The 55,000-nt window shown below is 36.6% G+C and overlaps 1 long non-coding RNA gene across 1 annotated transcript; it reads right to left on the reverse strand.

The window, feature by feature from the left end:
• Positions 1 to 21,929: 21,929 nt before the first annotated feature.
• LOC136834837 (uncharacterized) lies at positions 21,930 to 31,699 on the reverse strand. The gene is made up of 4 exons (XR_010851897.1): positions 31,491 to 31,699; positions 27,101 to 27,306; positions 25,172 to 25,250; positions 21,930 to 22,557 (listed from the first exon to the last, which is right to left on the reverse strand). It is a non-coding gene; the product is annotated as an uncharacterized lncRNA (long non-coding RNA).
• Between the last annotated feature and the right edge of the window lie 23,301 nt (positions 31,700 to 55,000).

The raw sequence follows: 55,000 nt of genomic DNA on the forward strand, positions 1-55,000 counted from the left end.
CAGTTGTCTATGGGCAGTTGGAAAACAACACGTCAGAGATGTTTTGACAGTTCCCTGAAAGTACATTCAGAAAACATTCAAAACACTTTTGATAAGGCATTTAATGAGCACTTTCACACGATAGAAGAAGGGTAAGAAAAATTTTTAATTGTTTATCAATCTGACCCTTTTCCAAAATGGCCAGCCGATTCGAAAAGTGGCCAAGACAAAAAACAAGTAAAAAATGCGCCGAAGTTTAATCAAGGCCACATGAAACTTTAACCACGGCCCGGTGATGGCCTATCCTATATCGTTGCCAGAAGCACGATTATGGCTAACTTTAACTTTAAATAAAACCAAAACTAGTGAGGTTAGAGGGCTGCAATTTGGTATTTTTGGTGATTGGAAGGTGGATGATCAACACACCAATTTGCAGCCCACTAGCCTCAGTAGTTTTTAAGATCTGAGTGCGGACAGAAAAAGTGCGGACGGACAGACAAAGCCGGCACAATAGTTTTCTTTTACAGAAAACTAGAAAAACTCAGCAGCAAAAATTAGTAGAAAGTCTTGATTCTTGAATCTCTCCATCGCCCTGCCACTTTTTTTAAAGATTGGTCGAACTTAGCAATAACAAGACGCCCTCTAAGGACGAAGACAGTTTTAGTTTTCTATAAAGGAAAACTATTGCGCCGGCTTTGTCTGTACGTCAGCACTTTTTTCTGTCCGCGCTTTTTCTGTCCGCACTCAGATCTTAAAAACTACTGAGGCTAGGGGGCTGCAAATTGATATGTTGATCACTCACCCTCCAATCATCAAACATACCAAATTGCAGCCCTCCAGCCTCAGTAGTTTTTATTTCATTTAAGGTTAAAGTTAGCCACAATCGTGCTTCTGGCAACGATTTAGGATAGGCCACCACCGGGCCGTGGTTTAAGTTTCATGGGTATATACCGAGACCACCGAAAGATAGGTCGATTTTCTGTGGCCTTGATCATACGCTTTGGCGACTGTACAGAAAACTCAATTGCGCCGAAGAAACTTCGGGTCCTTTGTTACTTGTTTATATTGCCCTCGCGATATAATTCTCTAGGTAAAATTCACCGAAGACACTGACAATTAGAATAATCTATTTTTCCTTCTTCTTCTTCTTCTTCTTCTTCTTCTTCTTCTTCTTCTTCTTCTTCTTCTTCTTATTATTATTATTATTATTATTATTATTATTATTATTATTATTATTATTATTATTATTATTATTATCATTATTATTATTATTATTATTATTATTATTATTATTATTATTATTGTTCAGAAGATGAACCCCTACTCATATGGAACAAGCCCATAGGAGCCATTTATCAATTACTTCTATAAATATGCTTAGATCTATTAATCACTTCTATAAATATGCTTTCTGGAGGCAGAAAGATGTGCACGCACGTACGTGCGCGTGTGTACATGTGTGTATGTGTGTGTGTGTGTATGTGTGTGGGCGTAGACGACCCATTCGTATCAGCAAATACACTCTCCGTGGAAACCCGCCCACGCCACAAATAATGTTGTCCTCGCGTCAATATGGCAGAAGTGAATTAATTTTAGAACCGGCAATTATCATTTATATGCATGAACGTACTGACCTGTTGCCCTAATTGCGAAAGCTATGCCCATTCCGCTAATGATGACGCGGGCGACACTGAGTATGATAATATGATGATAATATGATGATTATTAACGCTGTTGGTCATTGATTTTGCGAGATTTTAGGCTGTCTGGAGCACTTTCGGCCGCTCAGCGCTCGAGACTGAAAAGATTGAGTTGGAGCGGCTGGACAGCAAGATGAAAGGGGCCCAGGAAATGTGGTTCGCTGTCGAAATTCTCCAGAGTTCCAGAGGGCCTTTATTCCTCACACTGTTGGACTGTGGAACGATCTCCCTGATGAGGATTTCGGGCGATTGGAACTTCAAAAGTTCAAGCAAGCGGAGATGCAATGCATTACTACCCTAATGTTATTTTCCTTGCATTTTAATCAATTTTTTGCTATTTATTCATTTATTAATTTATCTTTTCCTTTTCAATAAGTGAGTTTTCCCTTTACCTTCTCTTACCTCTTCCTAATGAACACCATAATCTTTGGAAGCTTGAATTTCAAGTCAGTGGGCTTGTTCCATATGAATAGGGTTCATCTTCGGAATAATAATAATAATAATAATAATAATAATAATAATAATAATAATAATAATAATAATAATAATAATAATAATAATTATTATTATTATTATTATTATTATTATTATTGTTATTATTATTTTGGAATATTTTTTGTTATTCAATCAAAATTCTTCTTCTTCTTCCTATTCTTCTTCTTTTTCTTCTTCTTCTTCTTCTTCTTCTTCTTCTTCTTCTTCTTCTCTTATTATTATTATTATTATTATTATTATTATTATTATTATTATTATTATTATTATTATTATTATTATTATTTTAGTCTTAGTTTTATTTACACTAGAATAAAACTAATAATACAACAACAACAACAACAACAATAATAATAATAATAATAATAATAATAATAATAATAATAATAATAATAATAATAATAATAATAATAATAATACAAGAATCTAAAGGGAGTTGGAGTGGTTGGACAGCAAGAATGGAGAGAGGAAGCAGGTATGGAGGTCGAGTAAAAGGCTAAAAAGTGGGTGCAGCTATGGGCCGAAGGAAAGCTGCAAACGCCCTTTTGAGTAATGCCTACAGTGCACCTCACGTGGCGAGGGGAGTGGCGTTGATAATGCTGCTGCTACCTCAATCCCAAAAGCTGTTATTATTATTATTATTATTATTATTATTATTATTATTATTATTATTATTATTATTATTATTATTATTATTATCATTATTATTATTATTATTATTATTATTAGGTATTGTGGGTTTTATTTCTGAACTGAATATTCGCATTGTATTGAACCAATAGTATTATTATTATTATTATTATTATTATTATTATTATTATTATTATTATTATTATTATTATTATTATTAGTTTTATTTCCTATAGTGTAAATAAAACTAAGACTAAAATAATAATAATAATAATAATAATAATAATAATAATAATAATAATAATAAAAAGAAGAAGAAGAAGAAGAAGAAGAAGAAGAAGAAGAAGAAGAAGAAGAAGAAGAATTTTGATAGAATAATAAAAAATATTCCAAAATATTATTATTATTATTATTATTATTATTATTATTATTATTATTATTAATATTATTATTATTATTGTAGTCTTAGGTTTATTTCCTCTAGTGTAAATAAAACTAAGGCTAAAATAATAATAATAATAATAATAATAATAATAATAATAATAATAATAATAATAATAATAATAATAAGAAGAAGAAGAAGAAGAAGAAGAAGAAGAAGAAGAAGAAGAAGAAGAAGAAGAAGAAGAAGAAGAAGAACGATCATTTTGGTAGAATAACAAAAAATATTCCTAATTATTATTATTATTATTATTATTATTATTATTATTATTATTATTATTATTATTATTATTATTATTATTATTATTATTATTATTATTCACATGCCCTCGCAGCGAGGAGACGAAAAACGAGTTTCATCTGCCGGAGAAAATGAATTACAAAAATCTCTCTTTCTTCCCGATGCTTATTTGCAAGAGGCATTGAGGAGGTGAATTAATTAGCGGGTCTCTCTAATGAGTTGCTTCATCATGTAATGCAACGTGTGGTGTGTGGGGAGGGGGGAAAGAAGAAGGAGGTGGGTGGGGAAATGGGAGGGTAAAGAGAAAGGGAGGGGAGATGTATGTGGGTGTGGGGGAATGGGATGGGGAAGGAGAAGGGGAGAAATGTAATGTGTGGGGGTGGGGAAGGAGTGGGGGTTGGGGATATGAGGGGAAGGAGAGGAGAGGAGGGGGAGATGTAACGTGTGGGGGTGAGTGGGAAGAAGGAAGGGGTGGGGAAATGGGAGGAATGAGAGGAGAGGAGGGGAGATGTAAGTGTGTGGGGTGAGGGGGAGAAGAAGGAAGGGGTGGGGGAAATGGGAGGGGGTAAAGAGAAGGGGAAGGGGAGATGTATGTGGGTGTGGGGAATGGGATGGGGAAGGAGAAGGAAGAAATTCAATGTGTGGGAGTGGGGTGGGGAAGGGTGGGGGTGGGGATGGGAGAGGGAATGAGAGGAGAGGGGAGGGGCTGTAACGTGTGGGGGGTGGGAGGAATAGGAGGGGGAAAGAGAAGACGAGGGGAAGATGTAATGTGTGGGGTAAGAGGAAGGGGGGGAATAGGAGTGGGAAGGAGAGGAGGGAGGGGAGATGTATGACATGTGGGGGTGGCAGGAAGGGGAGGGGAAGGAGGGAAAAGGAAGCAGAGGGGGAGAAGTCATTTATCATAGAGTTCATTTTCATATCCTTAAGGACAAGTCCCTCCTGTATGCTGTCTCAGTAATTATTGAAGTATATCATTACTATTACTTTCTACAACACTAAAAATTCTCTCAGATGAGGAAAAGTTACTTATAATTGCAGCAAAACGGAAGAAGGGAGAGAATTCCAAATCATGAGGATGAGGATGCCATCCCAGTGATGCAGTCCACTACATTCGACTGAGTACCGGGTACATAAATATCTTGTGTCAGAGTCGACGGGATTTATCACAATTTGTACAAGTTGATCTATTTTTGAATAGGGATTAATTAAACTCCGTTTAATTAACTTAACCACTAGAGAAAGATATATATATATATATATATATATATATATATATATATATATAAAATATATGTATATAAATATGTATATATATATATATATATATATATATATATATATATATATATATATATATATATGTTAACATAAGTTTTATAGCAGGTATTTCTTTTGTGGACCTTACCTTAAATACATACACACACACACACACACACACATATATATATATGTATAGCGCGCGAGAGAGAGAGAGAGAGAGAGAGAGAGAGAGAGAGAGAGAGAGAGAGAGAGAGAGATAGTTGTATATGTATATAAATAAATCAAAGCTTTGCAACCATATTGCAAGAATATTTTCAGAACGCTAAAGATTTTATTCACGTAATAAAAGACAGAAAATCTCCGAGAGTAAGTCAAACTGGAATGAGAGAACGGGGAAAAATATGATGGAAGAAGCAAGGGGAGCGAGAAATAAAAAAAAATATATAAATATACAAAAAGGGAGAGAAAACGTAAAGGTACAAGGAAAAACGGTTGCAATAAGTAAAGGGAAATGATGATGATGATGATTAAAAAAAAAGGGGGACGGGAGAGGAAATGAACGCTGATGGAGATAGATAACCGGAGGGGAAGAGAGAGAGAGAGAGGGAGAGAGAGAGAGAGAGAGAGAGAGAGAGAGAGAGAGAGAGAGAGAGAGAGACGTATGTATGTATAAGGTAGAGGAAAAACATATAGGTTATTTGGCAAGTAGTTACAGAGAGTTAAAGTCAGGAAAAGAAAGAGAGAAAATAAAGAGAGAATAAGAGTATATATATATATATATATATATATATATATATATATATATATATATATATATATATATATATATATATATATATAACACTTAAAAGAGAAACTAATCGAGTTCTACCTTATGTCCAACAAGCAGTTATTCCAGCATCGTTTTCAAATAATAATAATAATAATAACAATAATAATAATAATAATAATAATAATAATAATAATAATAATAATAATAACAGCCCTACTCTCGATACCATTTCTGTATTTCTTCATTGGGTCACTGGCCCTTGCTAAAAGCAATTGCGTGCAATTCGAATCCCCGCGATCTCTGCCCCTCGGCTGTCTAATTCCTAAGTTCGTCTCCTTCTCTCTACTTCGGCAGTTTCACAAGTCACGGTAGTTCCTGTGTCCCCCACCCCCCCCCCAAAAAAAAACCCGATGTCTATCATTGCTACTGCGTGGTTTCTCTAGTAATTACACGGCTGGTACTTACCTCCCGTCATTTTTTTATCGTCCGTAATTCACGACCTTACTTTTTCTGGTGATTACACGGCTGGAAACTACCTCTGTCATTTTTCTTTCGTTCGTAATTTACGATCTTACTTTACGGTCAGCATAGGGCACTAGTTCGGGCCTCATGCGTTTTGTCTCTAAATGCTTTTGAATGAGTTTGCCTCAGGACTTCGTTCGTGGTTGGGGAATCTAAAATTTAGGCCAAAGACCAAGCGCTGGGAGCTACGGTGAGGTCATTCAACGCTGAAAGAGAAATTGAGAGTACAAAGGTTTGAGAACTGTGACCGGAGGAAAACCTTCGGTAATTGCGCTGTGAAACGATTGTTAGGAAAGGTCCGAAGAAGGCAAGATGAAAAGAAAGAGAATACGGACGTAGGCACAGTAAAATGAATGAAAGGGGTTGCAGCTAGGAGCAGAAGGGACGATGCAAAGAACCTTAGTAATACCTACAGTACACCGCGTGAGGTACACTGACGGCATTGCTCCCCTACGGCGTTTTTGGTTGAGTGTAAGGTAACAGAAAGGATTATGCTTTTGTCATATATATGGTGGGTTGATATCGACTCTAAGAGTAAACGAGTAAAAATTGCGCCGAAGTTTCTTCGGCGCAATCGAGTTTTCTGTACTGCGTATAATCAAGGCCACCGAAAATAGATCTATCTTTCGGTGGTCTCGGCATAATGCTGTATGAGCCACGGCACATGAAACTTTAACCACGGCCCGGAGGGGCCGGCCTATGTCGTTGCCAGATGCACGATTGTGGCTAACTTTAACCTTAAATAAAACAAAGACTACTTAGGCTAGAGGGCTGTAATTTGGTATGTTTGATGATTGAACGGTGGATGATCTGCATACCAATTTGCAGCCCTCTAGCCTCAGCAGTTTTTAAGATCTGAGGGCTGACAGAAAAAGTGCGGACAGTAAAAAGTGCGGACAGAATAAAGCGCGGACGGACAGACAAAGCAGACACAATAGATTTCTTTTACAGAAAACTAAAAAGCCTAAATTTGATAGGTATATGTACGACAGAGTCGGTATTGCTTTATATCTTTCTTGACAGCCATTCGGTGGTTCGAGTCCACCTGGTGACTGATCGCTTGTCACTTACAAATTCCCCTTTGGTGTTTTAATTCAGAAACTGAGTAATTTTGTTATTAAACGACATTTGTAGCTTAATATTTATGAATATAAGAAAAATGTCATGATGCGACAAAAAATTCTTATGTCTGTATATGATATTCTACGATCGTTACACGCAAGACGCTATACTTTTCAGATATCACGACACAACAAAATCCTTTTAACTTAGAACTAGCTTTATCTTGGCAATAACTTACAGTTAAGTAGGTCACTGTCAATCTACCTCAAAGTCAAAAGGGCATAGGTTCGAATCCTGGTCAGGGTAAGGGCAATTTTCATAAATAATTACCTTTCATCGAAAGGTATTTCAAGATCAAGTGAATTCTATGAGTTTTGGTTATTTGTAGCTATATATATATATATATATATATATATACATGCGTGTGTATCATTGTACTGTGTCACTTTACTTTTCCAAACATGACGAGAGAGAGAGAGAGAGAGAGAGAGAGAGAGAGAGTGAAAGGGGCTGGAAGGTATGTGTCTGTCAAAGGCTGTGTAGCATTTAACAGATTTCCTCCATTGTCAAATTTCAGTACAATCCTATTGGTACAGATTTATCAAAAACCACGTGACTTTTAATACCCACTAGGCCTATGGTACAAGGCCTCTCAGACTCCTATCCTACGCCTACAGTGCTGTTTTCCATCCTGGAATGACCCGTCAGCGACAATAAACTTAAAGCCAGAACATTATTCCTTGAAATTTGACTAATTCTAGACAACAGCTAATTAGATCCAGGCTGTTCACAATGGCGCTGTCCCCTGGAGCGTGCGGTAAACAATTGAGTCGTTCCAGAATTCAGGAATACGCGGCGAGCGAGGTCGCCTGGAAATCCTCTTGGATTCCTCATTAGTGCAACTGTGAAATCCTCGTTCAAGTCCTTTGGAGATCCTTGTACCGTCCGCGTAAAACGCAGATTGAAGTCCTCATTAAGATTCTTGTAGAACTTTCGCACTGTCCCCATTAGGATTCTTGTAGAATTGTCGAATGTCCTCATTAGGATCCTTGAAGAATTGTCGTATATCCTCATTAGGATTCTTGTAGGATTATCGTGTGTCCTCATTAGGATTCTTGTAGAACTTTCGTATGTCCTCATTAGGATTCTTGTAGAACTTTCGTATGTCCTCATTAGGATTCTTGTAGAACTTTCGTATGTCCTCATTAGGATTCTTGTAGAATTGTCGAATGTCCTCATTTGGATTCTTGTAGAATTTTCGTTTGTCCACATTAGGATTCTTGCAGGGTGAACGTAAGGATTCTTGTGGCATTATCATATGCTGTACGAAACTCTCAGCCACGGTCCATAAAACTCTTAGCCGCGGCCCATGAAACTTTCAGCCACGGCCCGGTGGTGGCCTGGGTTTATGGCACCTATAGTGGTGCCAGACATATGAGCATGGCTAAATTTAACCTTAGATTAAATAAAAACTACTGAGGCTAGAGGGCTACAATTTGTTATGGTTGATAATTGGAGGGTGGATGATCAACATACCAATTCATCTCAACAGCCTCTACATTTTAACCCTTCAATTCATCTCAGCGGCCTCTACATTTTCCCCTTTAATTCATCTCAACAGCCTCTACATTTTAACCATTCAATTCATCTCAGCAGCCTCTACATTTTCCCCCTCAATTCATCTCAACAGCCTCTACATTCTAACCCTTCAGTTCATCTCAACAGCCTCTACATTTTAACCCTTCAATTCATCTCAACAGCCCTACATTGTAACCTCTCAACAGCCTCTACATTTTAACCCTTCAATTCACCTCGACAGCCTCTACATTTTAACCATCTCAACAGCCTCTATATTTTAACCCTTCAATTCATCTCGACAGCCTCTACATTTTAACCCTTCAATTCATCTCAACAGCCTCTACATTTCAACCTTCAATTCATCTCGACAGCCTCTACATTTTAACCCTTCAATTCATCTCGACAGCCTCTACATTTTAATTTTCAATTTATCTCAACAGCCTCTACATTTTAACCTTTAATTCATCTCGACAGCCTCTACATTTTAACCCTTCAGTTCATCTCGAAGACCTCTACATTTAGCCCTTCAATTCATCTCGACAGCCTCTACATTTAGCCCTTCAGTTCATCTCGACAGCCTCTACATTTTAACCCTTCAAATTCATCTTGACAGCCTCTACATTTTAACCCTTCAAATTCATCTCAACCGCCTCTACATTTTAACCCTTCAATTCATCTCAACAGCCTCTACATTTTAACCTTCAATTCATCTCAACAGCCTCAACATTTTAACCCTTCAATTCATCTCAACAGCCTCTACATTTAGCCCTTCAATTCACCTCGACAGCCTCTACATTTTAACCCTTCAATTCACCTCGACAGCCTCTACATTTTAACCCTTCAATTCATCTCAACAACCTCTACATTTTAACCCTTCGATTCATCTCAACAGCCTCTACATTTTCCCTTTCAATTCATCTCAACAGCCTCCACATTTCAACCCTTCGATTCATCTCAACAGCCTCTACATTTTAACCCTTCAATTCATCTCAACAGCCTCTACATTTTAACCCTTCAATTCATCTCAACAGCCTCTACATTTTCCCTTTCAATTCATCTCAACAGCCTCCACATTTCAACCCTTCAATTCATCTCAACAGCCTCAACATTTTAACCCTTCAATTCATCTCAACAGCCTCTACATTTTAACCATTCAATTCATCTCAACAGCCTCTACATTTTAACCTTCAATTCATCTCAACAGCCTCTACATTTTCCCCTTCAATTCATCTCAACAGCCTCTACATTTTCCCCTTTAATTCATCTCAACAGCCTCTACATTTTTCCTTTCAATTCATCTCAACAGTCTCTACATTTTAACCCTTCAATTCATCTCAACAGCCTCTACATTTTCCCCTTTAATTCATCTCAACAGCCTCTACATTTTCCCTTTCAATTCATCTCAACAGCCTGTACGTTTTCCCTTTCAATTCGTCTCAGCAGCCTCCACATTTCAACCCTTCAATTCATCTCGACAGCCTCTATATTTTAACCCCTCAATTCATCTCAACAGCCTCTGCGTTTTTCCTTTCAATTCATCTTAACAGCCTCCGCTTTTCCCTTTTCAATTCATCAACAGTTTTTCCACTTGATTTGTCTCTATAGCATTCACATTTCTTTTAATTCATTTAAACAAACTCCATATTTTTTTTCTTTCAGTCACAATCACTAATCCCAATTCACTTTCTCAAAGAAGAGTGGATTTCATCAACCCTTTCCCATATTCATAAACTTTCTCTCCTTTCTCTTGACACTTTCATTTCGAGGCTTTAGAAGAACATTTATTGCTCTCTCTGTTATGCAATTACTTAGTAAATACACTCACACTTATGGAATAATAGGAACGCTGAGTTAAAATGAAGATTAGAATTCAAACAGAAAGTTTAATTTCCGTATTTGTTGTTTAGTGAGATTTTAAAAATGTCTTCCATTAAGAATATAGAAAATACATATAGTCATGCTAAAGAATGTTTGTTGAATGTGAATTGAATTACAGTAATTATTGTGTGTATATATATATATATGCGTGTGTGTGTGCGTGTTTGTAAGTGTGTGTGTGTGTATGTCTATTAAGTACCTTAGGATTCATCACAATCTGCTATTGAGAGTAACTCGATATATTTTAGGATCTAACGACATCAATTCAAAAGTCATATTAACTGAAATACCACAATATCCCTGAGGACTCCCACAAAGCGTCCTACACGCCGAGCCCTTAATCCTACACCTTCTACGGGCTAATCCTATAAGCCCTTACCCTCAGTGGAAGTGGAAATATAAAATATAAATAAAAAAAAAATTTTGTGGCCAAAAGTACAGTTTGCTTGACATCAAACGCGTAGGCTTTGTTTTTTTATTTCTTCTTCTGTGTTTTTTTGTTTCTGCGAGTTCTGGAATTTCTCACACCTGTAGATCAGAGGGTGAAATGTTTTAAAAGGAATGACTGAGCTCTCTCTCTCTCTCTCTCTCTCTCTCTCTCTCTCTCTCTCTCTCATTTCTTTTAGCGCTAATTCTACAATACTTGATTCTAGCTTCTAATCATTTATGGAAAAACATACTTATGTATTTTTGTTCTTCGTGATATTAATGTTTATACAAATATTGATGATGACAGTGTTAATAATAAGAGTAATATCAGTAGTGATAGTATTAATGGTAACAGTAATTTCAGTAACGATAGTATAATGATAACAGTAATTTCAGTAACGATAGTATAATGATAACAGGAATTTCAGTAACGATAGTATAATGATAACAGTAATTTCAGTAACGACAGTATAATGATAACAGTAATTTCAGTAACGATAGTATAATGATAACAGGAATTTCAGTAACGATAGTATAATGATAACAGGAATTTCAGTAGTGATAGTATAATGATAACAGTAATTTCAGTAATGATAGTATTAATAACAGTAATTTCAGTAATGGTAATATTAATTACTACATTAATGATAGTGTTAATAACAGCAATTTCAGTAAGGGTAGTATTAATAACAGTGATTTCACTAATGGTATTATTTATGATAACAGTAATTTCGGTAATGACATCATTAATAATAACAGTAATATCATCGTCAGTGTTCAAACAAACAAAAGGCCTCTATCAAAACTTTCATAACGCTCTGTTGGCTCAGTCTTCCTCCACACCCCCTTAACCACAACCAAACCAACCCCCAACAAACACGCGTACCATTCACAAACACAAACAAACACATCCCTCACACGCGAAGAACAAACAAACGCAACCGCACGGCAGAAATCGACCGACACGAACCGAACAGATGTCAATCACGAACCGGCAATGAAAAAATTACACTCCACCGACTGGAAGCTGACCGCCTTCATGTTATTTTCTCCACACTTAGCGCAGCGTGACGCCTTTTGCTGGAGGGGGAAGGGGAGTGGGAGGGGGGGATGAGGAGGAGGAGGAGTTGGATAGACAGGGACTGTTTGTTTTGGGTGGGGGAGGGAGGAAGGGATGGAGGGAGAGAGGGGAGCTTGAGGAGATCCCATAAGAGACACGTGCTCCATTTTTCATCTTCCTTTTTCTCTCGACGTGGATTCCGTGGGGTCGTGTGGGACACACGTGTCGCTTGGGGACACCCGGGAACCAAGTTTAGATAGGAGGGGGGGGATAGGGCACCTCCCTGGGGGACACCCAAGAGGGTGGGGATGTTTTGGAGAATAGTTTTAGATGCCGGAGGGGTGGAGGCATAAGAGTGTCTCTATCCTGGACCATGGGTTGGGGTGTCTTTTTCGGGCAGCATAGGTGGGAACATCTGCCTTTGGACACCGTAAATATGGGTATGTCCCATTGAATATCAAAGCTAAGGTCATCTACCTTTGAGCATCTGTGGTTAGATAACTGTTTGGACATCAAAGGTAGGTAATATATATAGTTTTGGACATAAAACCTATAGGCATTTAAATTATGGACTTAAAGGTATACACGTCTCTGTCTTTGGACAGCAGAGTTATCACACTGGCTTTTTGGACATCTTAGTCACAGGCATTTCCTTCTGGACATCGCCGGGAATTATATTAGATTGTGGACATTGAAATATAAGTCTGTTTCCAGAAGAGAGAGAGAGAGAGAGAGAGAGAGAGAGAGAGAGAGAGAGAGAGAGATTAAATACCAGACAGTTTCTTCGAAAATGATTTTCTGATTCCAGACCTCACAAGCTCTAGAGAGAGAGAGAGAGAGAGAGAGAGAGAGAGAGAGAGAGAGAGAGAGAGAGAGAGAGAGTAAATACCGGACAGTTTCTTCCACAAAGCATTTTTGTTTCCAAACCTTACAAGCTCAAGAAGAGAGAGAGAGAGAGAGAGAAAAAAAAATAATATTTTCAAACATCTATCAAACGCTATCTGGAAATGAGGTTATGTAAAAATAGGATCTTGTATTTTTGCCCAAGTATGAATAGCTTCCAGTAACGTTCGCCATAGTTGACGTGAGATGACTCTCAAAGTCTCAAAATTATTATTATTATTATTATTATTATTATTATTATTATTATTATTATTATTATTATTATTATTATTGTTGTTGTTGTTGTTGTTATTATTATCCATTTTTTGCAGGGCAAATTTCACGCAATAAGTGCCTACATTCATTTCAGAAAAACGAAGGTTATGAACACATATCTGAACCATTTCCATTTTACTATTGATAAAAATATACAATCACGTATAAAACATATTTATTCCATGCCCTCTTCTCAAAAGGAAAGGCTACATTAGCGCAAAACTTTAGAAATTATCATCAAAACTGAACCTAAGTTTACATGAGTCTACACTGTGTCTGGGATATTTAAGTCAATTTCATATAGTTTAACTTCATTAAACTACAGACAGAAAACGCAGAAACGAGAGAACGGAACAAATTGTAGAGGGCGTCACAGTCTGCCAAGGGAGATGAAGGTCCTCCAAAGAACTGTCACCCCCTTTGTGCTAGATCCTTGTTTTTCTGTTGAGCTTCAGGCGCCATTTTGGTTCATTTGTGTTTTCCCTCTCATGTGGTCAAGTTCATAGTGAATTTATATTTTGTGTGCTGTGAAATTCTGGTGAGTAATTTTCACTTTCTTGAGGTTGGCGGTGAATTAATTGATCAATTTCTTTGGCTTGAATTTTCTTTGAGGTATTTTGCAATAAGAGTTGCAGGATTGATATAGGCTAAGTTAACATAGATGGTGGTTTAAGGATGGCTACCCTCCATGACCAGCAGGATTGATATACGTTTAACATAGATAGTGGTTTAGGAATGGCTACCCATGACCAGCAGAATTTTTCAACTTTAACATAAGTGATGATTTAGGAATGGCTACTTATGACCAGCAATATTGATAAAAGTTTAACATAGATGGTGGTTCAGGAGTGGTTCTCATGGCCAGAGTTTTTTCCTACTTGGAAAGGTTTCTTAAATGAATTTGAAGTCTATACCCAGGCCTTATTTGAAGGAGACTCAATGGTATGTTAGTCCCCACCACACAAATGTATACTTTATGCGAGACGTGGCTTCTTAGTTGTAAGTCTTATAGGCTTTCACAGTCCCCTGGCCAGCCTAGAACAGTGGTAGTTTAGCTTAGTAACCTGCTTAGGTTATAATAGGATGTACGGAGTTTTCACATTGGTAATTACAGTATATAAGGCCTCTTCATATAAATTTCAATGTCCGGAAAAAACTTGTGTAAATTTAAAAACTAAAAGATAACTTTAAATTGTACAAGAAGGTTAGGTCAACAACTGCACTCCCTGTTTATAGTATGTGGCTTTTTCGTTAAGATTTTTTCAGCCCCCTGGCGAGGCTAGGGTAGTGGTAGCTTAGCATAGCATCCTGCTCAGGTTATAATAGGATGTATGGAGTTTTTGCATTGGTAATATTATAAGACTTCTTCATACAGCTTTCAGTGTTTGTGGAAAACTTGTGTAAATTTTAAAAGTAAAAAATAACTTTTAAAAAGGTTAGGTAAACAATTGCACTTCCTGTTTATAGTAACATTTGGCTTAAGATTTTTCCAGCCCCCTGGCGAGGCTACGGCAATGGCAGCTTAGCATAGCATCCCGCGTGTAAATTCCTGAGATGTTATGCTTGTACTGCACCAGCCCCAGTTTTTTTTTTTTTTTTTTTGCCATGCCCCTAGGTTAGATTAGGTTAGTAACTTTTGAGTAATTTAGGCATGGGTAACATAATGAGCTTGCTTTCAATAAAATTCTATGGTTAGTTTTTAAGATATGGCGTCCCGATTTTTTCAATGGTTACATCTGGGGAAAATGTATGTTTTCGCATTGGTAATTTTTCAGTGTTTGTGATAAACTTAGTGTAGGTTTTTAGACTGGAAAAATTTAAAACTATACAAGTAATCCATGCATTTTGTTGGGAATTACAGACTGTTGACACGGAGATGCCTCGTTAACTTCCAGCTCTGGGGTGCTATAGGTTGGAGAAACTATTTACTGGCTTACGTGCTTCGTTATTTGGCATCTTTTGTCTCTTCCCAACCTACCTTGACCCTAAAACAGCAGATTCCCACTGAGGTACCCAATTATTGATTGACAAAGAGTGCAATAGGACTTAACAGGATGACAAATTAATCAGTTTAGAAACTACCATAAACCCTACCAGATTTAAATTTCCATTCAATATCATTTGTTTCTATGAGGGTGCAAACCTTGCTGCATGAATTACATTCAGGAAAAACTGGTCTGGGGGCTGGATTTTGGTAAGAAGGTAAACTAGTGGCAGGTGACTTGACAGGATGGAGAACCCACCCAACAATTGTATACACAGTAACATTTTTCTTGGCAGCCTTGCTATGTAGACGTCTTGCTCTTGTTTTCAAGTGTTTTAGAAGAAAAGTAGACTCGTATATCTGCACATGATACAGTTGATACTAATTGATAGTGGCTTCCAGTACTTCGCATATGAAATGATTTATTTTTGCATATTAAATGTTAATATTTTGATTTTGGGTGTTTGGTGAACTGGTCATGGGTCAGAAACAGACGATACTGTACACCAATGCCATTTGCCAGAAAAAAACTTTAGTTTCTGGCATACTGTGTATTGTAACCCATAGTCCTGTGGTGTTTTTTTTTAAACTCAGTGTTTAAAACCAGTATCTTGGATCCCAAGACGTAACACTGAAGGAACACCTTTGTATATACTCAAGTATACGTACTTATATAATCGGTCCTACCAGTAGATATTCGATTGCCAGATATTTTGCCTACGGTGTGGAAGCCGACGAATACATCACTGCATTTGTGTGCATGTAGTATGTAGGTTAAGATTCCTCATTGCGTATTAATGGAAATGAGATTGAAAATACGAAAGTGTGTCGTGTGATCATTCAAGCGTCGGTACCAAATCAGTTGCAAATGTCGTGTTGCTTCGTGAATTTTGATTTTACGAAAACAGGCTTTCTCTTGCTTTGTTTTGGTAAAATATTTGTACTGCATCTCCACTTATAGATCAGTCTAGCTCTCTGCGTGTTTTGTGACTATCAGTGTCCCCAGCAATGGAATTTCGCACCTTTGTCATAAAAGGCCACACAAAATTAAAGACTGGATTAATGCCATCTTGGTGAATGCTTATCGAACAGACTCAGTGACTTCAAATTGAGCCTACTTCCTGTTTGTTCTGTCGACGGTGTTCAATACTGTTCATTTGGCATAGGTCATTCTCGTGTACATCGTTTTAAGTTTAGTTCTTGGTGGTTTCCGCCTCAGTCTGAATAGTGTAACAAAGCATACATAAAACAAAAAGGCCTGTAGACGACATATATTAACTGATCTCATAATTTCTATTAACTTGAGGATATTCACAGTGAAAGTCAGAATAGCTTAGAATATAAAATTTAGGGCAAATGCTGGAACCTATTATTATTATTATTATTATTATTATTATTATTATTATTATTATTATTATTATTATTATTATTATTCAGAAGATGAAACCTATTCATATGGAACAAACCCACAGCGGCCATTTACCTGAAATTCAAGCTTCCAAAGGATATTAAGGTGTTCATTAAGAAGAAGTAAGGGGAGGTAAAGGGAAATAACAAAAGGAAGAGATCCCACTCATTAAAAAAGAAAGATTAAATAAACAGATAAAAATATATTAAAATGAAGCGAGAACAGCGTTAGGGTCGCAATGCATTGCATCCTCGCTTGAACTTCTGAAGTTCCATTTTCACGACATCCTCAGTAGCGAGGCAGTTCCACAGTCCAATGGTGTGAGGAGGAATAAAGGACTATGTGGTCATTCAGCGCTGAAACGGAAATTGAGAATAAAAGGTCTGAAAGGTGTAACAGGAGGAAAACCTCACAGTTGCACTATAAATCAATTTTTAGGGGAGGGTGGAAAGTAAGAGGGAAGAAAGATTATGAACGGAGGTACAGTAAAAGGAACGAAAGGGGTTGCAGCTAGGGGCAGAAGGGGCTCTGCAAAGAATCTTAACGCCTACAGAGCACCGCATGAGGTACACTGACTGCGCTACCCCCCTACGGGTATTTAGTATAACAGACTTTATTAGACACCCAACAAAGAACAGGTTCTGTGATTCTTTGTATCAGTGTTTTTACCAAAGCATAAGTTGGATTTTCTTTAAACTACCAACAAATTTCAACCTGAATTATGAATTGATTATTGGTTCACTTGCATGCTTGAGGGGGCTATTCTATCATGTAGAGCTACTTTTAGTTGAGCAAATTTTAACAGTTTAATTCTTTAAATTTTTGTTTAATTCTCACTAGTGCCCTGAAGATGGTAATAAAATATTAGCACAAAATGCAGAAAGATTGCAGCAATGCCTGGACTGATTGTAGTCCTTAGCAACACTGCCCTGAAATGGAAGACTGCACTATCTGCAAAAATACAAAACTAAGAAAAATGGTAGATACTGCAGTTTTCCCTTGCCTTACCACTGATTTTGCAGATACTGAAAATGGGACCCCTAAATAAAGCATTGAAGAATCATTCTGAAACTGTAGCAACTAGTGTATTAGTGTTTCACGAGCCCAATAGGTGGCACATCTCAGTTTCGAAAATATTGCAGATACTGTAGTTTTCCATTTTAGGGAAGAATAGTCATTGACAGGTATAATGTCCCTTTATGTAACTTAACCAGGTAGAAAAAAAACTGCCAAAAGTGTGAACATTTTTTATCGAAGCCTCATCTAATTTGCTGTACTGTAATGGAGAACCTGAAATTAATACTTTTCAAATTACCATCTGTAATTTACTTGCAGCCACCAAAAATAACAGTCTACCTATAGGTTAATTCAGTTTAGAAGTTCATCATACGTTGTTTCCATTCAGGTTTTTGTTTAGTAGCCAGGGATGCTTATCCTGCTCACGAATAGTCATCTATCCAAGAAAGAACAGTCTTAACACAGTTATTATTATTATTATTATTTCAGTAGATGAAACCTATTCACATGCAACGAGCACATAGGGGCCACTGACTTGAAATTCAAGCTTCCAAAGAATGTTGGTCTCAACCTCCCACCGCAGACCCGACACTGCAACAGAACTAATCATGATACAGAACCAGTGATTTTTCGTCGCCCTGGGGGAGACGCGAGCCCGCGACATCTGTGTGGCATACCATGACACCGAGCACTATATCAGCGTACCAACATTGGTGTGTACTATGGACGCACAAGATTCTGGTCTAAGCTTTGGTGCTCTAAAGAATGTTAGTTATATTTCTATTTCGTCAGTCACAACGAAAAGCTTTTGCAGCTATATTTTTCAGGCTTTTGGTAATCCTGCTGTCTGCTGACAAATTTTTGTTAATGGCTTCGCATGACAATTTCACTTCTACACTTTTTTTGGCTAGTTTTCTCTCCTAACTTGACAAATTCTCTTTGTACCAATATTTTGTCTACCATCACAAACATTATTCCTACTACTGTGTGGTTTCTCTCTCTCTCTCTCTCTCTCTCTCTCTCTCTCTCTCTCTCTCTCTCTCTCTCTCTCTCTCTCTCATATATCCCAATTTTGCATGTCCTGAATGTATTTCAAAATATTAAAAATACAAACTGCAGTTTAAACCTTTGGCTTTAATGTTAACTTTGTTATAATCCTCGCAAGAACTGGTATATCGCAATTGAATCGTTTATGAATTCTAAATTCGAAACCTGAAGAACTGGTATTGTATTCTCATACACTAACAAAACCCAGTTGATGTGGCTTTCCCCATCTGTCTCAAGTGCTAGTGTTTGTTCATAACGAGGCCTTGCAAACAATGTTAACTTCTCCAAAGGGCTAATTAACCTTATTCTTTCTATTAGTCATAAATTTTATTTTGGGCCAGCATTCAAGATTTGACATTCTCCAGAGGGCTAATTAACTTTTAAGTTTATATATATCATAGATTTTATTTTGGGCCAGCATTCAAGATTTGACATTCTCCAGAGGGCTAATTAACTTTTAAGTTTATATATATCATAAATTTTATTTTGGGCAAACTGAAGTTTCCCAGCATTCAAGATTTGACATTTTAAGTACTTTCGATTAAAATTGTAAATTTTAAATGAGTACTTTTGATTTTGTATTGTTGAATGTTTCATTCCAGTATCTCCAGCAAAGAAATGTCAACTTTTACAGGTCTTGAATTGCTGCGGCTATGTTGACACCAGCAACAAGATGCGTTCATCTGACACACACACAATCCATAGAGACCAAACCAAGTTGTGAATGCAAGTCAGGTTTCTAAGTTCGATGTGCAGACAAGGAGGTTCTGAGGGTATAGCTGCTGCAAACAGAACATGAAACCTGGAGTAGACGCTGAGAAAAAGTATGTAACATGTTTGTGGTTAGAAATTTACTCTAAATGTTATGAATCTGTATGGTTTAAGGCAGGTCAGACTGAGTTCTAGAACCTATTAACCGGATATCAAAGTTATGATAAAATCTCATCCAGTCAAATTAGTTAACTGGCTTTCTAACACATTGCATTATTGCATACCCCAAGGGAACTTGATCAGGTTTTGAAGACGAAACTTGGAGTGAACATGTACTTTCAGGTTAATGTTCAGATATGGAGTTAAATCACATCATTGTATTGATTCCTGGGTTTTGTATGTTAGATAACCTTACCAAACGTCTAGTGGTCAGGAAGTGAATCCTGAAGAAATGCCAATTGTATCTTTTGACGATGTCGTTCTTTGTATTACACTATATTTCATAATTTGGATACTTTTGCTGTCTGCAAGGGAATACCAGCTTGTGGCTTGAATGTCCCCAGTTTCAAATTGGTTCAACGTCTCTTGAGATGCTTTCATTAAATTCAGTTAGCTTCAGGTAGCTCCTTATTTGTGTGTTAATACTGAATGTTAATCTGCTTAGCATCAAGAAAGGACTTTGAAGTTTTCTCTATCTACATTTCAAGTACTGGATGCTTTTTTCCTAAGCCTGGTTCGAGGCCTAATCTCAATTTTGGTACCCTTACACAATAATTCGGCGTATACAGGTTTTCTGATTTTGAAGGACCCTTTAAATACCTTCCCAACTTTCTCTAGAGTGTGGTAATTTGGTGTGATGACCAGATTGCATGGTTTGGTGAGTTTTCCTCCAGACTCCATATTGCTTTCATTGACATGTAGAACTTTCCTGGTACATTGATCTACTGGTGATTTGTGGCCGAGTGCCACCAACCTACCTTTCGTTTCCCTTTTTGTCAACCTGTTTGGGTTTGCTACTGCCGTTAGGTTGCGTCTCACTGGCATCTAATTTTTTAACTTTAAAAGAGTCCTTGTGGTTTATGCAGGGTCGGTTTTAAGCCTATTTGACAATTTGATCAAATTGATCCCCGCGCCTTAAGGTGTTGCGGGGCGGGGGTGGGGGGGGGGCGGCCTCCGCGCCAGAGTTACCGTTTGAAGTCTTTTCTGTATTCTAAGAGGAATAAACCGCTACCGAAAACATGAAATGAAGGAGGAATCATTATTCCTCACATTATGCATACTATATTAACAGAAAATTCCCACTTGGAAAATCTAATATATTAGACATAAAAAAACCGTCTTAATTTCTATAATCTTCTAATTGAACCCCGCAATTCTTAGCACCGGCCCTGGGTTTATGATTGGTTAGCACAACTGTGCTCGAGTCCTCCAGGTTATTTTGCTTTAATTGTAGGTGGTTTTCATAAGGTCGTTTTATCGGATTTCAGGAACACTTAGTCTATTGCTTTGGTTAGGTCTCAATTTTGAGCTATGCTGTTTGTGTTGCAGCATGATGCAGTACATATCCACAGGGCTGCAATCCTAATATGAGAATTTGGTATCTCAAACCTGGAACCAGAATCTCATACCCTTAAAGAGTGGTGCACTGATTACCAATCGATCGCACATCTTGATTCTGACGTCGGGTTAAATTATTTAAGATTTTGTATGGTTACTTACGGTATGTGGTTTACATTTGACTTTTTGTGTACAGGATTTTGGCTTACAGTTTCCACTTAACCTCGTTCCTTTTGTTTGCCAGGCAGCTTGTCTGTCTTGTGTTAAGAAGATGCCTGAAGTGGTTCCAGGAGCAAGGCTCAAACATTTTCCCTGAGAACTGGCTCGACTATATTGAAAACCTTAACCCACGGTTTCGTGGTTTATGCAAATTTACTCTTGGCAGCAAATACTTTGCTTTAGCATGTTGGGTTTATGCAGCCTACCTGGATTAAATTAATTTTCACATTTTTGGATGAGATTTTGGGACAGACCGAGATGGGGTGTTCTTAAAGAATTCAGTCGAGTGTCTAGCTGTACTCATTGTACCTGTGTGAACTTGGTTTATACTGATTTTTGTGATAAGGCATTAGTCAAATGGTAAACACAATACACACAAGGTATTGTGAAGTAAAAAAAAGGCCATACTAGAGAACCAAGTCTCTAGATTAGTACATGTAATAGTGCAAAGTGTAGCACGCTGAAGGCAGGTACTTAATTTTTTCCAGTGCCCTCCATAGATGGATTTTTTGTTGTATCCAGAAGTACAAGAATAAGATTGGGATAGTTGTATCTGCTTTTGAGTTGTGGGTGGTGTAATTTCAAATTAATTTGACTACTCTTCGATTAGAGGAAATGTTCAAGGTGTTGCATAAATTTCACTAGTAGAATTTTCTTTTTTATTTATGTTTAATACTATATGACAAATTGTGTGGGGTTCAAATCTTATGCATGGAAGTTTATCACTCAATCAGTACAGTGACATGGGGAGTGCCTTTAAGAAAAAATGTCCATTATTTGCCCATTACTGCTGCTCAATTTGAGAAGAAATCCATATCCTAAATCTTCAGTGTTGCTCAATTATGTAATTTCACTTTTCAGGATTGCCAAGTGGATCTTGTCCATCCCCCGGTTGACAGTAAGGTATCTGGGAATTCCGAAGGCTTTCGAGACAACTACAGGCTCTACAGCCTTTGGATTTCTTGCACAACGTTGCCGTTATAATGGGTTTTGGTCCTTCCTGGAGACGAAAAGCTTCGAAGATATTTTTGGGGGAAACTGATCCAACAGGATCTGAAGACAACTTCACAGGATCCTGGAATCATTACGACGACCTTAAACAACGTTTAAGAGGTGACGCCTGGGGGAAAAGGAGCTGATGTGTTTGAAGGTACTAGTCACTTCTAGGTCCTGCGTTTTAATCTCTTGCCTACAAAAATAAGGCAGCTGATGGCATAACCTAAAGAAGTTAAAATATCAGCATCAAAACCGCTTGGCCCAACAGTCTCAGCGAGTCGTCTTCAACGGCAACATTTTTACACTGGTGCTGCTGAAAAATCCCTTCTTTCCTGCAGGCACTCGGTTGAAAAGTCCAGCAGCGTGTATCATCTTTATTATTCTCAGTTTTGGTCGTAGTTACTTTCATATTCACTCTGTTGGAGAAAATGAATTTGTATTTTCGTGTTTATTATGTACAGGAGAAAATAAATGAAAAAATAAATGAACTTGTAGTCATGTCTGAGTAACAGTAATAGAATTTCAGATACCTCAATGTTTTTTGTAATAAACAACTACAGTATAACTTATGCACGAAATAGTTTAACAGTACCTACAAACACTGTCCAAGCAAAATCAAAAATTAGATCTTCACATATGACTTCACCAGAGAAGTCTTACTAAAATAAAAATTTTTGGAAATAAGCAGCAATATACCAAGCTGTAGATTATGGTCAAGGTCTGCAAAACATAAGACTGCCCAAAAAGGAACAATGTCTCAAATTGAAATTTAAGAATCTGGGTGTCATAGAAAAGCATCTAGGGTAATTTAAGATGTGAAGAAGGATATTAATATCACACAGTACCTACATACCCTGGAATAGCTTAAACAGTTACAGCTGGAGAAACAAAAGCACATAGTATATGCTGTCAAAATTTACGAGCATCTGTAAGTAACAGTGCCAAAAAACGGAATGCTATATCTGGTACTATAGTGATTACTTGTATATGCTGTCAAAATTTACAAGCATCTGTAAGTAACAGTGCCAAAAAACTAGCACTAAAAAGGGAATGCTTTATCTGGTACTATAGTGATTACTTGTAGGCACTAAAACAATTAAGTGTCTTCCACAAACCAGCATATCCAATGTTGGTAACAAAGAAACTAACACTAAGATTCCTTAAAGAAAAGTTAGCGGCTTGTGGGCTGCCAGCATCCAAACAGGAAAACAAAATCCCGCTGATAGCAAATTAAACAACAACTACATGGAACCACTCTCAGAAGACAGGACTTGGTCTCGACCTAATTTTCTGACAAATACCGGTAAGCACTCTTTTTCTGACAAATACCGGTAAGCACTCTTTTTCTGACAAATACCGGTAAGCACTCTTTTTCAAGTGTTTTTTTTTATTAAAGCCTGAAACCAAAGTTAACACCATCATAATAATAATGTGAAGAAAGTTAATTTCGCTGTAAAGAAGCTAGTCACAGAGTGGGACCCAAAGCAAAAAGCAAGTCATGCTGATCACCAGCTTAATCCTTTGACATGATGCTAAGGCTTGACTCACTTTCAGGCCAGTAGCAAGTCCATTTTGGGTATGTGTAGTGTGATTAACTGCGAGAGACAACTTCCGTTCTAAATCTTATTTTTTAGACCAATGGTAAAGACAACAAAGGTTCCAAAACACAAGGAAAACTAGGATAAGGTCTGCCTAGACTCACAGGACATTACTGCCTTGCAATTTGCCTAAAATTGGAGTGAAAGTGTGGAAAATAGCTCTTGGCCCTCAAGTGTATAGTACAGTAATAAGTCTATATGCAATGAAATATTACTAAACAGGAGTCAACATAGCCAGGTGCTTTGTAACTGATGAATACCATTTATATTACTGCCAAAAATCAACAAGTTACTAAATTGTACTTTAGAAAGTATATTCACTTTGTGTAAAAAAAAAAAAAAGGCTTGAAAGGCGCAGACAACACCAGCTAACCTCTCTTCACTGTATGCCATTGAAAGTGTACCATCCCACCTGCTATGCCATTTCCCTACACAGAAACACTACCATGACCAAACCAGAATAATCAATGTAGTTCATAACCAAAAGTTTCTATATGTCAGAAAGGAATTTAAGTCTGCTTGTGAAAACTTAGCAGATTCTGACTTTGGTACAACAAACTTCAAAACCCAAATGGAATGCTACAGAAATATACTTTACTTCTACATGCAAACCTGAATGCCTCTTCAGCATGTTCACAGCTATAAAGCCTGCGATACATCCAAAGACAGAATAAAACCATATTTTTACTGAAATTTCCTGTCTTGGATTTACAGCCAATGATCATCTACAGACGAGGTAACAGCCAGCCATCTTCAGAAATTGGCCAGTACCAAGGATCAGCTACTGAAGAATTTATGGTGGGCAACCCAATCTTCAGAACAGCCACTTGCTATAGAGGTAGTAATTTCCAGAATTCCATCAAAGACGAGCTCATCAGGAATACCCTAGGTAACTGTGACACAATTAGCCTTGCAAAGAGTCCTTGCAAACCATCAGATACCCACCTCAAAAGCATTCCGTGAAATCAAGTACAATCTTACAAACCTTTCACCTAAGTTCCACTATGACTTTCTTTGGTAAACCTTTCACTACAATGACATATTGTGATATGCAAAACTTTCATGAAGTTAATACTGTACAACGACACTAAGAATGTGGTTGAACTTTCACAATAAATTGTGAATGCGGAAAACTTCTCTCCTCAAAATTTAACAATGACAAATTGTGAATGTAGCAAACATTTCATCCAAGTTTTATAACTATAAAATATTGCACATATGACCTTCCAACCTCAAGCTCCATGGGACAAGATCATCAAATAATTTCTTCAGCCTCATCATTCCCATCATATACTGGAAACCTATGACAATGGCAGCAATCTTTAAATCCAGTCCATATTTCCAGCATGTTAACTAATGTCCGAGTCGACTTAACATTATCATGAAAACTAACATTTCACTCTTTAATAAAAATCAAAGTTATCATTATTACCTATTTAGTTGAATATATCCACGTAATGTCAGTCAGCCTGGAGTTCTTCCATGGCCATATATAATCCGGCAACCACATACTGAAAAATAAACCTGCATTAAATTTAAGTCTGCAAAATTAACCAGACAAAAATGGTCTGAGATTCATTACTAATCACTAAGTCAGTTTTCAAATCCTTTAAATTACCACAATCTATAAAAAAAATTCAAGATTTTAAATGACTGATACAAATACCAATGGACCAGAAGCTCCAAGCACTAAAAGTGTGTGTCAGTTTTAACATCTCTTCATTCTGAAGCCAATTTCCCACAATGCACTTGCTTATTACTGCACATTAACCTGTCGTCAAAAAGCCAATGGCCATTTCACTCTTGTTAGCCTAATTTTCCTTTCACTCCACTTGCTTTGCTAATCCTTAGGGTTTTGCATCCAGACCTATGCCTTCAGGTTCCACCTCTTGGAGTCTTTCTTGGCCTGGATTGGAATGGAATGGAATATAAAATTTGGGCAAAAAAGCCAAGCACTGGGATCTACTATATGAGGTCATCCAGCACTTAAGAGGGAAATTGGTTATAAAAAGTTTTTAAATGTGTAACAGGAGTAAAACCTCACAGTTGCACCACTAAACAACTCTCAGGAGAGGTGAAAAGTAAGATGGAAGAGGATATGAATGGTGATACCATAAAAGGGATGAAAGGGGTTGCAGCTAGGGACGAAAGGGATGCTGCAAGGAACCTCAAGTAATGCCTACGGTGCACTACGTATGGTGCACTGATGGCACTACCCACTTTCAGGAAGCCTGGATTGGGTTTAGAAAAAAAATACTATTGACAGATCTCGTACAGATTTCCCACACCACCGTCCCCTTCAGGTGGACGGAACTTTGCTGAATGAGTCTGAAGCTTTATGGTACTCTAGGTGGAACTTTTGACTCGCATCTAACTTTTGAGAAACATCTAATGAATGTTTCAGCAAATGGTGCATGAAAGTTAGTTGAGAAACATCTAATGAATGTTTCAGCAAATGCTGCACGAAAGTTAGGTATTGTTCGTAAAGCTTCATATATTTATAACAGTGATAAAATCAACGCAACCTGTTTTAGGTCATTTATGCTTCCTTCACTAGAATACCGTTCTCTGGTGTGGATGTCTGCTTCTGCCAGAGATTTATCTCTTAGATAAAAAGTGGTTTGTGGTGCTAGGTTTCTGTTTCCTAATAGTAGCAATTATGATTGGACCATCGACAGAGGGTCTCTTGTTTGTCACTTTTTCATAAGTTATATTTCAACAGAGATTTTTCACATTCACAGTTGATTCCTGATCCCCTTCACCTGCTGAGACCAACCAGATTCGCTGAACAGCAGCACCAATATGGTAAATGTGCCTCGCTGTCGAATTTCTCAGTTCCAGAGGTCCTTTATTCCTCACACCATTGGACTGTGGAAAAGCTTCCCAGAGGATGCTGTGCAACTGGAACTTTAGAAGTTCAAGCGAAGATGCAATGTATTACTACCCTAATACTATTCTCCTTACGTTTTAATACATTTTTATCAATTTATTAATTTATTTTTTCTTTATTAATAAGTGGGATCCGTTCTTGATGTACTTCCCTTTACCTCCCTCTTACTTCTACCTAATGAACACCATATTCTTTGGAAGCTTGAATTTCAATTCAATGGCCCCTTGGGCTTGTTCCATATGGATAGGTTTCATCATCTGAATAATAATAATAATCAAACTGGAAAACCTGACCACTGGGACTGGTAGGCCATTCAAAGTTAAAGCACACAGATCCCTAACGCACATCAGTTCTTATTCCCAAGGTATCACCAAGTTCTTGCCACATATTTTACTGTACAGGGTTTCTTAAAAAGTACAAACTTAGAAGTCAGAATTTCTGAAATTTGTTTAACATTTAAAAAATACTTACCACTTCCTTGCAAAAATTACTGATAGGTGCAGTGCCCAGTTTCTCTTGAGTAGGCACTGTTGACAGAGTACAAATGCTCACTGCAGCGTCCTTTCAGATAGCTTAGTTGCTGTCTGAAAATTTTCACTTATTCCTTTGATCTCTTTCCACCTTGCTCTCCAAGGTGAAGTTGTATCCCTCTAATTGTCACCAAAGACTTCTCAAACCTGCAAGCCAAAGACATTTGGTTAACCCAATAAACTAAGAAATCTGACACTGTGGCCTACTACAACTGCTTACTTGATTAGTGTTGAATACCAAGTTAAGAGCCCTTCTGATATGTTTCAATTTACACTTGCGTATTCATGCTGCATTAACACAATTACTAAATACAAACCAAGTAAATTTAAAGAAACACTAGGAAACTAGTACTGTACTAATACTTGCCTCTTGTAAATGTGCATACAAAATTTCTTGCACCACCCTGAACTTACCAGTCCCATTAAATGCTCCAAATACTGGGATGTGCACTGAATGGTTAGCCTATATATACACAATCCCACAATATTACGCTATTCACTGCTACATCTTCCTTATGCACTGACAGCTGGCTAACATAATTACCTAAAGCAAGACTGAACAAATCATTAAAACATGACTACTGAATATAATACATGTCAACATCTAACTGACAAATAGTGTTACCTTAATTATTTAACTTAGGGATTTTTTCCTTGAAAGAGCATCTTTCACAATAAGGTTTACTAGGTCAGTTATAAAATGAAATGTTTAATATTCAAGTTTTAATCCACCTAACCCTCATTTTTCCATTCAAGACTGTCTCATCCGTCAATATATTTCTTTAATTCTCACAGAGTTACCTAACGACATTCTTACTAGCAAGCAATTTTGGTTCAAAATAGTTATGCATTAGGAGGCTACGATGGGCATCATTAAACATTCTTTCAAGTGAAAATGGTGCTGCAGGAGGTTCTGGCACCAACAAGACAGAAATTAGAAGGAAAAGCTGTGCTGGAATTTCACTAAGCCACTACTAACTATAAGTATACTTAACACCACTTTCAATCAAGTGATTATGGGACAAATGCTGTGCATTTAATACCGTTTATTATTAAATGATTGGGGGTATTTTCTGAATTCTAGCACCATTCCAGGACCCTCATCTTCTGCACAGGATTTCTTTAAGAAACTGTTTACCAACATGACTTCAAACATTGTCAGAAGATTACCTGCCAGACCTTCCATCAGCTGTTTTTCAACAAGAACCTTGAAATGGCTACTCCAGAACCTGCACTCCAGACTACTGCACGGTACTTGCTTTGCCGAGCAGTACCACCACCATTCTATCAACATTGCCCTGAAGTCACAATACCCAAGGAAGACAGGCCTTCCATTCCCTGACTGCTGAAAAACTGTTGAAGTCAAGCCTTTGTCTCTCTGACAGAACCTGTGATACTATTTCAGAGTGCCATAAACCCTTGCTTGTATTTTTTATTATTTATTTTCAAGTTGCAGAATTTATATTTGCTTTTACTTATTCCTTATCAAACCCGTGGGCATTATACTTCATGGAAGCTGGCTGCACAATTCAGTGACTTTAGGATTGTTCTAAATGAATATTGTTAGGATTGTCCTAAATGAACATTGCTCTCTTTTAAACACAATCTGAATTCCTACATCTGTTTTGAGTCACCATAGTAGACATCAATTCTGTCTTGGTACTGATGTATCATTATTTATACTTGTTTAATCAGCTTTGAGAGACTGGTCTCTAAAACATCCATTCCTTAATCCATCTTTTTATACCCTATAATTCATGAGAATTAAAAATTTACAAGATATTTAAAATGACTTAACACCTAAACCTTACATGTTTATGTAAGCAAAAGGCCTTTCTGAGCTTGGTTTTATCAGGATTAAATCTGAAGGATGACTGTTACCCATTCAGCTATATTTATCATTCATAGCAAAGGCCTCCACCTTATATTAATGCATTATGTATACTGTATGGCAAGATATAACAAGAAAAAAAGTGGTCCAGTAGATAAATCGCTCTGCGCCTACATATAGGAACCAGAGAACGTAATATATCCCCCTTCTGCACTACATCTTACAGCAAGACAATACTACAGACATGCAATCTGCATTAATGAATTCACGACCTTGTAGACAACAGCAGCAATTAATCTACTGTAAAGTAACATAGTTATTTTCATTAATTACAAACCCGCTTCTATTGACAGAGCTGTTTATTATTTACCAATAATTATTCTGCAGTGGACTGAGTGTAATTAACAAAATGCATCATTTGATTTCGAGGAATTCACTGGTCAATTCAACAAGATGGAAGTTCCCACTAAATCATGAACTATCGTAATTACTGATACGTACAGCTACGCCTGCAGTGTCAAGTTCTCTATTACAGGGTACACCAAAAATTTCAGTCCTTTACATCCTTCAGGATAAGCTATTTGCTGTACTGGTCTTTCTTTTTTTTTTATGCAGCACTCAACATTTCTAAAGCTTCACAAGAATTATTATAAAGTAATTTTGGTTACACTACTCCTGTACTAACTGCTCTTGATTACATATTTAAAAATTTTATAAATCTAGTTTTTAGATGCATCTTTCAAAGACCCCTGGTATGGCCCCATACATGTTAACCTTTGACCAATTACAACTAAACCTTGCTAGATGCAACGAACAGCACCTACCTAATTTTAGTGTGGCTTTTAAAATATAACCATAAGTTTAGTACCCAATAGCTATCACCTATCTACTCATGACAAAGTTTTAGACTATAAACCAAAAGGATCCAGATTCTCTACTGAAAGTTTCAGAACAGTTACATGGGGGGGTTGGTCAACAAAAGTTGGATAAATGTAATCTAGACTAATGGCTCAACTTAGACTCACTGCAAGCCTAAGCCTGATACTGAAATGCTCCTAAAACTTTATACCAAACTGGATATCATACTAACCTAATAGGAACACTATATGCCCATCCACAGATCCAATTCTAATCACCCAAACGTTTCAAGCAAACCAGCCTATACATAAGACAGGTAATTCTACATCAGAGCTACAGATGGAAACAATTTAATAAATTTTTTTGACTGAATGATATACAAAAGGGTGTATATAATGCCATACAGGCAAGATGATTTGGGATATTTACCAAGATTAGAGAAATTTATCGTTTTGTATTCATGTTTTTGCATTCAACCCAAAGGGGCTGGTACTAAACACTGCACCCCACAGGAGTTTTTTCTGTAGAATCACCAAAATATTCCCAGAAATTGCCCAAAGTATGTTACTGCCCCCTCCACAAACTACCTTCATATTTTTTTTAAATTTCAACCAGTGATGTAAGTGTTGTGGTAAACCTGTTTCATTAATTTTAATCAGAGTTCAACTGCTATCCAATCAGTTAAGCAAAAGTTATCAATGTACGAGACAAGGTTCCTAATATGGGTTGTCCATGTTAATTCTGTAGTAACATTTTAGTTTTACAGTACCCAATAACTTGCAGTTCACCCTGCAACCCTGCAATATAAACAGGGGCAGGGGTATGGGGTATTACAATAAAATTACAGTATTATTAAAATAATGATTCATAATCCTCAAAGGTTAAGATATTACTTTACTGCATTTGGAACTTGAAAATATTTTCCTCTGTTTTAATATGTGCTTTGAAAGTTTCTGACATTCATTTCATTTGCAAATGGCGTAACCAACCACACCTAACCTAACCTGCAGTACAAGGTCCTTCCCCTAGTGGCAATGTATAATGGGGTTAGTTTGATCATTTGGAAAACAAAAAAGTCCCTTAATATACTCCAAATTTTGTTTAACAAATGTTTACATTAACGATTTGTGGTTTACTCATGTAGCATACTTGCCAGTGCTTCAACTAAATATAAACTATATTTTTGTCAGAATTTCATAATTTGTATGTTACAGGGAGCCAAGCCAAATTTAACAAAATAAAATTTCAAAAGTTCCAGAAGTTATTAAAATCACTCGGCACATGTAAAAATACGGCGTTACGGTACACAATTAATATAAAGGAACTCGCTGTCTAGGCCACATGGCCTCACTGGTCTAAGTTAGTAATGCCTAGGCTAAGCTACACTGCATTTGACCTACTCAAGTCTTACTTTCTCCTACAGGATATATCCCATCGGCATCATTTCTTATGGCCTGACTAAAGACTCGACTAAATATCCTGCCAAAACGCCAAATTATTATTTATTTATCGGGGTTCCAATTAAATAGGCTACTGGTGCACAAGGCAAACAACCCTCATAAGCTAACACCTAAAACCTTTAATACCAGCAACATTCTCTATTCTAAACAAAATTAACATCAAATATGCACCAAATACTTACATTTTGACGCAGCAGTTCAAAAAGACACCTATAATTTCTTCTTTCGCTGAGAAACACGTTATTTCGACACGCACACTGCGAGCACCAGAATTAAGATGACACTCAAACCCCGACGGCCAACCAGTGAACCAAGGATCGTTATGAAGGGGCTCTGTGACGTCTGCCACTTTGAAGATCCATGGATTCCTACAATATTCACTGCTGAGGCGTTATTTACCTATTTACTTGGAATGTTTATCTTATTTCCATTATATACATATTCACTCATAATCAATAGGATTGTTTAAAGTAGTATACCTTCAATTTCCATGAAGCGATTCGTCCTTACAACACACTGACCCAGGAGTTGAAAGGTCGCATGGAATCTTGGACATTAAATAAAACTCAGTGATAAATATTTCACGTTGTGAGGTATTATAATTATTGCACGACCAGTTTCTTGCATTACCAGATCCTGAAAATGGATATCGACATAATCTATGAATGTTAATATGCACAATATTTTAGTACCATACTTTCCAATCATTCATAATATTTATACGTTCCATCCGCTTTAAGGACAATATTTCATATGAACCATATTCGTAGTGAAGTATGTGATGGAAATAATTTGCAGTTTGCAAAAATAAACCGTAGTTTCAATTTTAAACATATACTCAGTCTCGCTTGTTTATGAGAGAATATAATGGTTCGGGGTTTTCAGAAAAAAAAAAAGAATTATGTTCCAAATATTTACAAAATGTTTTAGGCTAAAAAATAATGTTCGCCTTACTTTCTAAAGACACCGTGAAAACAAAAATTTTTGCTGTGATCAAAATCATTTTAAAATATATCTATTACGAGAGAAAATACCCGGCTCAAAATGAAAATGCTTAAAGAGAAATCTAGACCGACAGTAACCGCGCCAATCCCTCCTTTGCTGTGCTTAGAGGAGAGAAAATGTGAAAACTGTTTGCACTCTGCACTTACGAGTGCTTATAAAAAAACCAGCAAACTCTTAAAATCCTTCCTTTGTAATGTTTATTAAGGCAGAAAGGGACTAAATCCCTCCATGAGAGTTGAGAAGGACAGAAGCGTGTAAATCCCCTCTTGCAGAGCTTGGTTGCTTGCTTGGTCTAGCGATGATCCGTCTCCCCTTTCCCCTCCCCCCAACCCCGCCGACCCCTTTCGGTCGCAATCTGATTATCTGCCTACAGGATTCTCCCCCACCCCACCCCCCCACCAACCCAAGGCTTTTTACAGGCTCGGTACTCAGCTCACACTTCGTAATCTGATGATTGAAGCCGTAAATACACACACAAACACATACATACACACACAGACACAATGAATGGACACTTGTAGCCGACATCCACTCTGAATGGTTCCCATGTATTGATAGACTGATAAACACACACACACGCGCACACACACACACACACACACACACACACACACACATATATATATATATATATATATATATATATATATATATATATATATAATAATTATTCAAGGTTTCTAAAGATTTGCCTGTGAAATGAAGTTCCCTGGCAGTTTTCTTACTGAAAATATATTTGAAAACTGGATTTCCCGATCTTGGGTCCGTCATCAAACTCAGGTGCTGCCATCTATGTCCTTGCTGAGAAAGTTCTGTTGAGGGGCAACGTCGCCTTTAAATGCTGGTTTTACTCGTACTTTTATGCAAGTTGCCAACATAGGACTACTGGGATAGATCTAGAAAAGGGTACGTTGCATAAAATGTTAATTTAACCCCAAAGGCAACCAACGCAGGCCTACTGGGATTGGCCCATCAAAAGCCCGTTCCCTCACAAACTGGTTTTACCTCAAAGGCAATTGACACTTGACGGCACACAGGCCCACTGGCACTGGTCTATCAAAGGCTATATGATTTCAAAAGCTGGTTTAACCTCAATGATAGCCTATAAAGACCTATTTTGATAAGTACTGAGCATAGCTAAAACTTTAACATCTAAAATGGCATGCTAACCTAAAACAACCACTACATAATATAGGATAGGCTCAAGTTGCTAGGCCTAACACCGGTTATATGACCAGAGCTTTACGAGGAGGTCTCTGATATCACCTAAAATAGACTCAATGTCAAGTCATATCGGAGCCACTGTCGATCCCTGAGCTGGTAAGCAAAGGATCCAGGTATTGTTAACGTCCTCGTGAAGCCTTGTGGTAATCACTGAAGTCCTTTGGGAATCCTTCATAAGGGCCACGTGGATTCGTTGCTGCGGTCCTTGTAAAGTCTCCTATGAAATCATTATGAAATCCTTCATTTCAGGAATGCGGGGTCCTCAGGCTGGGTGGAGCTGTTTGTAATTTGAGGTAAGATCATTCTAAACGTCCTTGGGAAGCCTCCTCCAAAGGACTTTTTCTCTTTTTTTCAAATTCCTGAGAAATCCTTCAATAAAAATGCGGCAAAAATCCTAGTAAAAAAACCTTTTGGAGTGATTCTGAAAGTCCTTGGAAAATCATTATAAGAATCCTTATGAAAATCTTGTTCAAGACAAAAACATTAAAATATTACCGATGAAATAATCCAGATATCCTTTCACTGTCTTAATAATCCTCGAGGAATCCTTTTCATAAGCTTTTAAAATCCCTCATCAAATCTCTTTTTAAATATTTGAAATTCATCATCAAATTCCTTACAAAATCTTCTTCAGAAACTTGGAACAATTTCCATTAAATTCCGTATAAAATCTTCAGATTCTTGGAAAATTTCCCATCAAATTCCGTATAAAATCTTCTTAAGAATCTTGTAATAATTCTCATCAAATTCCGTATAAAATCTTCAGAATCTTGGAAAAATTCTCATCAAATTCCGTATAAAATCGTCTTCAGAATCTTTGAGAAATTCTTATCGAATTCAGTATTATATCCTCCTTAGAATCTTGGATAAATTCTCATCAAATTCCTTACAAAATCCTCTTGAGAATCATGATAAAATTCTCCTCAAATTCCTTACAAAATCTTCTCCAGAAACTTGGAAGAATTCTCATCAAATTCCGCATATAACCTCGTCAGAATCTTGTAAAAATTCCCGTCCAATTCTTTACAAAATCCTCTTCATAATCTTGGAAAAATTCTCATCAAATTCCGTATAAAATCCTCTTCGGGATTTTGGAAAATTATCATCAAACTCCGTATAAAATCCTCATCAGAATCTTTGATAGATTTTTGTCAAATTCCGTATCAATTCCCTTCAAAATCTTAGATAAATTCTTGATATAAACTTTGCAAAATCCGTTTCAGAATCATTTGTAATTTTCTTGTTACCATTAGTACTATTGAGAGAGAGAGAGAGAGAGAGAGAGAGAGAGAGAGAGAGAGAGAGAGAGAGAGAGAGAGAGAGAGAGAGAGAGAGAGAATGTTCTCAAATTTCCAGAAAACTCAGACTCCCATTAACTTATTAAGATATTGCAACGCCAGTTTTAGTAACCATACACCAATCAATCCATCTCTTTTCTCAAGAGAGCAATCGCTTCAGCCCTGACAGCAACCTCGTGATTTATGAGAGTAATCTCATTATGTATGAGACTAACTACATACAGACAGACAGATATACAGAGTAGCGTAGGTGTACAACCCACGGTCAAATTATAATACGGCCGACGGGAAAGGCAAACCCAATTTGGGTCCATTTCAGATACGCATTTTCGGGGGCTGGCTGGAATGTGACACACGAAGTAGAAGATATTTGTAATTGGTCTGAGAAGATTTGTAATTGGTTTCGGCAGTCATCCAAGAAATAGGACCGGGGGGAAGAGGAGAGGGGGTAGGCTACGCACACACACATACACACACACACACACACACACACCCCTACAGCAATATCATTTCTTTTCTTATTAACTGCGACGTCGGGAACGAGACGATTTCAATTTGCTTTGGAGGGAGGTGTCGCTAGGGGAGGAAGTTTTGGGGTGGGTGGGGGTGGGCCTAGTGTGGGCCAGAGGTGGGGGAGGTGGAGATTGATGTATATACCTGTCTCGGTCGCGTTTTCCATTCCTAGTTACTGTTGCCTTCTTCCTATAATGTCTGAATCACGGATGGGCGCCTTGTGGTAAAAACCTGACAAACACCAACTGCTCTCGATAGTCCCACAAGTAAAAGTTAGGTTAGAAAAGGAAACTAACGAACATAATGAAAAATAACGAAGACGAATGGAAAGGCACAAATGCCAAAATAAAATAACAAAAAGGAGAGTTAAACATAAATGCAAAGAAATAGAGAACGAAACGTTAACAGGAATAGAAATCCTCGGTGCAGAAAAAGTGATTTGCTCGGCGTCGACTTACGCTACATTTGTCGGGCAAATTTTCCTCCTATTTTATTATAGCCTCACATTTGTATTTCAGTTTATGCTGCTACTACTACTACTACTACTACTACCACTACTACTACTACTACTATTGCTATTACTACGATACTGCAGACAGTAACACTGATGTTGCTGCATCAGCTATTGCTTAAACACTTGTATTACTGTAGTACTAACAGGATATTGCTGCTTACAGCACTAGTGCTCAGCTGGCGCTGCTATACGTAGTAACACTCCTTGTACTACTGCTGTATTGCTACTTCTGCTGTTGCTGTACTAGCACTGTATTCTACCTAAAACACCCAAAACGGCATCTGTCAACAGTTTGCCTAACGCCGCGAACGTTAGTTAGTACTAAAGGTTTCTTTGTAGCATCCCCTCTTAGGCCCAAGCTGAAGAGCGTTCTGCATTTTGCTTTCCATGTGTTCCCTATTTTCTCTTCCAACCAAAGTGTTTGACTTCATTAACTTTGTTTGTCTTTCATTTCTACGTCTAGCTAAAAAGATCATTGCATCCTACGCCAAACAATGTTCGCGATAATAGAATAATGTTTAGATAGGTCTATCGCTCTCTTCAGGATTAGGCCTACAGCTCATTAATTTTCTTACTTATCCGCCCTCTCCCCCTATTCTTGTCTTGTCTTCTTCGGACCTGGGCTGGATATGGTCATTACTATGTAAATCTAGGAGAGAGAGAGAGAGAGAGAGAGAGAGAGAGAGAGAGAGAGAGAGAGAGAGAGAGAGAGAGAGAGAGAGAGAGAGACTTGACGCTTTAAATCCATATCGGTGCCATATTTTTAATAATTTGTTATAATATACAGCACATTTTCCTCCGCCACCACAAGAAAACAGATCTCTCTCTCTCTCTCTCTCTCTCTCTCTCTCTCTCTCTCTCTCTCTCTCTCTGGACAATGAAGAGAAATGCGCCCCTCAGGACAGCGCTCCCACATCCTTCCCAAGGACAGGAAATAAATCCAAGAAGAATTTTGGAAGGAAAGTCTAGAAAAAAAAACAAACCTTATTCGGGTTTGCGTCAACTTGAAATCATGCTAGTCTTACAGGTCGTTTTGTTTTGTCTCCTTGGCAGTATGTATGTATGTATGTATGTATGTATGTATATATATATATATATATATATATATATATATATATATATATATATATATATATATATATTATATATAAACACATATATATATGCATGTATGTATGCACAGAAGATAAGAGGAACATTTATGAAAGCAGAAGTTGGGATGCATTAACTGTTGAGCTTACTTTCCTTTATGGAAGTGAAGTGTTCATGCAGAAATGAGAGAAGAAAGAACATATGAAAGCTATTGAGATAAAATGCGCACTGAGAAGGAATGACTGGACATGAAATGTAGACATACAAAGACATTAAGATGTGGCAGAGGGGACATCAAGGGTAAATAGACTGATAAGAAAGTTTTGAGATGGTTCGGCCATGTGGAGAGTATAGAAGAAAGTTGGTGAAAGGGTAAGATTTACAAGGAGGGAAAGCCTGGAATCCAAAATGGACAATAACTGAAGAAATTCTCCCTATCCCCTGTGGGATTCTAACATATTCCCTAGAATGACGCTGTTCAACTCCTTTAATTTTCAATCAGCACTCAAAAGAATCTTAATGAATGGTTTGGATAAAGCAAATAATAACAATAAGATGAAGAATGCAACAGGGGAGTAGTCGGCTTTTGCCTTTGAAACGGCTCATTTTTACACTAGGTCACTGGTCATAATATTACGAAGTAGCAATAGTAGTATGTCGTAATAATCCTTTGAAACGGCTCGTCTTTAAACCAAATCACTGGTCATCATGTTATTGGTAGTGATAGTAATAGTAGTATTTGCTGGGTTCCGCCTTTAGAACGGCTCCATCATTCTCAGCCACCTTCGAGGGAGTCGCTGACTAAATTTCCACGGCCTTTGCAACGGCCCACCATGCTTCTCTCGCCTTGTCGGGCAAAGGCCAGAAGTAATGGAAGGACCGGAGTAATTCTTGATTTTCCCTGACGCTGTGTGTCCACACTGCTGCTACCCCTGGTAGCTCCCCTGGTGGAAGCCAAGGGGTCCCTGGATAGATTGGGGCCGGGGGGGAAGGGAAAGGGGGATAATATCCCCTGGGGACCCCTTTAATCTAGCCAGCACCCTTAATCTTGCGCCATGAGGCGAAGGCGTTATGCCTTTGTCTCATTTCCCGGGAAATGGCCGCATCTTTCCCTATTAATTTCGCCTTTATAGAGAGCCCCCCCATCCCCCCTCCCCACCTGGTGACGCCAAAGCTTGACGAAATTGTTGCTGGACTTTCCTCTGTCAGTCACACACGAATCTTCTCTCTCTCTCTCTCTCTCTCTCTCTCTCTCTCTCTCTCTCTCTCTCTCTCTCTCTCTCTCTCTAAACTGGGTCAGTGTTAGACTTCACGGACAGATTTCCATTAAACAAAAATGACAAAAACTCGATCACAATCATACCTAACATTTACTCCTGAATTTGTTCGTACGGATGCCGTCGGAAAGGGAGAACCCTTTCGCCCGCTTTCCACAAGGAAGATTAGATCAACACTGAAACAAAGGGCAGGAAAGAGAATTCCAAAACTAGACCACAGAGGAAAATAAATACTTGACGAACCAACCAAAGAGAGAGAGAGAGGGAGAGAGAGAGAGAGAGAAGAAGGAAAGCAAACGAGAAGGAGACAGAAAAGATGAATAGATGAACGTGCACACGAGAGAGAGAGAGAGAGAGAGAGAGAGAGAGAGAGAGAGAGAGAGTGTTTCTATTAATACTTTTTTTTTATTTGCGTTTGAAAAGTTGAAGAGAAAGTGCCAATTATATCCTTGGTTACTTGCGTATGCAACAGAGAGAGAGAGAGAGAGAGAGAGAGAGAGAGAGAGAGAGTTCAATAACACCTTGCTAAATATGGAATATGAATTACGACGCACGACTCTAAAAATATCCTTAGCACTTACTAATAAATTGTCAGAGGAGATTGCAAAGCTATAATCAAGAATTAACCTGCAATAAACGATGGTTCTTCTTTTACCTCTCGTCACCTTCTTGCATTCATTTATCTTTTTTTTTTTTTCATCGTTCTTGTAGCAACCATCAAAAGACAACCCAAAATCTATATTTCTCGGGCGCTAAATATAGATTTCATAAAAAAAAAACTTCTACGCTTCAATTAATAAAGAGTTACTATTTTAAGAATATAACGAGAAAAACAACCCCAAATCTATATTTCTATCTATATTTCTCAGGCGCTATTATAGATTTAGAAAAAAGCCACTAAGTTTCATATAATAGAAGGTTCTATTTTAAGAATATAACGAGGAAAACAACCCAAAAACTATATTTATCAGAGGTTAAATATAGATTTAAAAAAAACTACTACGTTCCAGAACTAAGAATAAAAAGAAAAAACTTGCCTGCTCGATTTTAAAAGCACAACAGACATTTAAGTCTGGGGCGGAATATTATGGAATTGAAACTGGAATATAAAATTCAGGAAAAAAGCCAAGCGCTGGGACTAATGAGGTCATTCAGCGCTGAAAGGGAAACTGAGAGTAAGAAGGCTATAAAGGCGTAACAGGAGAAAAAACTTCTTTGCAGTTGCGCCATTAAACATCTGTTAAGAAAGGGTTGAGGAAAGTAAGATGGAAGAAAGAGAATATGAACGGAGGTACTGGAATGAAAAGGGTTGCAGCTGGCGACACAAGGGACGCCTCAGCAACGAATCTTAAGAAATGCCTACAGTGTATTTCAATCTGAGCAAAATATTATGGAGGCAATTACCCCCCCCAAAAGATGATGAATTGCAGTATTTTCTTTCTGGTGGCAAAAACAGATTTATAATTATTATTATTATTATTATTATTATTATTATTATTATTATTATTATTATTAAACACAAACTACCTTCCTTCCTTGTGTTGTCGAGGCCTCGTAAAAAAAAAAAGAAGGGGGAATACCAGCGACCCCCTCCACGCTCCCCAAAATATATCTCTTCGGGATAATGTTTTCAACATCATAAATGTCCGGGAGAGGTGATTAATGACCTTGTAAAAGGGATTTTCGTCGCCGTCCCCTACATTAGCATGGAACAATTTCTAATGCTCTTTATGAAGGCGGTAATTTAAACACACTTCAGCCCTAAGCTGGAGATAGAGAGAGTAAGGGGGTGGGGTACGGGGTGGGAATTTGGTTCCTCCAGGGCCCTTTTTTTGGAGGGGGGTGGGGTCAGTGACATCGTGTCTCTCTCTCTCTCTCTCTCTCTCTGCCTCATTTGAAAGTGTACATCATTAAATTTCATACTTGACCTCTGTCTCTCTCTCTCTCTCTCTCTCTCTCTCTCTCTCTCTCTCTCTCTCTCTCTCTCTCTCTCTCATTTGAAAGTGTACATCATTAAATTTCATACTTGACCTCTCTCTCTCTCTCTCTCTCTCTCACTTGAAAGTGTACATCATTAAATTTTATACTTGACCTGACTCTCTCTCTCTCTCTCTCTCTCTCTCTCTCTCTCTCTCTCTCTCTCTCTCTCTCTCTCTCATTTGAAAGTGTACATCATTAAATTTCATACTTAACCTCTCTCTCTCTCTCTCTCTCTCTCTCTCTCTCTCTCTCTCTCTCTCTCTCTCTCTCTCTCTCTCTCATTTGAAAGTGTACATCATTAAATTTCATACTTGACCTCTCTCTCTCTCTCTCTCTCTCTCTCTCTCTCTCTCTCTCTCTCTCTTTTGAAAATGTACATCATTACACTTCATGCTTGACCCTCTCTCTCTCTCTCTCTCTCTCTCTCTCTCTCTCTCTCTCTCTCTCTCTCTGTGATGTGACATTCTCTCGGCGAGACGTAATCATTCATGGTCTGGATAATCTACCCGATAATACGCGTCTTACATACAATTAGCGAATGAAATATAGCTAAAAGTGTTCGTGAACTATCGGTGATTAGCTTAATATCAGATTAGAGTGATAAACCGTCTAATAAGTTGTGTACGAGTGAATTAATAAATTCTGAAAATCATGGAGGAGTCAACCAATAGTGGCAAAAGGTGGAGAAATCTTGCATGCATAGGAGATATTCAATATGATGAATTGGCAGGAAGGGAACTTGGTTTGCTGATCGTGGAGATAAATTGCAACATCGACCAAAAAGATGTGAAATCATTCACAGACATATTGAAAGGATACGATCCTTCAAACTGGAGCAAATCTGTAGAAAATATAATGAAAATAATAGAAGGGATACCAATGAAAGTTCAGGTTATCAAAAGACTTATAAAGAAAATCTACAAAAATCAACACATTCCATCAAAGAAAATAAGTACGGTGGAATTAGTGAATATATTGATTGATGCAATAGGCAAACGGATGCCTAAAGCATGTAAACTATGTAGAGTGTGGTATAGCATTGTAAATCCACAAAACCTGATTAGGAAATGCTATGCTTGCCACGTACCGACACACCCTTCATGTGCTGAAGTTGAGCAAAATAGAAATAAGGACACAAAAATATTTTGCTCAACATGTCTAGTATGGATAGACAAGGTCATTAAATCAAGACTTAATGTACAGATTGTGGAGGATGAAGAAGATGAAGAGGATGAAGAAGAGGAAGAAGAGGAAAATAGAAAAGAAGAAAATAAGACTGAAGAGAGGGAAAAGATTAATGAAAACAAAGAACAGGATAATAGTATGGATGCAGAGAAACTCATAGATTCTACATATGAGGCAATACAGCAACATACTTATGAAGAAATAAATTATGACATGATAAATCAAAATTAAATCCCAAAGAGGTTGTACCCGGATCTCCATACTGATGGGAAAGAACAAGAAAAAAAAAGAAAAGAAAGACACAGTATGCACCCTTTTGAAAAGAGGGAATTGCAGGTTTGGTGAAAGATGTTATTACAAACATCCCAAGATATGTCACAATTATGAGATATATGGCAAATGTGCATATCTAGATGGCTATGAAGAGGAATGCAGCGATCTACATCCAAAAATATGTAGAAAATGGAAAGAAGGAAATGGATGTAGGTTTAATAAGAAATGTAGGTACATGCATCCTGTAGCCATGAAAAACCAAAATCAAAATCAAATACATATAAAAATCAAGGTAAAAATGAAACAAATAAAGAAAAGAACAAAGATCATGTGATGAAGGCAAAAACAAGCCAACAACACATTATGAAATGTCAGCACCACGATATGAGCCATCAGCACCTAGATATAGCACAAGGAACAAGCAATGTATCTATGATGCTAAGGGATGGTGCAGATATGGAGATAAGTGCAGGTTTATGCACAAAGTGAATAAATATGAAGCTGGAAGAACAAGTATAATGGAAAAGTTGGATTTTTAATGTACGAATTTCTGGAAATGAAAAAGATCAACATATCAGAACAGGAAAGAGACATGAGAAAATCCTTATTATTACCCATATTAGATAATGGAGATAATACGCAAACCATCATAGTGATGAACGCGCAGGGTTTAGTTTCGAGTAACTCAAAAGAAAGATAGAGTTCTTAGAAGAACTAACCCAAAATGAAAAAATAGAAATATTGAATATAAGTGAAACCTGGTATTCCCAAGAGACTGGTAATGATGACCAGATAAAGGGTTTCCAAACTTATAGATCAGATAGAAAAATAGAAATCAAGGGGAACCGCGATATATGGGAGAGATGCCAATCAAGGAAAAATCTGTGAGAAATATAGTAACACAGAATGTGAATTAATAGCGGTAGAATTTGAATATGAAAAATTAGTGAACATTGTAATATATAGACCCCTAATACTAAAGAGTTTGACATAATAATTGAAAAATTGGATGAAATATGTAGAAATCACAAGGACTGGACTATACTCCTAACTGAGACTTTAACTTTCCTTTTGTAGAATGGAAAGAACGAATAGGAGACTGTGGTTGTATTTATACATATAAAAAGAGAGCAATAGTAGTGCAGAAGATAAGAGGCAATTTGAAAAGCTATTAGATATGCTACTAGAACATAACATTCAGCAAATAAATCACCTACCAACAAGAAAGGATAATATTTTAGATCTAGTATTTGTGAACGAGGTGAACTATGTTAAAGAAATAATAGTATATAACACGAGTATTTCGGACCATAATGTCATAGAACTAACAGTCCGTTCCAGAACATATGAAAACAGAGAAAAGCAAGAAACGAAAAAATGGGAAGGATATGGAAAATACAATTTCTATAGTAAGAATATAAATTGGTCAAAAATAAATGAAGAATTAAACAAAGAATGGGAAAATATATTTGTAAGTGATGATATACAAGTAAATACCGATATATTATATAAAATATTAGAGGAAATAGTGGAAAAATATATACCGAAGAAAAAAGTAATCATCAGTCACGAATTCCAAGAGACAGAAGGATCTTGTTCCAGAAAATTAGAAAGTGGAAAAAGCTCTTGCAAAAGAAAAGAATGCATGGAAAGTGATGGAACTAAAAGTAAGATAGAAAATGCAGAACAAAAGATTATACAATCAAAAGAAAATGAAAAAGGGAACCTAGAAGAAATGACACTACAAAATATCAAGCAAAACCTAAAATTTTTATTCATATGCAAAAAGATGAATAAAATAAGAGTAGAAATAGGCCCTCTAAGAATTGAAGGGCGATTAACGAATGAAAAAAGGAAATATGTAACATATTAGCAGAAAGATATAAGAGTGAATTTACACCTAGAATTGAAAATGAAGATAATGATACAGAAATAAGAGATGAAAATACTGAATACTTATCAGATATAGATATTACAGAAGCCGATATTGTGCAGGCTATTAATGAAATTAAAAATGGATCAGCAGCAGGACCAGATGGAGTACCTGTCATATTGTTAAAGAAAGTGGTTCATTCAATCGCAAAGCCGCTAGCAATATTATTAAGACAAAGTATAGATACAGGCAAGATTTATGATGAGCATAAATTAGCATATATTACTCCTACTTTCAAAAGTGGTTCAAGACTAGAGGCAAGTAATTATAGGCCTGTGAGTCTGACATCTCATATTATGAAAGTATATGAAAGGGCAATAAAAAAAAATATAATGAAACATTTAATGAAAAATAGATTGTTCAATATAGGACAACATGGTTTTGTACCCAGAAAAAGTACACAAACCCAACTGTTAGTCCACCATGAAAGCATATATAAAAATATGATAAATGAAAAAGATACAGATGTGGTTTACCTAGACTTTGCAAAAGCTTTTGTCAAGGTAGATCATAATATATTAGCGAAAAAAATTAGAAAACATAACATTGTTGACAAAGTAGGAAGATGGATAAAAGAATTTTTGCAAAACAGAAAACAGATAGTGATTGCAAACGATGAGAAATCGGATGAAGCTACGGTAATATCCGGTGTACCACAGGGTACGGTGTTAGCTGCATTGCTGTTTGTGATTATGATTGCAGACATAGACAGTAATGTTAAGGACTCAGTAGTAAGAAGTTTCGCAGATGACACAAGAATAAGTAGAGAAATTGCTTGTGATGAAGATAGGAACTCGCTACAAAGAGACCTAAATAAAATATATAAATGGGCAGAGATAAATAGGATGGTATTTAACTCTGATAAATTTGAATCAATGAACTATGGTGATAAAGTAGGAATGCTATATGCATATACTGGACCTAATAATGAGACAATCACAAACAAGGAAGCAGTTAAAGACCTTGGTGTGATGTTGAATAGGAATATGTTATGCAATGATCAAATAGCAATTCTATTGGCAAAATGCAAAGCAAAAATGGGAATGTTGTTCCGGCACTTCAAAACAAGAAAAGCTGAACACATGATTATGCTTTATAAAACGTACGTACGTAGTCCACTTGAATATTGCAATATAATATGGTACCCACACTACCAAAAGGATATTGCACAAATAGAGAGTGTACAAAGGTCATTTACAGCAAGAATAGAAGAAGTTAAGGACCTTGACTACTGGGAAAGACTACAATTCTTAAATTTATATAGTCTTGAAAGGAGAAGAGAACGCTACATGGTCATTCAAGCATGGAAACAGATAGAAGGAATTACCGAAAATATCATGGAACTAAAATTATCAAAAGAGCAAGCAGAGGTAGATTAATAGTGCCAAAAACTATACCAGGAAAATTAAGGAAAGCACACAGGACATTAATCCACCACGCACCAGCATCGATAATGCAGCGTCTATTCAATGCGCTACCAGCTCATCTGAGGAACATAACAGGAGTGAGCGTAGATGTGTTTAAGAATAAGCTCGACAAATATCTAAGATGCATCCCAGACCATCCAAGACTGGAAGATGCAAAATATACCGGAAGATGCGTTAGCAACTCTCTGGTAGACATCAAAGGCGCCTCACACTGAGGGACCTGGGGCAACCCGAACGAATTGTAAGGTCTGTAAGGTAAGGTCTCTCTCTCTTTTAGATCTGCATTAACAAGCTGCTAATGCTATGGAGGTTTTCATTTTTGATTCAGTATCTGAAGGATGAATTTGTCAATGACTGTTGTCTAGTTTGTTCTTGAGTCACCCATGTTAAGGAAAGTGGCTCACTGTTCTATACATATATATATATATATATATATATATATATATATGTATGTATGTATGTATGTATGTATGTATGTATGTATGTATGTATGTATGTATGTATGTACTGTATGTACAGTACATACTTGTGTACGCCTCTATTTAAAATTCTGGAAATTAATTAGGTGTTCAGTTCCACATTATTTAAATAATAATAATAATAATAATAATAATAATAATAATAATAATAATAATAATAATAATAATAATAATAATAATAATAATAATAATAAAGGAAGGGAAATGAAGAGAATTCCTAAATCAGATAATCCCCAACAACAAAATAACAATAAAAAGAGTATATATGATTCTGGAGACATTTATGTCATACTAGTCAATATCCTTCTTGGTAAATTAGAACACCATTTCTTCCTTTAGACTCCTTACTTAAAGCAAGCAAGCACAAACAAACATACGAACAAACATACATACACGACTGTAACTCATTTTCGCCAAACGCTGCATTCGACCCCAAAAAAGGTAAAAAAATTAAAAAAAGAGAGTTCCTAAATTGCGCCATAATTGGGCCCATTAAAAGTTGCTGGTCAGTTTGCATTTGCCATTTGCAATTAAACTTTCACTAATTGATACAGAAAATGGCCGAAGTAATTGGTCTTCTGCTTCTTCAAAAGGCTTTTAATAGGCTGATCATTAATGTGCCTGATCATCATGGTGAGCTTCTGTCTTTTCCTGAATTCCTTCCTTACTTCTCTTGCGTAAGCTATGGACCTCCTTCCTGTTCCGCTAACTGGAGGTCCCCAGTTGACCCGGTGGAATCTGGCAACTTTTTGGCACGGTTGCCACATACGACGAATGTGTAAAAATTTTTGTTTGACTTATAATAATAATAATAATAATAATAATAATAATAATAATAATAATAATAATAATAACGATTACAACAACAACAACGACAACATCAACAACAACAATAATAATAATAATAATAATAATAATAATAATAATAATAATAATAATAATAATAACAACGACAACATCAACAATAATAATAATAATAATAATAATAATAATAATAATAATAATAATTAGAAAGTTTTTTGTCTGTTGCCTAAAAAATTATATGGGGGATTTTAGCAACTTTTTGGCATGAGATGCTACATGTTACTAATGAGCAGAATTGTCATTGTTTACTGACAACAACAACAACAATAAAAACAATAACAACAACATCAATAGTAATAATAATAATAATAATAATAATAATAATAATAATAATAATAATAATAATATTAATAATAATAATAAACAATAAAATTTTCTTGTTTGTTGCCTAAAAACTATGCACAAACCAATATTCTTTCTACTAATACTCATGCTGCAGTTCCTACTACTACTACTACTACTACTACTGTACTACTACCACTACTAAGGCTGCTGCAGCTACTACTACTACTACTACTAATAATAATAATAATAATAATAATAATAATAATAATAATAATAATAATAATAATAATGCTGAAAAAGTCACTAGTCATGACTAAATTGTTGTCCTTTAAAAACCACAGTAATTTGAATAACTTATATTTGGGTCAAAGTGTACAAGCAGTGTGAAGTTTTTAATAATAATAATAATAATAATAATAATAATAATAATAATAATAATAATAATAATAATAATAATAATAATAATAATAATAGCTAAAAAGATAAAATAGTAATCTGAGGTGAACAGTCACCAGTGCAGTAATGGACAGAACCTCAGATCACCTCTCTGTGGCCGCCGGATTTACCTGGGAGCCCGGATTACAAATCCAGTGGAATCCTCGAACGTGGGAATGTACAGAGCATAGCTTCAACACCGAGAATCATTTTGCCATTTGTGAAACGGATATCAATATCCTTCGCACACGATGTCTTGGGAAAGTGGTCAGACAGTTTACCTAGCCAGAGAGAGAGAGCTTATGTTCAGAAGGACTAGGGGATAGGCTAGGGGCTAGCAGCCTCATTCCGGAATACCATCTGAGACCTGGAAGGGTCTGTAGAGCTTTCGAGATTCTTTCATCTTCAAGAGGAACAGGCATATCTAAAGTAGATGCTGGTACCCATTGACAGATGGGTGGACTGTTGGGCAGTGGTCCAGGAGTGATTTGCAGACCTAGCAAACATAAGCCAAGCACTGCACCACTCAACCACTTAGCCCAATTTGGCTAATTGCACCTTCCAAAGATACCTGGTGGGTTGACACATCACTAATCCAGAATATCAGCACAGAGTATGGTGCTGTACACCCTATGCTCACTGCCATTTGGTGATCTTCGCACCATGTACAGCAGCGATGGTGCTATTATTTTCTTTTCACAGCATCCCAAAGAATGGAGAGGAGCACTAGCCACTGGTCTCAGGAGCAAAGGCTTATCAACCATTAAGAGACCATTTCTTCCCACACACGAATCTACAATCCCTTACTAATAGAAGCTCTTCTCCCTTGAGGTAGGTGATAAGACGAAGCAGAGTGTTTTGAAGTGGTTTGGTCTTGCGGTGAGAATGGAGGACGACAGGCTGGTGAAAAGAATGTGCAAATCTGAAGTGTTTGGAGGAAGGAGAAGAAGGAAACAGAGGAGGTACTGGCTAAATGGTGAGGAAAGAATAATGGAACAGATGGATCTTAATGTCCAAGATGTGACAAAATATGTGTAAGACTGAGGTGAGTGGTGCAGTGTTAGTGGAGTGGCAGATACAATGCTGATGAAAAATTACATATAGGTACATTTAGTGACAAATATTGTGTGTGTGTGTGTGTATATATATATATATACATATATATATATATATATATATATATATATATATATATATAATATATTACTCATCCTTGAAACAGCTAATTGCTCTCGGAACTGAAGCAGGATACAGCCATTACTCGCTTCGAGGGATTACGCGAATTTCGCAAGGCCTTCAAATATTCCCTCCTCAGCTCTGTTATCTCTTCGAAGCTAAATGGAGCGACGTTAAGCAGCTCAAAGAAAACGTTGACGTTCAGCAACTCATAGAAAACGGAGAGTGGAAACACCTGGCCTCGGAAGACGTGACCTGAAAGGTTTCAGGTACAAGAAGAGAGGGCCTAGAGTGGTCTTGTTATCTGTAGAGAGTAGATGATGCCCTTTTTCTCCTTTCTTGTAGGCTGGAATTCATCACGAATCTAGCAGTGACTTGGATAGACTTCTCCATTCCGTGTCGGTACTATTACGTTTTGCGGTTTCTTGATGACATTGAACACAGGAGTTTATGCCTCAATAACAGAGTTACTATGCTACAAACCCTGACAATATGACCTCTCTTAAAACATTAGGCCATCTGCATCAGCAATGCACCTAATCACCTCTGGCATTCACTTTGTTATGTGTAAAAAGAAATGAATATGCACTGATCAAGGGCTACGCAAAGCAAATAGCATGAGCTACTCGAGGTGTACGCAAAGCAAATAGCTCTAACTACTCGATGCGTTAGCAAAGCAATTAGCATGCATGCACTGAAGTCGTAAGCAGACCAAGAAGCATGTACTACTTGGTGTGTATTGAACTGAATTGAATATAGAATTTAGGCCAAAGGCCAAGCACTTGGACCTATGAGGTCATTCAGCGCTGAAAACGGAAGTTGACAGTTTGAAAGGTGTAACTCGAGAGAAACCTCGCATTTGCACAATGAATCAATTGTTAGGAGAGGGTGGAAAGTAAGATGGAAGAAAGGGAATATGAAAGGAGGTACAGTAAAAGGAACGAAAGGGGTTGCAGCTAGGGGCCGAAGGCACGCTGCAGAGAACTTTAAGTAATGCCTACAGTGCACCGCATGAGGTGCACTGACGGCACTAAACCCCTACGGGGTACTTTCTGTGTAGGTAAGGTGCTTAGCACTCACTACTCGAAGTGTAGGCATAGCGACTAACGCAAACTTAATCCACAAATAAGGCGAACAGTACACTGGACTTGAGGTGTAGGCAAAGTGAATAACACACGCTACCCTAGGGGTGTGTCCGTACTACAGAAAAATGTCTCTAAAACCTGTCCAAGCACTGGTTACAGCTACCAGTAAGTCACTGACTTGTATGCAACCTGTTTGAGATTTGTTTGCTATCAGTTCCCGATGTGTGTTGATGACATAGAACGCGCCCTACGGGTAATACCACTGCATACTATGCACAAAAATATTATTACAGCTTCTTAGCCTTCAACAGACACAAACTAAGTTTGTGAATGTTACTAGTGTTGTGTGTGAAAACAAACAACATAATAATTGTGCATAACTTTATAGCTTACGTTTCAAAGCACATACACAAACAAAACCCAGGTAACCTTTTATCTCGTCTTTATTTTCATTTAAGATTTATTCTTTCTCTTTTCCTTCCTTAAATGTTCTTCATACTCTTCTTCTGCACTTTTATTTCCTTTACATCAAAGATGGTCTGTTTTTTATCCGTATTTCATCTACATCTCTTCTCCCATTTTATTCCTTTGCCCTCTTCGGCGTCTTAAGATTCCCATCACTTCCTCTATTTGTGCTTCCTCCTCATCCTTCTTCTTCTTCTTCTTCTCCTTCTTCTCCTTCTTCTTCTTCTTCTTCTTCTTCTTCTTCTTCTTCTTCTTGTAGGGGAGGGCCGTTGAAAAGGAGGGCGAAAAACTTCCTTCAAGAGGGACTCATCACCTAATGGTGATCTATTTAGCAGCAGAAAAAAAATCTGTTGGTGCCAAAATCCCCTTTTTTTATATCTTTTTTTTTGTGTTTTCAGCCGAAATCCGAGGGACACGTCAAGACCTCTTTTAGAACCCTATGTCTGGGAGTCGCTGACCACGGCTTTGCGACGCCAGTGTGCATGTTTACTGACCAACGAGACATTACATCAGATAAACCGAGAGATAAATACTCAGGCTGGGTCCCACAACAGAGAGATGTTAATGATTCTGGAAACATAGAGGAAGGTGGAGAATTCCTTGTCCGAATAGCTTGGAGGGCCGGTTGAATCAGCTGACACAGTCTGAATTGAACCAACTGGTTCATAGTTTGAATTAAACCAACTGACAGTTTTAATTGAGTCAGCTGACTCACACTTCGAATTAAACCAGCTGACACAGAGCCTGACTTGAACCAGCTGGTTCACAATTTGAATTAAACCAACTGACAGTTTTAATTGAACCAGCTGACTCACTTCGAGTTAAACCAAGCGACTCAGAGTTCAAACTAAACTTCAAGTTCCAATTAAGCCAGCTAACACAGTTCCACTGAATGTAGAATGCAAAGTAAAATTTGTTGAAAAATGACAGCGAGAAGTGTCGAAATGCAGCACGAGGTAGTTTTTTAACTAGCTCTGCATCTCTCAGCTACACCAGATCCACTCGCTTTTTACTCACTCCTCTTTATCCTGCCCTGTTCTGCACGCCCTGCCCTTTCATTTTATCCTCACTGAAGTGCTGCAGAGTACCGGTTTTCTCTCCGTAAGCAAATCGACTTCCATATGTTACTTATTATCTGTACTGTACCACACACTCATTCAGAATACAGTCAGTATTTTTTGTCTTCTATAGCCCTTTGTATCCCAAGCCTTCTGGTTTAGTTTGAACTCTCTGAGTCTCTTGGTTTAATTCGAAGTGTGAGTCAGCTGGCTTAATTAAAACTATGTCACTTGTTTTAATTCAAACTGTGAACCAGTTGATTCAATCCAGACTCTGTGTTTGTTGTTTCAATTCAAAATGTGAACAACTTGGTTCAATCCAGACTCGGTGTCTGTTGTTTCAATTCAAAATGTGAACAACTTGGTTCAATCCAGACTCGGTGTCTGTTGTTTCAATTCAAAATGTGAACAACTTGGTTCAGTCCAGACTCTGAGTCAGAGATTCAGATGAAGAGTTCTCCACCTTCCTCTGTGTCCAATTCGTTGAATTTTGACACTCATATAGAGCTGAGGATGTAGTTTTTTTCATTTCCTGGTATCCTACAGGAGTAAAGAGTGTGACTGCAAGGCGCCTCAAGGGAGGTTGGCTTATACTCCTTTAGGGCACAATTCTTTCCACCAAGGGTTCAGACAGAACCCCCTGCTGGAAGCTTCTCAGCCTTGGACACACTATATTTGTCTATCAATGCACTGCTAATTCCTGAGGCAGGAGTGGCAGTATATATATATATATATATATATATATATATATATATATATATATATATATATATATATATATATATATATATATATATATATATATATATATATATATATATATATATATATATATATATATATTTATATATATATATATAAAATATATGTATGTGTATATATAAAGTATACATATATATATACTGTATATATATATATATATATATATATATATATATATATATATATATATATATATATAATTTCTTTTTCAATTATGTGACGATCATTTTTAACATTTCATAAAGAGACAATCTGAAGTCGGATGAATGTGTAAACAAGGCGAAAAATCAAATGTTTCCTTAATTTTACAAATATTCCGTAACAAGTTTTCCAAGGCGTTCAAATTTTAACTCCCATTTTCTTTATTCCATTAGAAAAAGAAAACTTCTTCGCTTTCAGGGTAAACTAAGGCGTTCGGCCTTTCTCTTCTTTCCCGTGAGCTGTTTTCTTGGAATACCTTCGAGTCTTTTTTAAGAGACGATATTAGAAACATTTGATCTCTCCTCTGCAAAAGTGTGCCGTGAATACCGCTTTCTTTTCTGCTAAATTTATCGCCTGTCGACGGTGGCTGTTCTCCAGTGTCAATTTCATGTGTCGCTCATGATCAGCTGTGTAAAATGATACCCAGTCGTTGGCACTTCATTCTTACATATATATATATATACACACACAACACACATATACACACACACACAAACACAACACATATACACATGCGCACACACACTTACACAAATGAACGGCTTAAGTACCATGCATCACCAAAGGAAGCCTAAAATAGGGTACTTCCCTAACGTTGGAACATCATTCACACAAACAAAACATACACACACACAAACTACAAACATACACACGCTCACACATACGCACACACACACACACATGCGTCTACGCAAATGAGTGGCTTAAGTACCATACATGACCAAATGAAGCCTAAAATGGTGAGAAGTGCGGAGTTTCGTAAACCTGGTCACCAAGAGGTTATTGTAGGTGAAACGGCCGCTCAGGGTATTTTGAGAAGGTTTGGCCATGTGGAGAAACTGGAGGATGACAAGTTGGTTAGAAGACTATACAGTCTAAAATGATAGGAGTGTGGGCACACTCTAGGCAGAGGATTCAACGCACTACTGATGAGAAATCTCATTTAGGAGAATTCTGTTCGTCCACAATTGAATTATATATATATATACGTATATAATATATATATATATATATATATATATATATATATATATATATATACATATATACATATATATATATATATATATATATATATATATATATATATATATATATATATATATATACATATATATATGACACCAACACTGTTTAGTCTTTTCTCGGGAGTCATCCCTTTTAATGGAGAGAGAGAGAGAGAGAGAGAGAGAGAGAGAGAGAGAGAGAGAGAGAGAGCTATGTACAGTGACAAGGTGATTGTATTTATATCACTGTTTCTCTACACATGAATCTTTTTCATAATCATTAAAATGCTTTCCCTTTTAAGGAGAATCTCTCTCTCTCTCTCTCTCTCTCTCTCTCTCTCTCTCTCTCTCTCTCTCTCTCTCTCCTAAACCCTTGATAATCCGCTAAGTTATGCGTTGCTCTTTTGCAAACTGCATTTCAAATCCGTCTCCCCTCTTCGTAAGACGCGTCTTGAAGATTAAATAACGTTATTATTATTATTATTATTATTATTATTATTATTATTATTATTATTATTATTATTATTATTAACACAGAAACAGCTTAGTGGGTTTTCGAGGTGACCCAATAAAAACAACAACAACAACAATAATAATAATAATAATAATAATAATAATAATAATAATAATAATAATATTAATAATAATAATAATAATAATATTAATAATAATAATAATAATAATAATAATAATAATAATAAAAGGAAGAAGATGAAGAAAAAGAAGAATAAACAGCTATTATTATTATTATTATTATTATTATTATTATTATTATTATGTATCACTTGTAAAGCCAATAAATAAGAATACTACTAACAATAATAATGATAGTAATAACAACAACAACACCAATAATAATAATAATAATAATAATAATAATAATAATAATAATAATAATAATAATAAGAAACAATCACCACTACAGCTACTATAGATCATTATCATTATCATTATAACTAAATCACCCGTAAAGCCCATTAACATGATCATTACCAAAGCAAAAATAATAATAATAATAATAATAATAATAATAATAATAATAATAATAATAATAATAATAGAAATATTATTATTATTATTATTATTATTATTATTATTATTATTATTATTATTATTATTAGTATATCACCCATCAAACTAATTATTATGATTAATAATAATAATAATAATAATAATAATAATAATAATAATAATAATAATAATAATAATAATAATAATAATAATAATAATATTGCACACAACACGCATATAAAACTATGTACGTAAATAGCGCGCATTCACTCACCTGTATCCGCCTCACCTGTGAATAATTAAACCCTTCCCCCTCCCCCATCCTAACTCTTCATCACCAGCAGGTCTTCTTTGGCCCAGAAAAATTAATATGGCTTAATAAATCACCCAAAAAAGAAGAAGAAGAAGAAGAAGAAGAAGAAGAAGAAGAAGAAGAAGAAGAAGAAGAAGAGGAAGGGTGTCCAAACTCATTTCTTGGTCCTGATGTGACGTCATTGCTGTTTTTTTCTGTTTGTGTTGTTCAGAGAAGATTAAAATAGAATTTGCACAGTGCGTTGTCTTCGGTCAGATCGTATGTGTGTGTATATATATATATACTATATATACATATATATACATATATATATATATATATATATATATATATATATATATATATATATATATATATATATATAATTATATATATATATATATATATATATATATATATATATATATAAATATATATATATATATATATAAATTATATTCACAAGGAGTTACACTTCTGTAGCTAATTAAATTAGCACACTTTCATTTTCTCTTTAACTAAAGCAAGGAATTTTTCTATTTTATCTTCAACAAAGCCAACACAATAGTTTTCTTTTACAGAAAACTAAAAATCCAAAGCAAGATGAGAAATTATTAACATGAAACTATAATTAACAACCTTTTTGAAGTCTAGGTTATGAATTATAACCTAGGCTTCAAAAACAATTTTTCTTACATTAATCGAGATGCCATATGGATATTAGTTGACTGATTGATTTATGGCTACTAAAACTGGCGTCACGTGGATATTAGTTCCTAACTACTCTAGGCTAAGTGTGTGGTGGATTTCCTGATACTATTACTAGCACTAATATTATTATTAGTAATGCT

This window comes from Macrobrachium rosenbergii, chromosome 54, assembly GCF_040412425.1.
Source record: "Macrobrachium rosenbergii isolate ZJJX-2024 chromosome 54, ASM4041242v1, whole genome shotgun sequence".
In the NCBI taxonomy this organism is placed as follows: Eukaryota; Metazoa; Arthropoda; class Malacostraca; order Decapoda; family Palaemonidae; genus Macrobrachium; species Macrobrachium rosenbergii.